General features: G+C 40.0%; 3 protein-coding genes across 7 annotated transcripts; 2 read left to right on the forward strand and 1 right to left on the reverse strand.

Annotated features, from left to right (window-relative positions):
• The first annotated feature begins 2,220 nt into the window (after window positions 1-2,220).
• On the forward strand, window positions 2,221-16,671 carry ttc21b (tetratricopeptide repeat domain 21B). 3 transcript variants are annotated; one of them, XM_040148981.1, is made up of 29 exons: window positions 2,221-2,629; window positions 3,034-3,163; window positions 3,271-3,381; window positions 3,496-3,662; window positions 3,782-3,904; window positions 5,892-6,049; window positions 6,634-6,718; window positions 6,873-6,971; window positions 7,100-7,292; window positions 7,394-7,491; window positions 7,852-8,052; window positions 8,282-8,411; window positions 8,503-8,660; window positions 9,237-9,461; window positions 9,584-9,822; window positions 10,281-10,353; window positions 12,882-12,992; window positions 13,074-13,212; window positions 13,547-13,653; window positions 13,893-14,081; window positions 14,288-14,398; window positions 14,493-14,574; window positions 14,712-14,862; window positions 14,953-15,114; window positions 15,223-15,418; window positions 15,753-15,977; window positions 16,164-16,284; window positions 16,379-16,446; window positions 16,528-16,671. In XM_040148981.1, exons 1-29 carry the CDS (start codon window positions 2,606-2,608, stop codon window positions 16,603-16,605), a joined length of 3,954 nt encoding a protein of 1,317 aa, XP_040004915.1. In that variant the 5' UTR covers window positions 2,221-2,605; the 3' UTR covers window positions 16,606-16,671. The 3 variants fall into 3 exon arrangements, with proteins under 3 accessions (XP_040004915.1, XP_040004917.1, XP_040004916.1); XM_040148982.1 differs by lacking the exon at window positions 2,221-2,629 and adding an exon at window positions 2,672-2,769; XM_040148983.1 differs by lacking the exons at window positions 5,892-6,049; window positions 6,634-6,718.
• Window positions 16,672-17,185: 514 nt separating this feature from the next.
• galnt3 (UDP-N-acetyl-alpha-D-galactosamine:polypeptide N-acetylgalactosaminyltransferase 3 (GalNAc-T3)) lies at window positions 17,186-28,652 on the forward strand. 3 transcript variants are annotated; one of them, XR_005709151.1, is made up of 13 exons: window positions 17,186-17,512; window positions 18,070-18,339; window positions 18,684-19,212; window positions 19,988-20,160; window positions 20,766-20,915; window positions 21,144-21,378; window positions 21,478-21,595; window positions 21,759-21,959; window positions 23,668-23,799; window positions 24,024-24,125; window positions 24,231-24,383; window positions 24,497-24,859; window positions 28,592-28,652. XR_005709151.1 is itself a non-coding variant. In XM_040149234.1 (13 exons), exons 3-12 carry the CDS (start codon window positions 18,716-18,718, stop codon window positions 24,608-24,610), a joined length of 1,875 nt encoding a protein of 624 aa, XP_040005168.1. In that variant the 5' UTR covers window positions 17,186-17,512; window positions 18,070-18,339; window positions 18,684-18,715; the 3' UTR covers window positions 24,753-25,993. The 3 variants fall into 3 exon arrangements, 2 of the variants coding, with proteins under 2 accessions (XP_040005168.1, XP_040005167.1); XM_040149234.1 differs by lacking the exon at window positions 28,592-28,652 and having other exon boundaries at window positions 24,497-24,610; window positions 24,753-25,993; XM_040149233.1 differs by lacking the exons at window positions 17,186-17,512; window positions 28,592-28,652 and adding an exon at window positions 17,672-17,946 and having other exon boundaries at window positions 24,497-25,993.
• Window positions 27,968-36,482, reverse strand: csrnp3 (cysteine-serine-rich nuclear protein 3). The gene is made up of 5 exons (XM_040149235.1): window positions 36,418-36,482; window positions 33,357-33,525; window positions 30,295-30,554; window positions 29,769-30,065; window positions 27,968-29,543 (listed from the first exon to the last, which is right to left on the reverse strand). Exons 2-5 carry the CDS (start codon window positions 33,517-33,519, stop codon window positions 28,389-28,391), a joined length of 1,875 nt encoding a protein of 624 aa, XP_040005169.1. The 5' UTR covers window positions 33,520-33,525; window positions 36,418-36,482; the 3' UTR covers window positions 27,968-28,388.
• Between the last annotated feature and the right edge of the window lie 24,346 nt (window positions 36,483-60,828).

The following is a 60,828-nucleotide window of genomic DNA, read 5'->3' on the forward strand; positions in this document are numbered from 1 at the left end:
CTGAATAAATTTTGGCCAGCCTGCTCTCAATTTGTAGGACATGTATAATAGATACAAAGTGGCAATTGTTTATTTGAAAATGTCAAAAGATTCTTGTTCTGTAAAAAAAAATCTTTGCTTTTAATTTCATCCATCAACTGATGTAAGAGAGCCAATATAGTATGAAATATAGCCTATGACTGAAACCAGCTCACAGCCCCACTCATGGCAACAGGTGGGGTTACAGACTGCTTATTTTAATGACCAGTAAATCAAGAGTGATTCTGCAGATTCTCCTCACCAGTTGCTCAGCAACAGGACATCAAGCTCCTTTGTTAGACTGCATTAGGGTGGAAGGTCGGAAGTTAGTCTGCCATCCCCAACCCGGGAGTCTCGCAAGCTGGGCAATAATATGTGGACATGTTCTATGTGAAAGGATGTCTACTTGACTTGGGATTTAGCCACTGGCATGCATGGAGGAGCATGATGAAAAACAATTCAGAAAGAAATCTGAGAATGCTACCCATAACAGCTCTGTAATTTTATTTTCTGTAGATAGATGGGAAGAAAATCGTATTAGATAAGGTAGTGGTGAGTTCCCCCATACCTCTCCAATGTGCTGATAGACAAACACACAAACTGGCAGACAGACACACACGCACACTCAATTTTTATCTCAACCACTAAAGTGTACACACTCACACACACATACAGTGTTTCAAATGAACCACTCCCTCGGTATCTCACAGCAATACACAGAAACAAAAATACCCCAGTTTACAGACAACACCTTCTCAATTCAAAGATATTACAACAATATAATTACTGCAAATATGTAACAAAGTAGATATCCCCGACCATTTTTATAGTACATTTTAAATTCAAATTAGAACAAGCAACTTTTTTTTATTGCAACACATATGGAAAAAGAAATAAAAGAGTTCATTTGCAAGTGAGCTGCTCGTATTATTGGGCATGGCTTTTTGATCAATAATGGTCTGTACAAACCACAATGGATATAGCCATTAGAATGCTATAGCAGTGTATCCCAGGGGGTACATATTCCACAGTATTTCCTCTAATAGGTTTTCAGCATTCTTTGTAAGAGCAACAACACATGCAGTATTTATTGCTCTTTGCTAAGTACAACACGTCGAATATCTTCCATGTAACTACTATGTATAAGTATTATTGAAAATGTCATTATTTAATTTGGTTTAATAAATTGATAAAGACAAAATACTTAATATCATTCATCATGTTTATTTCTTTGGTAAAATAAACTGTTAGCTAAATTGTGTGGTATGGCACACAGACATTTCCCATTGCTGCACATGCTCAGAGCTCGATACCAATCTGATTTACTCCATTGATGTGTGCCTCAGAGAGTAATGATTATGTGCCAGAGTTAGTGCTAAATAGTATCTGACAAGGCATGGAAAGGTCTCTCCTGGAACAATTGCACTCATGCTGGACACTGGCTGCTCCTGACACGGACTCAACACTGTAGACATCAGGAGTTCATACTTCACAGTCAGCGCATGGTGTTGCATGACATTGGGCCAACAATTACCACTGGCTGGATGGAAATATGTTTCCACTGCACATGATAAACTATGCAAAGCTGTGTTAAGAGGTGAGAATTTGCACAACCTTTCTTTTTTTCTTCTTTGCTTGAGACGAACAAAAATATAGTTGATATTACACTTACAAAAAATTAGATAAGGTGTTGACACTATCTTTAAATGTCTTGCCTAAGCTGAGGATGCTAAATTATGTAGGTCTGGCAAACACAAGGCAAGCCCAATACCAAGCCTACTAACCACATTAATCCAACCTCTGTGAGTGTAATCTAAGCCATTGAGCTCCTTTAATTTATTTCCATATATTCAAAGTAGGTTAAACTTACTTTGAAATGCAGTATTTTTTTCTGCATGTTGCTTCAAATGCCCTAGAATTTAAAACATGCTATCTTATAAAATCCTGGGGTGTGGTTAAATTCACCAATTTATTCATATTTATGAAATTGGAATTGATTTATTTTTTCCATATTTTCCCACATAGATGTTTCAGATAAATTATTATTACTTATTATTATTATTACTTATTATTATTGCAGCAGCAGTATCACATTTAATAAAAGAGCGTCTGCGCCATCTAGAGATACAAATCGAAACTAGCTCGATTTAAACCTAAAGATGGCGTCTAGTATTTGAAAACTTTGTTCCCTGAGTATGGTCTGCCGGGCTTCCTAACAGGCTGACAAACTTAAAACACAGTACCAGTCATCGCCTAACAAACTTTACGTATAAAATATTCAGATATTCAGAAACAGTATTAACTATGGTTAGGGTTTAGCTCTGCCAATAATCCTGAAGGAGACGAGATATACAAGCAGCCGGCGTGCAGGCGGTGCCTGAAAGGAAAACTCAGTGGAAAATACCCCTTCTATATGTAATCGTAACTAAGTTACCAGGCAACGCTAAAGGAGTTGATGCAAGATGGCGAAAAACCACAACGAAAACTGCAATTATGTAGTTGTTTAGTTAACGTACAATGCAAACGAAGTAAATCGGTAGTTATTTTCTAGTTGGTTACTGTTTAAGCACAAAGCGTCTCAGACAAGATGGAGGATGAAGAGACAACGCTTGTAAGGGCACGTTTTAGTGATACAGCACCTTGTTCAAGTCAGCGGAAACCTAATATTACAATAATGCTACAGTTTAGCCTGTTGGGAGTGTGGCGAAATTTACAGAGAAGTGGTTAGCGATACACGAGAGAGGACTGTCCGTAAGACCTCAATAAACGTTCAACAGCAACAATAGCTGTGCGCGAGGAATGATATCGGCTAACGTTAATGATGTACTAGCTAAAATATACTAAAGCTAAACGCAGCAGGGTTCCTCTTTTAACTTTGGTTTGCATGTTACTTTTTTCTGTTATGAAAATAATGATTGCAGCATGTGACTGAGAGCGTATTTCACAAACCGTATTTTGCTATCATCATATCCTTTAAATATATACAAACGCAGTACCTTTTATATTTTTACACAGGCTTTGATCAGGTACTACTGCTATGAAAAGTATTTCAATCACGCTGTAAACGCTGCAACAGCTGCTCAGAGGAAATTCAGCAATGATCCTGTCTACAGTTTTTTCCATGCATATGGTATCTTAATGCAAGGTAAGTTTGAAAGAATCAAATAAAATAATAGCATTACCCTTCTCTGGTCAGACTAGTGTCTCTTTGCCATCTGCCACAAATGCACTTATGTCGCTATTTTACTACAGATCAAATTCAAGAAGCTTCAGTAGAGTTGGACAGAATAAGAGATAGTCGAGATGTATCTCTCTGCACATTGATGGCTCTTGTCTATGCTGAGAAAAAAAAGACAAACCCAGGTAATCCAGCATACAGTAGTCCTTTCATTCATGTCACAGCTGTTTGATCAGACTGTTTTAAAGGACTGGACACACTTGTTGAAAATATTCTAGTAAGTTTCATTGTATTCACAGACAGAGAAGTAATTCAAGAACTTGATGCAAAGGTCAAAGAGGATCGTAAAAGTGCATCTCCCAAGAGTCTTTACTATGCTGGGATGTTTCTATGGCTGTTGGGGCGAAATGACAAGGCAAGGGAGTACACAGAGAGAATGATCAAACTCTCCAGTGGCTCTAGAGAGGTAAGATACTTAGGTCATATGTTTGAGAAATGCATGAGTATTATTTTTCCATTTTTATGCAAAGCATTTAAGTGAATGAACTGACTTTTGGAAAATTTACGTTGATATTTGTCGTTCAGGGAACAATCCTGAAAGCCTGGATAGATGTGACATCTGGTAAAGATGCCTACGCCAGGAAGGCTGGAAAATACTTTGATGAGGGACTGAAAGAGAGAGCAGATGTTTTTGCTCTGATGGGAAAGGTGAGATGGGCAATACAAATTACAATTGAATCGTCTTCTTCGACCACAGCTGAAAATATTATGATGCTATTAGTTCTCCTATTTCCTATGCCTCATACAATATTTATTGTGTCTGTAACTGACTTAGTGCTTGACTTAATGTGTCACTTGCCAAAACTGTGATTGGTGTATTTTTACTATTTACTTCAGCTGTTCCATTCACCACAGGAAATATCTTTCAGTTCACTTTGACTGTATTATTTGGATTATTCTAATATAACTTTGGAGATATTACTTCCTTGGTTTCTCCTGATAGGGTTATTTCCTTAAAGCATTTAGGTGTTTCATTCATATTGAATAGTAACAGACTTACAGTCCTGTTTGAAATTATTGGCACCCCTGAATTTTAAGTACAGAATTTAGAATAACTTCAGAAAATAAATGCAAATTGACCAATTTTGTATAGTCAAAAGATTTAATAAAATGGCCAAGGTTACAAAAGAAATGGCCAAGGTACAAAAGAAAATTAAAAAACAAAAGTTGCATAATTATGAAATAATACAAACACAAAATGTACCCCAGACACAATTACTGGCACCCTTCATTAATATTTGGTTGCAGGACCTTTGGCAACAATGAAAGCCTCTAATCCCTTCTTGTAGCCACCTAGAAGATTCTGGTACCTGTCTGCTGGTAGTTTCTACAACTCTTCCTCTGCTATGCGTTCAAGCTCTTTTAAGTTTGCAGGAGTCCTTTTTGCAATGGCAGATTTCAGGTTTTCATTGTTGATCTAGGTCAGGACTCATTGCTGGCCAGTTTAAAACAGTCCATCTTTTCCTTTTCAACCATTCTTTTGTCCTGCTGAATGACCCAAGACCTTCACCTCAAACCTAGTTTTTCTGACAGTGGATAGCACATTTCGCCCTAAAATTCCTCGGTAACCCTCCGATTTCATCATTCCTTTGATACGTTCAATGCCTCCAGTACCAGAGGCAGCAAAGCAGTCCTACGGCAGTTTCCACAAGCTCCAGCAGGTTTTACTGTAGGTAGGGTGTTCTTTTCCTGAGGGGCTTCACTTCGTCACCTATAAACAAACTGGTTCACTGCATTCCCAAAGAACTCTACTTTGGATTCATCTGTCCATAGACCATTATCCCAGAAAGACTGTGGCTTATCAATGAAAGTTTTTGCAAACATTAGTCTTACGTTTCTTTCAATAATGGTGTCATCCTTGGCCTTCGTCCATGGAGCCCTACTTGGTTTAGTGTGGGCGGCGTATAGTACAGGATGAAACCACCGCTCCAGATTGCTCCAGGTCAGCCTGAAACTCTTTAGATTACTTACGTGGTGTTTTTTCCACAATCTGCGTCAATCTCAACAGACTTCTCTCATTGAGTTTCTTCGTAGCGCCACGTCCGAGAAGCGTCTTAACAGTTTTATGCTTGTGAAACTTCTTGATAACACTACAACCTGTTGAAACAGGGATTTCAAGATCTTTGGCGATTGCCTTGTAGTCTTTGGAATTGTTATGTTTTTTAATAATAGCATTTCTGATGTTCTCAGACAGCTCTCTTGTCTTCGCCACTGTGAAGAAGAAACTGTAACCCCACAGCCCCTTTTTATGCAGCAAAACTATCATTCATAGGTTATTTCAGGTCATGTGAACACTGAAAATTAAGCACAGGTGAGTCTTATTTGTTTTTTATTTTGTTTGAGGAACTAATTTAAATTCATCAAGAGGGCAACAATAGTTGTGACAGGCATAAATTTTATGTCTGTATTTTTGTATTTCAGTATCTGAAAGCTTTTTTTTTGTTCATTAACTTTGGGCATTTTATTAAATATTCTGATTAAACAAAATTGGTTACTTTTCATTTATTTCTGAAGATATTCTTAATTCTGCACTTAAAATTCAGGGGTGCCAATAATTTCAACCAGGACTGTATATTCCTGTTTTTTACCTGCCTGTGCATATGATAGACCCAGAGTGATGTTTGGTTTGTCCTAGGCACAATACTATGAATATCGTCAGAACTACTCCGGAGCATTGGAGATGGTTAACCAGGTCATTGTTAGTTTCCCTGGGTTCTTGCCTGCTCTTATCAAGAAGATGAAACTGTTGCTCAGCCTTCAAGACTGGGAGCAAACCATAGACGCAGCCCACAGGTAATTGCTCAAGTGGTTAGGAGGTTTCTCCCAAATCAAACACAGAGGTAACTTCTCTTTTAGTGCAGGCTTATCTGAGCTCTCTTTCTTAGACTCAAAGAATCTTAAGAAGGGGTTATGTCTCCGGTGAGATCAGAAAGTGCAAAAAACATTTGAAATCAGCACCAGGCATATAAGAAAAAGCACAGTCTGCCTTTACAAATGGTTCAGCATTCAAGTGCAAATGAAACACTAGCATGATGCCTCAAACCAGTGCATACTGACTAAGCCATTGTTTGTGCTCGCCCCTCTGGACCTTAGCCAGTTTCAGACAGCATAAAAAGGCCTTTGAGCCAAAGTGTAGAAGTCTAACATAATTTCAAGGAGTTGTAGCTTCAGGTTTGCTGAGAGGTCCAAGTAGCATACAGTATACTTTACATTCCTTGGCAGCCCACACAATTCCTTTTAGTTTTAATTTTATTTGGCTGGAAGCTCAATACAGTACTGCAGCATATCAGATGTTCTATTACTATCAATCAAAGAAATCCAAGCTTATTAAGTGTAAGAGATAGACTGCATTCACAGCACCTTGTGTCATGTTTCAGACTTTTACAGAAGGATAAAAATAACTTGGAGTCACTACGGATCTTAGCTCTACATTCTTTATGTAGAGATGGAGATATTACAGAGGTAAAGTTGACCTATTTTCACATGTTCATACTTTGAACTCATAGGGATGCAATTCAGCAGGAACCAAAATAAAATGGTAAATACTGGCATTTATGATTGAGCGTGGCAAAGTGGTGGTCAATTAACAGAAATTGTTTTATATGTCTGTTGGCAGTCAGTAAAGCAGCTTTCAAACCTCATCAGCAACTTGGATATTCTGGAACCACACAACCCTGAGCTCTTCTATAGAATGTCTCTAGCCTTCACTCGTGTTGTAAGAGGATTTTTCAATATTCTCTCTAAATTCTTAATGGTACAATTTAGGCCTCTCTTAAAGATGTTCTTGTCTTGCGTGGAATTTTGGAGTTCAGCACTGTTCTTGTCATTTTTGTTTCCTTAAAGTGTGGACGAAATGAGAAAGTGATTGAGCAGACGTTCAGGATGGTGGAAAGAGCCTTCTCTGTGGCATCAGGGGACTCAGATTTAGCCACAGAGTTGGGCTACCAGATGATTCTTCAGGGCAGAATCAAGGAGGCTATGAAGTGGTACAAGACTGCCATGACTTTAGATGAGACCAGTGTTTCTGCTTTGACTGGTAACATGTTACAATGATTGATCACTTATCAGTACAACACTCAGGGTCCATACATACATTTTATTCCGAAGATGTTACATGTTTTACTTTTTGTTACCTAGGAATAATTCGTTGCCAGCTGATAGAGGGCCACCTTGAGGATGCAGAACAACAGTTGGAATTTCTTACAGAGATTCAACAATCTATTGGAAAATCGGGGGTAAGGTCTGTTATAAATGCTCACAGACAACAACATGAAATGTCTTTTTACTCTATTAAGAGGATCCTAGAGAAAGTGGTTTAACTTGGTTTAGAATAATTTATTTTACTTTAAAAAAAAACAACTATATGTTAAGCTCTAAATGAGCATCTGACAGGAGAAGAAACAGCTGTTCCAGTGGTTTTTCAGTATTTACTCCTCAGTTATTCTTCCTCTGAGACTTTGTTTTTAAGCATGTGTCTTTGATCCATCTTGTACCCCTTGTCAAATTTTCTTCTCCACTGTCTTCCTCAACCTCTTATCCAAAAATGTTTGCTTTTCTCTCTTTTAGTTCATTTCTTTTTTTCCCCACCCTATTAGGAGCTACTGTACCTGCGTGCTGTTCTGGCGGGGAAAAAGCGCCGTCCTCAGGAAGAGGTGACCAACCTGCTGAACGATGCAGTGGACACACACTTCTCCACACTGCAGGGTCTGCCGCTGGGAGTGGAGTACTTTGAGAAGCTCAACCCTGACTTCCTTTTGGAGATTGTCAAAGAGTATCTTGCACTTTGTCCTGCTAAGGTACGACCGGGAGACCTATCAATGAAAGGGTGTCCGTTGGTCCTTCAATTTCGGCAGTGCAAGAGAGCCTCAGTCAGTTATGCATTTTTTCGCCCACTGATGATTGTGTTTCACACATTTCAGGATAGTGTGGTGGGCGTATTCAGGCTTAATCTCTTCTAATGAGAATCATCATTAAAAAGTTTGAGAATCTTTGCAGTAAATAACACTTTTACTCTTCATGCTTTAGCCTCCAGCTCAGGGCCAGCCTCCTGCTCCTCGGCTCCAGCACTGTGCCACATTGTTGGATACTGTCGTCAGGATTGTGCCAGGTCTCCTCCAAGGGATCTTCCTGTTAGCCAAAGTCAGATATCAGTCTGGTGAGCAATGCATTTCAAGTATTTAATTGTGTTTTTGAATTTTTGTTTTCCAGTTGCTAATTTAAACTGCACCGCTTCTGTGTTCATTCAGGCGACACTGATGCTGCTCAGAGCAGTCTACATCATTGCTTGGAACAGTGTCCTTCTCATGCAGATGCTCATCTGCTAATGGCACAGATCCATCTGCTGCAGGGTAACTTCTCTTTGTGTTCCCAGTCTCTTGAACTCTGCCTCAGCCATAACTTTGAGGTAAGATCACCAACAAGATGACAGTATTATTGGCTGCTGAATCTTTATCAGACAGCGTGCATTCAGGCTCTTATTAGACCCACAGCAAAATGTACAAATACAGTGCAGCTCTACCACCTTTATCTGTAACAATTATTGGCACATCAGCTTGTCCTCAGCTAGGCATATTAATACAGCAAAGAATGTAGATGAAAGGAAGAATAACGCCACATCCAGTAAATATGCTTTGTGTCCACAGAGGGGAACTTTGATGATATTGTCAGCAGAGACAAGACATCAGTGTGTATTATTAAATGCCAACAGTTCAGAAATGTTGGGATTACATTGCCAGGTTTGGGTTCATTAAAAGCTACAGTGGTTACAGCAGAAGTCAGGTTAATACAGAATAAATGTCAGTGTCATTAGTTACAGTTCAGCTGAGTCAGGCTGATCAAAATTATTTCTATGGTGAATGTTATTTCTTGCTTGAATCAATAATTTCACAACAGTGTTATGTACAATGTCTTGAAAATATTGATATTGTTTAACTTAGGGGATTGCATGTCCAAATAGATCATGACTTCTTTCCCGTTCCAGATTCAAGAACATCCTTTATACCACCTGATCAAGGCTCAGACTAAGAAGAAAATGGGTGAACTGACAGAGGCTATTCAGACACTGCAAATGGCCATGAGTCTTCCAGGTGTCCGAAGAGCTGGATCCTCATCCAAGTCAAAGAGTAAGAAGATTGAGCTGAGTCCTGCTGACTGTGTCTCTGTCTTCTTGGAATTAGCTGAGACCCTGTGGCTCAATGGCGAACAGGTAAAGTAAAGAGTTTTGATTTCAGAAGGTTAGTACATGATGCTTCCTTTTGGGTTTCCACCTATACATGCCCTTGAAGAAAAAAGTACAGTATTAGCTTATGAATTGATTTAAAATTTCAGCATGAAGCAGCAAAGGTGATGCAAGATGCCATCAATGAGTTCTCGGGCACCCCTGAGGAGTTACGTGTCACTATTGCCAATGCGGACCTGGCCCTGCTGCGCGGTGACACCGAGCTGGCACTGAGTATGCTCAGAAACATTACCCCTGAGCAGCCCTACTACATCCAAGCCAAGGAAAAAATGGCAGACATTTATCTGAACCACAGAAAAGAGAAACGTCTGTATGCAAGCTGTTACAGGTGAGCAGCAAATTTGGATCCAAATGAACAAAAAAAAGGACACTGGAATATAAAAGTGAACTTGATGTAAGATAGTAGCTGAACATATGAAGGCATACACTCCATTTGAAACCTAATGCATTGTAAATGTTTGTCTTAAACATGATGGCTGAAACTTAATTAAATACGTGACTCTAGGATATCCAGTCATCATGCAAATGTCATCCAGCTGAGCCTGTAGTAGGATTTAGAAGACCACAAACTTAAAGCAATTTTAATCGAAGCCATTCATGCAGTAAAGAAGAATTGTGCACCGTGTCTTCTAGTTCCCTCCAATCTTCTCTTGGTTTCTGATGCTACTTGTATTGACAGCTGAGACACAGTAAAGCGTGACTGAACCTCAGACCAGCAGAGACATACAGTATGTTTACATAATGAAGTACACCATATGTGATGTGGTATCTCTGTCTTTTCTCCAGAGAAATGGTGGAGAAGCTGCCCAGCCCTCACACATATCTCTTACTAGGTGATGCCTATATGAACATTCAAGAAGTAAGTGGGAAATGTGATTCAACTGAGTCTTATGAGATGTTTTCTGTATTCCATGACAACCTAGAATGGCCTTAAAGGTGCTGCATGCTTCAAATAACTAAATTCTTATTATTGTTTGTGTAATCACAGTTTTATTTTGAGCAAGTCATTTATACCTTTTTCCAAAAAAGCAAAACTCAAAGTTGTACTGAAAAGCTGGATTATAAGTAGAGGAGTTATGCAAATGTTTAGCCAATGCGTAATGCCATCACTGCTTTTCTGAGTTTCATTATACTTCAACATTTCTGTTCTTGCTATTCATGTAGTGGAGCATTGTAGTGTTCAGATTTTTTCCGTTTTGATGTGCAGTGATGGAACTGTATTGAAGTCCTTCACCAAGGAATTATCTTGGGCGATTAGCATCTGAAAGGAACACAGGACATCGTTCTTCCAATCCCCACTCTGCAGTTGAGAGCAGTATAATAAAACAGAGTTTGGGAATGCTTCTTTGTAAAATTTAGAAAACATATCAGAAATGCTCCAAAATTTCTGTAAGAGGAGTCAATTTTAAGGTGGATCAGGAAAAGGCCAAATTTCTGGTGAAGTAAACTACCAAACTAAAAGGTTATGCCTTGAATGATTACCTACAACTCACATTACATTGTTAAGATACAGGGTGCCCCAAACTTTTATAATCAGATAGTGTGAGCATCTCAACTCGCAGAGCTAAGATGCATGTATCTTGTTCATAACCTTGGAAAACCTACAAAAACTATACACTAGTTTTGAAGATGATATTTCAAATAAGAAAGAAAAAGTTGAATATTCTGGAAAATGTGTTGAGAATGAAAAGGGAGAGCAAACTGTTAAAATCCTGAAACAGCAACAGACTTAAAAAAGCTATGTTTAGGACTAGATTAATCTAAAAAAAAAATCACCCAGTGCATGGTAGCTCAGAGAACAGATGCTCAGCAAAATTAAAATACTACTTATCACTAGGTCAGTGGGAACTACAGCTGAAGATTGTGACACAGTATTTTATGTAGGCTGTATAAAGGATGAAACAGGGTTAATAGTTTCCACACAATGTTTCACCTATAAAGAGTGAGCAGGTATCAATATACAAGTACTTAGGTATTCACTTTGATTCTCAGTTGCAAAGGGCCCCATCATGTATAGTTTGTTTGTTTACGAATCAGTCAGCCTCTTCATTTTTTGCAAAGACCCAGGGTCCATGGAGTGGATAGAGGCATTATGTTATTATTCTAGAGGGCAGCCATTGAATCTTTTATTCATTATGGAATCACCACATGGTTTGGTAACCTGTCTGTTAAGCTCAAATCACAACTCCAAAACCTAATCAAAAGTCTCAAAAAATAATTGGTATGCTTACCAAACTGTAAGTAGAACTGGTAGACGTTTTCCTTAGTTCCACTATCAATCAAAATACTGAACACTAAAAGAGTGTGTGTGTGTGTGTGTGTGTGTGTGTAAAAGTTATCGCTTTTAATTACGAGGAATGTGCGCTACTTTGGCATAGGGCATTTGTGCAATATCTACCATTATGGCTTTTATTCGGGGGAATGTGCAATATCTGTGTGTGATAAATGTTGAATGTTGAATCTTAACTAGTAAACTGTACATGTATAGGTGGAGAGGCTGTGTGCTGCTGCAACACCCGTGCTTCTCTCGAATGCCCAAAACAAATTTCTCCTAAACCTGACAATGGAGGCTAATCCTAATCCTAATATGAAAAGGCAAATAAATATATTCATCAACTAGGCGATATGGGTTAAATAATTGAAGAAAACTATTCTTACATTCATGCAGGACACACAATGTTAATTAATAGGTAAGATAATTTGAGCTGAACATTTAAAATGAATATAGTAAGTGGTTATTTAGTCCTCTCATCCCTATACTTGCAAGGGGAATAACTGCTAGACCACAATATGAGACAAACTGAAATAACCTGAAGCTACTGGGTATTGTAATTTCTTAACACTGCAAAAGCTTAAAAAATAGGCTAACTAAAACAGGATTAATGCAAAAAATATACAGTAACCCTCGCTGATAAATTCAGGTAAAAACCCCAAAAGTCACATCAGAAAGATAAAATTATGGTAAATAAATAATGGTTGAAAATGGAAAGGGTCACAACAAGCCTGCATGTAAGTGACATACTGTTGAATGTAGAGTTGGTTTCAGTTGAGTCATTAAGTCAAAGACAAGGAGGTATGATCACCTTTTTATGGGTCAACCCAAGCCTCCCCCTAAGGTCCGTCATGTTGACTAATTCACTGGTTGTGGGTAAGATGGTGTCATTCAAAGCCAAATCAGATCTCCCCAAGTCAACAATCAGATATGGTATCTTTGTCCAACTTTCCCATCAGCTCTTAAATAGAAGCATGTGGCAGCCTATGGGGTGTTTACCAAATATTCACATTTTGTAAATAATACAATGTATTAGACTGCCATAACAATAATTCCAAAAACCTAAAACTATCAACAAATGTTGACACCACTTATTATCATGTCTTTATCCTCAGCCAGAGAAAGCCATTGAGGTTTATGAGCATGCTCTGAAGAAAAACCCCAAAGATGGTGCTTTAGCCAGTAAGATTGGAAAAGCCCTGGTCAAGACACATAACTACATCAAGGTTTGTTTGTACATTCATTGAAAGATAAACAAAATTCACTCGCATATAAACCAGTGTTGACACAAAGCTGCTGTTACGTAGGCAATAAATTACTATGAAGCAGCCTTGAAAACTGAGCAGCAAAACTTCCTACGCTATGACCTGGCTGAGCTGCTGATGAAGATGAAGCAGTATGAGCGCTGTGAGAGAGTCCTGCATGAAGCTCTAGCCCATGAGCCAGGTACTTTAGGTGTCACAGTACTTTCACATACACAGTGAACTCCTGAATTCAAACACCACATTAAAAAAGAACAAGAGAATCCAGTCATGAGGATAGTTTGTACACAGAAGTGATGATGCAAATAATGCTTCAGTATAACAACTTTGATGCCAAGATGTAAAGAACATATTAGCAAATATTGTTTATGGCAATGCCAAACTGTTTTGGATTTGTAAAACAAATCAAAACATCTCTCTGCTATGTTTTAGTAAGTAAAAGTATTTACTGATTGTTTTTGATCATTTTTTGTTCCGTTGTTTTTCTAACTTGACTTTTTTTCTTTGGACCTACCCAGTGAATGAACTACCGGTGCTCTCAGATGATTGCCGTTACCTGGTCCTGTTGGCAAAGATCCAAAATAAGGTTGACAAAAATGAGGAAGCTTTACTTTCCCTACAAAAAGTAAGGGGTTCCAGTTATCTGACTCATCTTTTCACATTTTGTGTAAAATAAATGTTTTTCATGATTATTTTCAAGCATTACTTACTGGTGTGCCTGAAAGGATAGACACAGAGTAACATGAAATAATGCAACATTTTTTGAATTGCAGTAATCTTTTACTTGTTTCTACAGATATGACAATGATGATGATTATTACTGCTGTTATTTCCATAATAAGATTGTGGATTTGCTGTTTGAAGGCCCGTGATGTGCAGGCCAAGGTCCTGAAGCGGGTGCAGTTGGAGCAGCCTGACGCCGTCCCCATGCAGAAGCAGCTCGCTGCAGAGATCTGTGCTGAGATCGCTAAACACTACACAAGTCAGAGGGGCTATGAGAGAGCAGTCAAATTCTACAAAGAAGCTCTTGTGTATTGTGAGACTGATCGCAAGGTCAGTGCAGCTGAATCAAAAACATTCTGTGTACTCACTGCAGCTGCGGTTGACAAGCTCTGGCCTCTTTTAGTGTCGCATCCTCGTGTTTTTAAAATTTTGTGATCTTAATTGTTGATACTTTGATTTAAGCAGAGAGCCTTATTATTCCACAAAAAATCCTGTCACATGACCTTAATTTCAATGAATTCACTCCGTGTTGTTAGGTGATGCTGGAGCTGGCTCGGTTGTACCTCACTCTGGATGAGGTTGATGCGTGCCAGGAGCAGTGCAGCGTCATTCTGAAGAATGACCAGTTTAACGAAGACGCAACTCTGGTTCGTTCTGTCTATCTGCCACCACAATTGTGACCATTACCTCTTCTTTGGAAGTGACAAATAGAATTAATTTCTTACATATGTTTGTCCTCAGATGATGGCTGACATTATGTTTAGGAAGCAAGACTATGAACAGGCAGTTTTCCACTTTCAACAACTCCTGGAGCGCAAACCAGGTGCAACAAAGCCACGTTTTTTATTGTGGTTGTTGTTGTTTTGTTTTGAAACACAAATTTCTGCTGAATGTAAATTTTAATTGATGATTTAACCTTCTCTAAATGGAAAGCATAAGAACTTAGACTTTTTGTTTCAGACAACTACCCAACTCTTTCACGTCTTATTGACTTGCTGAGGAGGGCTGGGAAGTTGGAAGAAGTCCCCAGATTTCTTGATATGGCAGAAAAACATTCTTCCAGGACTAAGTTTGACCCTGGGTTCAACTACTGCAGAGGACTTTATCTTTGGTAAGTTTGGAAGAGGGTTTCCTCGACTTTATGGCGACATCTGTTTCAAGTTTAGTGCATTATGTGATTAAACTTGTGCTTGCTGCTCAGGTATACAGGAGCTCCTAATGATGCTCTGCGACACTTCAACAAAGCACGGAAAGACAATGATTGGGGTCAAAACGCTGTGTATAACATGATTGAAATCTACCTAAACCCTGACAATGACACCATGGGAGGAGAAGTATTCGAAAATTTAGACGGTGAAATTGGGTGAGCAGCAGTAGGAGCTTACAAGTGAAAGAATAGACTCTATAAGGCACATTCACTCGTGTGTTTTAAACCCACAGACTTCTAGTGTTCACTTTTGTTTCTCATCAGGAACTCCACAGAGAAGCAGGAGTCAGAGCAGCTTGCTGTGAGAACAGCCGAGAAGCTGCTGAAGGAGTTAAAGCCTCAGACATCGGGCGGACACATCCAGCTCCACATCCTGGAGAACTACTGCTTTCTGGCAACTAAACAGAAGGTCAATGTTGAGAAAGCCCTCAGTGTTTTTACAGAGATCGCAAACAATGAGGTAAGTAAACTCCAGATGGTGCATATGATTTACATCACTATCTCTTGTGTAAATAAACCCACACCAGGAGCTTTGCATTATTTCAGGCTCCATATTACTGTCAATCATTCCGTTTGGTAATAAACTGCACATTACACTGTGTCAGGCTGAATTTAATGGATTTTGTAGTTCAGTATTGTGAATTTTATTTTTAAAAGAACATTATATTTTATTATTTAACTTTATGTACTGAAGTTACATTAGCATGGTGTTGGTGTAAACAAATGGCAGTAGGACAGTTGCGAGGTGTTTTCATATTAACCTCGTCTGACCAGAATTCTATGGTCGAATTCAGAAAGACCACGTCCCAGCACTTTTGGCCATGGCGACAGCTTATATGATGCTAAAACAAACTCCCCGAGCCAGGAACCAGCTCAAACGCATAGCTAAAATGAACTGGAGCATTGTTGACGCCGATGAGTTTGAGAAGAGCTGGCTGCTCTTGGCAGACATCTACATCCATTCGGGGAAGTATGACATGGCCGGGGACCTCTTGAAGCGATGCCTCAATCATAACAAGGTCAGTACTGCAAATATTGTGACTGCTTAGATATGATGTGGTTTACAGCAATTTAAGGGAATTTATTTCACAAAAACCTTTTTTTCCCCTTATTTAGATTTGTGAGGGTTTTTTTTTTTAATACAATGCAGAGGCCATCTTTTATTTTAAGTACTTTATGATAATAATTGCACTTTTTTTCCACAGTCATGCTGTAAAGCTTATGAATATCTGGGCTACATAATGGAAAAAGAGCAGGCATTCCGTGATGCAGCACTCAACTATGAACTGGCTTGGAAATATGGAAATCGGACTAACCCAACTATTGGTAAGTCCACCGAAATCACATGTCAAGTTCTGTTTATAAGAACAAAAGGGATTAAGGAAATATTTCTTACATGTAATGTCTGTTTTTATTTCAGGGTACAAGCTTGCTTTCAACTACTTAAAGGCTAAGAGGCATGTTGATGCCATAGATGTGTGTCATAAGGTGAGACACCAGTGGATGTTTATAGTTTTAAGAGCTTCAGACTGTTTTTATCCCATTAATCATGTTTGCTTTCATCCACAGGTTCTGGCTGCTCATCCAAATTATCCAAGAATGAGAAAGGACATCCTGGACAAAGCCCGGGCTGCCCTTAGATCTTAGTATTGGACCTGTGTGTGTGCGAGAGATGGAATCAATGTTTCTCTAATAAAAATGAGTTAACTTTGATTGAATCCGCTTTTATTGTTTGGATTTTCCTGTTGAGTGTAAAGAATGTGCAATTATTAGTATTATTTCTTTGGCAAAGCTTCTTAGACACTATGTCATGTTTTTTGAGTGTATGTGTTTTGGGTGCTGACAATGCTGAGAGAAAACAGTGCAGGGGGGGTTCAGGCACATGCTGTTTTTACGTTCATCACAAAGACACCAAACTCAAAATTTCAACTGATTTTGGAGCTTAAAACAAGGGGCTCTTGCAGAAGGGCACTGTCTAAATTAAAGAACATTTAAGCTTTATTTGTCAGAATTGAAATGTCCTGCTCTATCTGTTAGAGAACCTATTTTTAATCTTATACATGACATTAATTTTGAACATTGTAACGTACATTGATATATATACTTTTCAGCTTATGTTTAAAATGAAGTTATTTAGAAATATGGTGGCTCTTTGGCCTGATTTTTTTTTTTTTTTTCCTCTTGATTTAATTGATGCCATTAAGACACGATCTGAACAAACAAATAGACATCCCTAGTATCCACACAGACAACTGCCACATATACAAACATTTCGAAGCGCGGCTGGAAAACATGCAGGACTCACAGTGAAGATTTTAATGGACACAATAAACTGGATGCCTGCCGTGGATAGGAAGTGCCGGGGAACACAGTGACTACAGATGGACTCACTGTGCCAGTCAAAGGCAGAAAGACTTCAAACTGAGCACCAGAGCAGGCTCCCCGCGGCTGGAATCCGCCTTGTTACTCCGTCAGGCATCCAGCTCTCCGTGAAGACCATCCGCCGTGAGAGACCCGGGAAATTAAAGGATTAGACAAACTACCGAGTCCGCTGGTGAGCGTCAGTTTTTACGACTTTTGTCCCTAACGAAGGCTCTGATGTGGTCAATAATGTAGGCAGATCCGCCTCCATGCGGAAAGACTCTTTAACTTTTCCTAACCCACGCTGGGCCATGTGCGTTTTCAGTTTCTGCAAGTGCTCGCGTTCATAAATGGAAGCTCTGCGTGTAAGATGTGGTGTTTTCTCAGAGAGCCCGATTGGATGCGGTGGGCTGTGTGTGGGGTATAGTGCGTTCCTCCTTTATTTGTAGCCCAGCAACTGTCCCAGTGAATGACCAGCTGAACAAATCCTATTAATGACACCACCATTGAATCTGAGGAGCTCCGTGGAGAACAGTCTGCAATATTGCTCCAGACAAAGTGGCTGCAGCCCACCTTGGCCCATTTGTCAAGGTGTTTGTCAGGATAAATCTTGGATTCGGTCGAGATGTAGGCAAATTATATTTTTTTAAAAAGCTTATCACAGGACATAGCTAAAGCTACAGTTAAGGCAAACCGTGCCATCGTCAAAACTCGTCTCTTGAAATACTTGCTGTCTGATTTGTACTCCAGGTATGGATTTTGACACGCAGGAGTCGTCTCTGCGCAAGCGCGCCGGCACGTCTCCTCCTTCTACCTGAGGGGAGCGCACCTTGATCCACCGAGACGGAAGTTTTGTTAGGGAAGAAAATCGAGCAAATCTTTTTGTTTCCACGGAGAGTTCGTTTGGAGTCCGGGGGACAAGTAGAGGATCTCCGGCCAAAGCAGGATGCCATGCGTTGGATTTTATAAGAAGAATTTAAAGGGCTTTTCCAACCTTAATTTGTAGTTCAGCGACTGATGGTACGTGGTCTTTTTCTCTGGGGGAATCCGGAGCAGGGGCTGTTTGTTGATTTCATGAGCCGATTCAAAATATGTGATTTGTAGATAAAAGCCGACTGCTTTAAGCTTCGACAGGAACTGCTCCACACAAATTTTTTTTATTTTTTTATTTCAAAGATCAGAAGTTTTACAGTTGTTTTGAGTATAAGTTGTTAATGTAGTGATATGGAAAGTAATGTAGCACTACTTGCCTGTTTGTTTGTTTTTTTCCTGAAAGCCAAATATCTTACATTTGGTAATTACATTAATGCTGACTGCTCATCCTCATTAATCCTCTGAATATATTTATTTATACATAATCTCAGTCCAAAGTCAGCCTACTCTCCATTCAAGAAGAATGACAGCTCTCCGCAGAGTGCTCCGAAGGCGACTGCACCCAGTTAAACTGGCGATAGTGGCCCTTCTCTTTGTCACATTTGTGTTCCTCATACAATGGGAAGTGGGGAGCCAAAGCCAACAGGAGGACCCCTGGCTGAAGGAGATGGCAGTGAAGCGGGACGCCATGCTGGGCATGGTGATGGGAGCTGTCAATAACTTCAGGGATGTGATGCCAAAGATGCAGATCAGAGCCCCCGTACGTCAGCAGGACAAAGCAGACAGCGTGTCCTGTCTGCCAGGTCACTACACTGCCACTGAGCTCAGGCCAGCTTTGGAGCGGCCACCTCAGAACCCTCTTGCTCCGGGAGCTGCTGGGAGACCTTTCCATACAGACTCACTGAGCCCCGAAGAGCAGAAGGAGAAGGAGAGGGGTGAAGAGAAACACTGCTTTAACCTGTATGCCAGTGACCACATCTCCTTGAGCAGAGACCTGGGCGCAGACACAAGACCTCCAGAGTATGTCAACCTTTATAATCTGTATGCTTTTGATAAACCCATACAAAATAATTCATATCTACCAAAAGTGTCACAGAAATGTGCAAGAAAGAAGAAGATCATGGTGTAAGTGAACATAGTTCACCAATTAATGCTCAGTTCATTTTCCAAATAATTTTGATTTAAAAAACATCATGTAATTGCACCACCTAGTGGGTGTAAATGTAGGTTTCTTGCTGTACAAGAAGTACTCCACAATCCCTATTACTGCTCCATGGATTCATGTATCGGCCCGGGATATAAAAAACGAAAAACACCTACACAGATTACTGTAATATAGATGGGGTAATGTAAAACTGCCTGTCTGATCCAAACAAATTCATCACATTTGCTTTTCACAACTGGGGAAAATCTTAGGCAGAAACCACAGAGATGATTGTTCTGACTGGGACTTTCTTTCAGCATGCCTGCCCAGTTACTGTGGCCAGTTCAGGAAGAAGCACAGTTATGTTTGGCTAATTACATTACATCCAAGCACATGTAAGTCCAAGTAAATGCCAGTACATAGTCAGTACATGACACAGACAAAAAGCCTACCTGGCTATCTTGGGTGAGTTACAAAGTCTCTCTTACTCTGATATGGCAGGTATTTCAAAGGCTGCCACACATGCGGTGTCACATTTGAAACGGACACCCCACAGGGGAGAGTCTTTAGATGTAATAACTAGACTGTTGTGCCACTCAGGAACTATAATGGACAGTCAGATCTTTGTGCTCTTTTTCCTTCTTGCTGCAGATGTATTGAGCAAACCTTCAAGCGATGCCCCCCCTTGCCGACCACCAGTGTGATAATTGTGTTTCACAATGAGGCTTGGAGCACTCTGCTAAGGACAGTATACAGTGTCCTCCACACCTCCCCAGCCATTCTCCTCAAGGAGATCATCCTGGTGGACGACGCCAGCGTGGATGGTAAAACTCAATAGGGCCTTTCAGGACCGCTCTGCTCTCTTTTGGGTTTGATTTCATGCTGCACGTTGGGTGGGCAGCTCTTTGGTGTGCCACGAAACGAGCAGAGAGGAGCTCCATGCTCCCCTGCTCCTTCTGTGGCCGATGGAGTGGGTTACAACAGGAAGTGAGAGGCTGCTAGTGAATACTTTCCTAAGAGAAATTAGCAGTGGTTGTGCTTACAGATGACTCAGAGTTAACTCTTGTAAACAGGTCTGAATGAAGGTAGGAAACAAAATGCTGGAGAGGGGAGAAGTTTTAGGGAATGCCGTCCATCTGACACTCTAAACTCAGTTATTTGTTGAGAGCAGGCCATAGATGGAGTGCTGCTGTACAACAGTTCTCCTGACAGCCAGCACTATTAAAGATGTTAGGAAGACCGCTTTGTTCTTTTTTATCTGTTTTGAGTCTTATCTTTCAGGCTGAGCACTATGATATTATATATTTATCACATCAGCAATCGCTTAATCTTTATGAGACTGTTTATATTAGCGTGTCTAACATTCACTCATTAATTCTTTCTACAAAATGTTCACCCTCCAAGTCTAATGGATATCGCATTCTTTCAGATGTGTTGAAGGACGAGCTGGATGAGTATTTGAAGCAGCTGAGCATTGTGCGAGTTGTCCGACAGCGAGAGAGGAAAGGACTCATCACCGCACGGCTGCTTGGTGCCTCTGTGGCCACCGGTGACACGCTCACCTTTCTGGACGCCCACTGTTAGTTGGCACCGCTGACGTTGCTCACACATTAAAACCAGTTGCATGTTAGCCTCACCCTTACTTACACACCCACAGGCCAACAGCTCAGTGCTAGATCCTCTTGAAAGCCTAGGCATAGGTGCCATGGATTGACATTGTATAATTAGCCATATGCTAGTTATTGTTAAGAAAGATGTGATGCAGTGTCCTACTTGTGTGTGTGTGTGTGTGTGCGTGTGTTAACAGGTGAGTGCTTTAATGGATGGCTGGAGCCTCTGCTGGCAAGGATAGCAGAGAACTACACTGCAGTAGTCAGTCCTGATATAACCACTATTGATCTCAATACCTTTGAGTTTATGAAGCCTTCCCCATATGGCCAGAACCACAACCGGGGCAACTTTGACTGGAGCCTGGCTTTTGGCTGGGAGAGTCTCCCAGATCATGAGAGAAAAAGGAGGAAGGATGAAACATACCCTATCAAGTAAGTAAAAATGGTTCATGAATATATAACATCACCCTTATATAAACTCTTGTTTCATTTTGGAAATAATTAAAAATCTTTAATGAAATCTTTCCACAGGACTCCCACATTTGCTGGTGGGCTCTTCTCCATCTCAAAAGAATATTTCTACCATATTGGAAGCTATGATGAAGAAATGGAAATCTGGGGTGGGGAGAATATTGAAATGTCATTTAGGGTAAGACATTGCTAGGCCGTCATTTTCGATGTGCAGCAATCTTGTTCTTTATCATTGAGCCTTTTTACCCATTGAACCATTCCAGTATCCAGACGGCTACAGAGGCGTGTCTAACTGCATGTCATTATGCATCTGTTCTGTGCTGTCTCCCATTAACTTGCAGGTGTGGCAGTGCGGAGGACAGCTGGAGATCATCCCTTGCTCCATTGTTGGTCATGTTTTCCGCACAAAAAGCCCCCACACCTTCCCCAAGGGTACACAAGTGATTGCTCGCAACCAGGTTCGACTGGCCGAGGTGTGGATGGACGACTACAAGGAGATCTTCTACCGTCGTAACCAGCAAGCTGCGCAGATGGCAAAAGATGTACATACTGATTCTAATGTGCCTCTGAAATCGTGTGTCCATCCTGTGATGCTTTCAAATGTTTTGTCAAAATCACTGACTTTGATGGAGCAGCAAATTGCTCTGCAGCATTATCTTTGACCTCTAGGTCTTGTGGTCATGTATAAGTGGTTGTTAGGACCACTTAGTATCCTCCCCCCTTAAGACAAATTTGAGTAAATCCAGCTTCAGCAATAAGTCTGATCATTACTTACTTAACATACTCTGCAGAGAAAAGCGTAGAATTACGGGAGGACTCAGCGTTTCAACATTGTAATTCTCAATGCATGTATTCTGTAAAATTGAAACAAATTCTTCAAAATGGAGAAAAATTAGCTATTAGGGGCTGAAAGCTGTCACTGTAAAGCGACAGAGGAAAATGGGCTCGAAGGAAGTCAGCACTGGTAAATGACACAGGCTTTCAGCATTTCCCAACATGTGGTCCCATAGGTGCTATAAACTGTTGCCTCAGGGCTATACCTTACAAAGCGGGCCAGCCCTCCTCCGCTGGCTTCAAACAGACATGCCATCATCAACAGCTTCAAGGAATCCACTGTAGTAGCTATCAGTGTGCACTAGTGCGAGCAGCGTCCTCATCATTATAGTAAGTGTTCTGATTACTCAAGAGCATGAGGTGCTAGCAAATCCTTTTAAATGTGCTGTTACGCTTCAGTTTAAAAGGGACAGTCGTTGAATACACTTCTCTATAGTTAATTTGTTTAAGAAAGGAGTCATTAGATCACTGGAGCAGAGGCATATACTTTAGGGAAGTGAAGTAGAATTTTTTTTTTTTTTTTTTAAGGCAGTATCTATTTGTTTTGGCCATGGTTTTATTTCTGTAATTGGAGGAGAGATAAGAGTGTGGCTCTGTGGATGGCAAGGTCAGTCAGTCAGTCCACCACTTTGTACCAGAGTAGGATATCTCAGGAACTGTTGGCTGGATTGTCATGAAATATGGTACAAATTTGATTTGCAGAGGATGAAGCCTAGTAACTTTGGTCATCCCCTGAGTTTTCCTTGTGTGGCGCAATGAAGTTGAGATTTTTTTTCTTTAGTGAAATATCTCAACAACTATTGGATGGATTGCCTGTGCAGAAATTCATGGTCCCCAGAGGATGAATTGTAATAACTTTTGTGATCCCTTTTCCTCTAGTGCTGTTATCTGGTCAAAATTTTTACTTTGTGCAATACTTCACTTTATGATCAAATACCGGGAAAACTATTTCCCACCTTCCTCGGCTGTACTTTGTACTTAGTGCTACTTAGCAAATGTTATCATGGTAACATGCTAAACTAAGACGGCAAACATAGTAAACGTTATAGTGTACCTGCGAAACATCAGCATTGTGAGCATGTTAGCATGCCGATGTTAGCATTTAGATCAAGGCACCACTGTGCCTAACATGGCTGTAAACTCTTAGTATTGATTTTATTCGCTTTTGTTTTCCTACATATAGTAAGTTCTCATTAATTCTTGCATTTTAGTGTGGATGGCATAGAAAGAAAGATACGAAGAAAAATTGTGTGGACCTTTTCAACACATAAACAGTGGTTGTCTTATTCAGAAATATACCTGGCAGTGTGTTTTAGTCACACATCTCACAATAGTAATAGAGTGTATGCCTGCAGTATGAGTTGACGACAATATAAAGGTACTGCTTTGCTCTTCCGTCCATTATTGTTTTAACAGGGCGCATTTGGAGATATCTCCAAACGCATGGAACTCCGTACGCGGCTGCAGTGCAACAACTTCTCCTGGTATTTGAAGAACGTTTATCCAGAAGTCTTCATGCCTGATCTCAACCCACTTCGTTTTGGCTCTGTAAGATCACACACCCCACCACCAGCTATCCTCTTTCCAAACCTCAGAGCTGTCTAGCCACTGTGGGTTTCCACTTAGGATCTCCAGAGGGTACTGAGCAGTTCCAATTTGACACCACTGAAAGCACTCCAGAGACTAAAGTTGTTTGAACAGCTTGCACTGGATGTTAGTTTTTCATTTTGTTTCCTTTCACTGCTTTCCCCTTTCCTTCTCTTTCTTGGTAGGTGAAAAATGTGGGCAAAGACTCATGTCTGGATGCTGGAGAGAACAATGAGGGTGGGAAACAGCTGATCATGTACCCATGTCATGGACTCGGAGGAAATCAGGTCAGTTAGAAAATGTACCTTCTGTGACTCATTGACAAAACATAAGAGTGGCTTTTAATCACAGTGATTGATTGCATTTTTTTTTTTCTGTTTTCTGTGCTGTAGTATTTTGAGTTCTCCACACATCAGGAGATTAGACACAACATTCAGAAGGAGCTGTGTTTGCACGGGGCAGAGGGGGCTGTGAAGCTAGAGGACTGCCAGTATAAAGGCAGGAATACATTTGTAGGAGCAGAGCAAAAATGGGAACTTAAGGATGTGAGTTTGGTTTTTTGCATTTTTTTGCATCTCTGCACTGTTTTTTTGGTTTCCGATGCCTAGGTTATCATTTCTGTTTAGGAAAGTAAAGGCTTTGTCTTCTCTTCATATAGAACCAGTTATTCTACGTCCCAGGACTGAACATGTGTCTGAGTGCCCGTCTTGAGCATCCCTCTCTTGCCGTCTGCAACCCCTCTGACAGATACCAGCTCTGGTCCTTTGTCTGAGTGTGCAATCTCACTTTAAAAAATAGCTACTCTGCATAGGCATACTAGGATCATGAGTATACTATACTGTATGCAGTTAATATGCAATTTTTTTTTTTTTTTAGATCAATGACATTGAGCTATAATTTATTTTTATACATAGAAGAACTGAACTGCTGCTGCTGGAATGTTTGGATTTTGGGAGAAATACAACAGGCCACTGCTGGAAGGAAGCATTGAATCAATGCCCCAATCAGACTGTGAACTGAGGTTCGTAGATCAATGAATATGCACTGTGTTGACAAGTGCCTCTTTTGTGTTTGAGATGTTTTCAGTACTCCAAGTGTTCACAACCAACACCTGAAGTATTAGGTATGTATAGCCAACACTAAATATTTTCCACAGAGACTGGTACATGAATCTAAAACAAATTCATACAAAAAGAACAGTAGATTTTGTACCTTTTATAAACAAGAGGTTCAAGTTGGACTCAGATAAAAAATCCCAAATGTTATGCACCAAAGAGACTGATTGTGAAAATCTGAAACACACAAGTATGGTGTGCGTTGTCCCTTTTTAAAATTTTTTTTTTTTTTTTTTTTTTAGAAAGCCAACCTTTATTCGGTACCATCCAGTGCCTTGGATGCAATTTTATTCTGGGTGGGGAAAAGTGGTTGGGGGATGGTGGTGGAATGGGTGGTGGTGTGGTAGAGTGTTCTGTTTATACATAATATTGGCTTCTACAGTGTTGTGACCAAAAGGGTCTTCTGATCAGGGTTGAAGTAGATATATTTAAATTTAATTATTTCCTGAGGTCATGCCCAGAAAACTTTTGCTATACAAAGAATCATGAAGACAGAAGAATGATCAACTGAATGCCTATTTGGATCTGTATGTGAAGTCGAGAGACAGTGACTTGACCCTTAAACACGAATTATATACAGTTAGTCCACACACCAGACTTTGGTGTTCATTTCAAGCTCTTTTTATTAACAGCATGCGTGCAGTCAAGCATCATGAGTGAGTGAAGAAAGATGCATCATTCTTCAGATCTCTTTATTGTGGCAGTTTTTACCTGTTTTATTTAAAAATTTTATGCCTTGGTGTTTTTAAAAGGGAAGTTTCAGTGTAAAATTAATGCACTCAAGGAACTCTAGTTGCTGATCAAATGCCTGAAACTCTCCCTCCACATCTAAGTAGGAGTCCACTAATGAATTTCTGGTGCAGGCACTAGTATTTAGATGGCTGTGGAATATTGTAAATTACTTTACGTTTTTGACTGGGTGGGGAACAGATTCAATTTGAATGTTTTCCTAAAATGGAAACTGTTCGGTTCTGTCAGAGTGTTTTGGTATTAAGATGTGTAATTTTGAGCTCAATAAATGCAGTTGGGTAGTACTGAGAGCCACTTTGTCTCATTTCTCCCTGTGGGCTGCAGAGGGCGCTTTGCACTAAGAAATCCCTACATCGTGCTGTTTTGGGCATATCAATAACAACCTCAATGCTGTGGCATGATGTGTGCACAAAAACAAAAATATTACATCAGGAGCGATTAAGATCAAAAGAGCAATTTTAATTAAACGTATTTCAAAATCATGTTAAAAATGAAACAACTGAAAATGAAGTTGGCTCTATCTACACTTGGAAAACCAAACACATTGAAAAAATTTGTACCATTTGTGCAAAACATATGCATTTCACAGAATATGAAATAGAGTTAAATAAATCAGGCACATGAAGCTTTACAACTCACAACCAGCATGAAACAAAAGACAATTTTAAGATAGTGAAGCAATTTACTCAATACAGACTTTTAATAAACCACAATAAATACACATTTCCATATATCATTCATAATAAATACGGGAAAATAAAATCAAACACAGGATTCTTAACTGGATGCTGTGTCATTGTATCTAGCCTTCACACACTGTATGCTTTGGCACAATTAATCTGCACTAATAGGCCATGTTGATGCCACTGATTGCCTGAAAGCAGTCTGTACACTTCATTTGTACCACTGAGGTGGCATGAGAGGTCCCATCTACTCAACAGTCACACGGGAACACCAAAACGTCAGGACTAACCCTCGAGATTATGAAGAATGGGCAGATACTCGGGAGCTCGGAAGAGGGATAAATACCAGTATTCATGCAGAAGCAAAGAGCTCAAGGTAGAGAACTTCAGCAACATATTCCAGTAGTACTACCCACTAAATTATTGCAGTCCCCAAATTGTTGAGCAGTCGCTTCAATTTCCTGTTTGTCAGTGAATTTATAAAGGTGTGGTAAAAGATTATTTACAGATTTTTGGTAAACACATTTTTGATATCTGGCTGTCATTTTCGATGGCTCATTGGACTCAGGAGTCATATAATGTAGCTGTTAATTACTGATATAAATCATGTTTGATGATAAGCTTTGATTGTCAACCTCGAACATTTGTTTCCCCCATATACAGTTATGAAAACTGTGGCAATTTTTTTTTGATGTAACCAATGGTGGTCTAAGTCTGTCAAAAAGACAGTCAATTAAAAGCAATCTCAGTCCACTTTACTAACGATTTTCTCCAGAAGAGAAAGCCTGTTTAAAAACCCTCAAACTATTGCACTTAACATTTCAATAGAACAAATCAACATCATTATTGGATCCACATAAATAAACATCTTTGTTATTAGACCTCGGAATGTAGCTTATACAGCGTTCAAAAGCAGAAATCTCATAACCAGTTAATTTATGAAACACTGGCACATTATTTTGGGTCAATATTTTGTCTACAGGACTGGTTACTGTTGCTTTCCAAATGAAGCCTTTTATGCTAATTTAATGATAAAGATAGTGCTCTGTTGTCTATGATGAATCATAGAGCCTCTCATACTTTTGGAGATATGTAAAAGTGCTACTTTATTTATATCCCTGCATCAATGAAATGCTTCAAGAATAAATCTTCATTTGTAGTGACACTTGCTAATCATGTTATTCTAAGAGTGAACAGTGGGGGGAAAAAAAACATGCAAGGTTCCATAGTTTTCCACCGTTCAAGTATTTATCAGTTAAAACCAACTGCATTCCACTGGACCCCCACGCATAAGTGCTAAAGGCTGGGAATTGATTTTGACATGTCTGACATTTTATGCTATTGATATTGTACTCCAAACATACAAACAAGATTTCAGGCTTTTTCATGCTTTTCAAAACCATAGAAAAGCATATAATAGTGAAAAAAAGAAGAAGAGAAATGTACATTATGTATACAACACATTTTTTTATATAAAACAATGTCATTTATTTTTTTTTCCTAAATGTCACTGAGATTCCCAAAACAGCATGCGCTTTGTTATCAAAACATTTACAATATATAAGTATACACATAATTCAGAAACAATAAATAAACTGACAATAAACCTTTTTGCACATTTGACACATACAGTAGACATAGAAAAGTTCAATCTACAGTACAATATCTGCTTAAAACTAGAACTTTACATCTGAAATTACAAGATACATTGCACAGCATGACATAACTGATGTTTTGATGTGTTTCTGATCTTCCCATATTGCAGTTAAGCACACACTGTAGCGGAGAAACCTTCAGGAGCGAACAGTTCCTCAAAACCATTTCCATCATGAACCTGTGGCTTTATAATTACAGATGAAAATGTACTATGGGGCTGTAAATTGCTTTGAAATTTAAGGTCAGATCATTCAAAAAGGTGACGATAATGTTCCCTTAAAATACCACTTGGTCAGGCTCAAGAAAAGACGCAATAATGAAAGAACACTTCAGAACGTTTGGCCCACTAAATGGCTGTGACCTCCGGGCAATGGTCTGGTAAAGGGAGGTTCTTAGTAGTGTTTGCTAGTAAGGTCAGGTCAGAATGTCTATTAACACTGGTCTCTTGCTGTGGCTGTTCAGCTGACATACATGAGCTGCGACTGCTGTAGGAACTCTGGGTATTATTGTTCAGGTAGTTTTGAAACTGTGTCTGGTTCTGGCTTTCAGGCTGCTCCACAAATGCTGCTTTGGACAACACCTTCTTCTCCTGATCGGGTGTGTAGCAGGTCAAAGGGGCAGCTGGAGCACCATTGGTAAGAGTGAAATGGTGATTAGCTGTGTATTGTTCTTCAGCCTGATTGGAGTAGTCTGAGTACCGCTCAGCCGTCATGTTGAATGGTCCTTGGGCCATGCTGCCATTGGCCATGCTGCCATTGGCCGTGCTGCCTGGATCTTGGAATGCTAAGGCTTCCCCATAGGGTTCACTGGGTTGGCTGGTTTGGCCATTTGAGATGGCACTGGAGCTCCCCAGCTGATAATACTCGGCTGAAGAAGAGTTCATTAAATACGTATTTCCATTCATGTGGGCATCATGTGCCACAGAGCCATCACTGTAACACAGCACAGAGGACAAAGGGACCACCTCAGAATGAGACACTGACTGGGTCGTCACGTCGTCCTCAAAGTTCTCAGACTTCTCTTCATCCTCATCGTCCTCCTCCTCATCCTCCGAGTCGCTGTTAGCTAAGCTCTGTGTGCTGGAGTCAGACAGTCCGCTGCAAACACTGCTACTATCTTCCTCATCTTCCTCATCTTCTTCATTTTCCTCTTCCTCTTCCTCCTCGTCTTCTTCATCCTCTTCCTCGTCATCTAGCGGCTCCTCCATCTCGTCTGCATTCTGCAGGTGCATGCCGGCCGTCTGTGGAACAGCGTCCGACAGAGAGTATTCCAACCTGTGCTGGGATTGAACCAGGGGGTTTCCGCTTCCCAGGTCGTTAGTTTCACTACGGTAACCGTTAGTGGGGGACGCCTGCTGCTGCTCACGACTCTTCTCCAGTTCAAGCTTCATTATGGTGTGCAAGAAATGGGTCCGAACTCGGATGGGATTAAACTCCACTCTCCCAGCTGAGTTGCTGCAGCCCTCTTTTGTGCAACCACATGGAAATGACATACGGTCCACCTAAACAACACAAAAAACATTAAAAAAACACAACATTTACAGTGCCATTCATTTTATTTTGAGCAGATGACCTATGAAGTGTGATGAGGAGATGGTTTAAGTACGAAAACAACAAAAGAAAGTCATTGGTCCCTGCACCTTCTCTTTAAATGTACGGCATGTTTTGCTGTTCACAGGAAAGAAAAATAGAACACTGACTGAAAATATGCGTGTCGTGGGATTTACCTGGCACTTGATCCCGGCAATGCTGCAGGCACAAGTCTCTGGGTCACAGAAGACTCTGCAATCACAGCCACAGTCCTCTCTGGACATCCGGATGGCCCGCAGTTCATGTTTCTCTTCCACGTCAATCTTCTTTACCCCAGAGGAGCGCAGCAGTGCCCGGCGCTTCTTAGTGGTAAGCGGCTGCAGGAAGAAGTACTCGTCTACCTCTGTGTTGTCCAGATCGATGTCATCGTCAGAAATGTCCTCTGCCGTGAGCGTGTTGGCCTCTTCAGACTCCACTGTGCCATTCTTAGTCAGCTGAAAACAAGAGGGAATCAAATCCAAGTCATTTTATAAAAGTAAGGGAACAAAGAGCTGAGCCCGAAGACAAAGGGTTCTGTTTTTTTTTTTTTTTAAAAAGACCAAAGTTATTTCTGATTCCTTACATATTTGATACTAATATCTGTTGAATAATGCTCATAAAATCCTCTGTACAGAAAGATTTTCGAGGATGATTTTATTCAGATACAGATCGCTTCTCCTTTACCTTGAGTTTGATTGAGTTGAGTTTCTCCTCCTTCAGGTGGTCTCTGAGCATGTCTCTGTGGATCCTTTCCTGCTCCAGTGCGAATTCACCCAGGGAGTACTGCCTGACCCAGCTGTGCCTGTTGGACATGCCCAGCGTGCTGCCTCCCTGGCTGGGCACACTGGTGAAGCCCTGCCGTCGGCTGAAGTAGTACACTGTCACATTCTCAAAATGCACCCTCCTCGTCCGCAGGCGCTTCTCCCTCTTCAATATTGATTCAGCTGTAACGGAAAATGGCAAAAAAAAAGCAGTGTCAAACGCAGTGATGTTGAAGTGGTACATTGTGTGTGCTTGTCATCTTGGTTGTAAACTGCTTAGGACAATTGATTAATCCCATATGGAAAGAATTACAGCTCCACACTGCAGATCACTGCGTCAAGAACAATTTCAGCCAATTATTTTTTTATCATTTACACATTGTTTCATATCGGAGTAGAAATGTTTTATAGCCATGTAAAGTCTGTTACGATGAGTGACATTTTTATGGCAAAATGTGGGATACAGATTGCTGCTAGTCCTTGTTTTTAAATGCCTGAAATATGGAATTCCTTCTTGCCATCTTTACAATGCGCTTCTCCGTATCTTGAACTTAACACAGCTTTGTGCGGAGGGTTTTCATCACATCTCTATGCTCCCGCTTGGCATGCGAGTCCTCGGTGTGCCTTTTTAAGGAGAGCTCTACGAGAGGGAGGGGCAGAGAGGAGGGCAACGGTGAAGCATAAATAATCCCCTGCCTGGCCCAGCGATGAAGAGTGCGGGTTCGTAGAAGCAGTGTTCCCAGCATTCACCCCATATCAGACAGACAGGACAAATAGAAACCATCTGGTTCCAACAGCTCTCCACCCCATGCGAGAGGAACAATGAATTTCAGTACAGCTGTAGAGCTGTCAGACTGAGGGGTACAGAGCAGAGCTGCAATTATCTACAATAAGAAATGCAAAACAGGTATCAGTTTGTTTTAGGTGTCAGAAAAGTTAAGAGGTGTTAAGGTCTATGTAATCAGCTTTTTTTAGGATGCCTATATTAAAGCTAATAAGAAAAAGCTTTGAGAGTCTTATGCCCTTTAAACTTAGACTCCAACCTGATTATTTCTGAAATGCTCTAAAAAAACAAACACATTACAGGTTTTTTTCCTCTTCTCCCTAAACACCACAGAATGGGATGTATACTAAAACCACTCAGGACTTAATTGTTTTCATCTTGCTGCCAAGTCAGTCAGTCACTGTACATGCACATGTCACTTCACAGACGCGCAGTCTCCATAGTCCACAGCTCCCTTGTTGCTGTGAACTGACCTTCTCAAGCCCCCAGCTACCAGCAGCTGCAGCTGACACAGAGGCCAGGCCCGGCCTCTAGGGACGCAGCACCCTACTTATGTCTGTGCCCCCCCACAGGAAGGAGGCTTACAGACACCCATCTGCATGTCATTCACACGGACAGTTTTGACATTGTCCTTTTAATTAAAACTAAAATATAAAAACTAGTTTTTGCTTACTTGGCTAAAATAGTTTAATTTAATCAAATAAGAATTGTGCCCCCACACACACACACACACGACTCATTTCTTTTGTCCTTTAAGAATTCCATCATTGAGATTTTTGGCCAGCAAGCATCTAAATGCTTTCACAATTCTCCAAAGGATTAATAAACTACAACTGTATAATCTAGTTCACTCGCATTTTGTCTCATTTCTTAGACAGTAAAATTCACATGAGCACACTGTTACTTATTAGAGATGACTTCAGTGTCCTTTTGAACCTGCAGAGGAGACATGTCTTTTGTGGCTGGTTTATCTTTGATTAAAAGCGCATTCTTTAATACAAAGTCAGTTCAAGGCAGGAATAACTGGAATTTCTCAAAAGACTTCTTTTAAAGCATTTGTATATTTAAAAGCAAAACTGGTAAGCTTCACGGAATCTTTGCTGTGACCTTATCTCAGGAAACCAAAACTGTTCTTTCAAAACAGCCTTTTTTGCAGATCTACAGCTCCATTTTAGTTGTTAATATTTTTTAATGTTAACTAGAGCTGAAACAGCTTCTCAATTAGTCAATCTACAGAAAATTAATCTGCCACTATTTTGATAATTGTCCAAGTCACTTTCAAGCAAAGTGTATTTTATGGTTTCAACTTCCTTAATATGATGGTTTATTGCTCATCTTTGTTTTAAATAATTGTAAACTTAATATTTTTTGGTTTTGGACTATTGGTCGGATGTAACAAGATATGTGAAGATGTCACTTTAGGGTTGAGGAAACTGTGACAGGCATTTTTTTTGTACCACAACAGATGTTCTAATTGACTAGTCGACTGATTGATCGAGAAAATAATCATCAGATTTATCAATAATGATAATAATTGTTGCTTGCAGCCCTATCTTACCCACCGTGCATTACCCCTAATTTTGAGTGTGCATGTGGTGGGCTTTTTATGTTTATGCAAAAACAAAAACATGGCACCAACCCCCACTCCCTCCTCCTTCGAAAAGGGCTAATTCATCAAAAATATGATTCATATGGGCAGATAATTAATTACGAAGATAATTTTGTGTTTAGATGCTACGCTGCTCTTAGAGAGTGGTTCATTTACATGTTCAGTACTGCCAGTGTTGCACACACACACAGTTTGAGACTGCATCAGCTCATTCATCTGGCTGGGTCTGTAGATTGATGCTGTTCCTAATGAGGGAAGCTGCCTGCATAGCCTTCCCCTTTAGTACAGCACTGGACTCTTAGCAATACTCAGCCTCCACTCCTCTCCTCTCCAATGCACAGCCACAACTGTAAATTCATATTACACTCCCTTATCAACAGACATGCAGATTTGTTTTCCCTGACCTGCACCCGGCATTGATTGTGAGCTACAGAATCAGGTTATCTCTGAGTGTCATTCCCATCTTGATTAAAAATCCCTTGTGCTTGAGCTTTGTTTTCCTCGAGATAAAATGAGGACCTTAATCTTACCATCAATAGCACACGTTAGCCACACTGAGCACAAAGCATGAATTTAAAAGACAGGCACTCACGGGTGAAAGGGCCCGAGGCAGAGGGGTTGACACTGTCGCTGCTATCCCCACTTTCACTGCAGGAGACCTCATCATCAGACTCCCGCAAGGAAGAGCATGGGGAGGAGGTGGCTTCCACCTCCTCAAATTTCCTCTTCAGTATTCCGCTCATGGCCCGCCGCATCTGCACCTGAAACCGAAAGACAGCAGAGGGGCCACACATTATTTAATATCCAGTTTAGGGCCTTCATAATCCTCAGCACACTCAATTAGCAGTGAGACACCCCCCCCCCACACACACACACACACAGGCAATCTCTCCTGCTGCTATCCCAGCTCCCAGGCGTATCCTGGGCGATTGATCACCTTGGCACAAAGGAGCTGAGATGGAAGGAGAAAGCTGCTAATTACATACTACGTCTGCAATACAGGAAGATCATTCCAGTGTCTTTGATTGAGAGGCTGGAGAAAAAAGGAGACTTGACCAACTTGTCTTGTACTGCTACTGGTCAGTTTGAAATTATGTACACTATATATGCATTATGTACAATGTTATGTGATTGCTACACCTAGAAAGTATAAAAAATGATCAAACATTCCACTGCCTTCAAATGTATTACATCTTACGGCACGAAGTGATTTGTAGGTATACCACACATCACGCAGCACTAGAGGAGGAATAGGTGAAGCTGCTGTTGATAGCATAATGACACCCCGTTCGTCTGTAACAAGCTTCTGTTAGGTCAGATACTGGCTACAAAAAAAGGAAAATGCAGCTACTGTCACCACAGAGCAGGGTAAAAAAATCTATACCATGATAGGCTATAATTTAACTTGTAATATGCTACAAATGCAGTCAATAATCATGTATCATAAAGCACGGTAAAAGTAATAGATAAAATGGACCAGAAAATATTACCCTGCTGCAGACCTTTTATTATTAAAAATTGCTATAATAGTATAATTTATAGAAGTAGTTCTACAGTTAATTCGGGTACAGCTGTATTATGCACAGTTCTTGAGGAAGAAGCTATCTTTGTATCTCTGTGTTGTTGCAGCTAAATAGTTGGGCTTATAGCACTTCATCCAGAGGCTGCAACAGAAGTGTTAGACCACTTCAGTGTCAGCTGAGAGGGGCCTTTAACTCTCTCTGACTGATGATGCAATTAGATGAGTAAACAAGAGCAAGCTCATCAGTCAAATACACTAAAATTAATCACCACTACACTGGAACTGGCTCTAATAATTTCTGCATTGTAACTGTCATATTATTTTGATCACTGCCTTTTCCTTTTTAATAGTATTCTGCCCTCATTCTGAAGTGTGTAATGGGTTTTACTGTTGCAGGACTCTTAATCACTTGTCATAATATCAGACATTGTTGAAAATGCAGTCCTTTAATGTATTTAATTGCAGAGCCTTGTGTTCCCTGTTGTAACAGCAGCAGCTGGAGCATCATGTCACATTTTAAAATAAACCCAGTAAAAACACTGCTGCTGTAGCACAGCAAGGATTGCTATGACTGGCAGCTTTTCCCTCACTGCCTTCTCTCTTGGAAACTGGAATCGGTAAAGACAGCATGCATCCTCACCCAGTTTCACTATGTCTATCTGCCAGAGCAGCTTGTGGGGGAGTTCCATTCACAGACAGCCTCAGTGTTTCATCTGGGCTCTGCCATTGAGTCATTACAGATGCAAATGCTGCCTGAGAGAAAGATGTGCAACCCAGAGAGGACTAGCGCTGGCAGCAAGAGGGTCATTGTTCCCAGGAGGCTGTGCTTCCTCAGCGCGGTGACATGGCACCACCAGCATTTGGACAACCTCCAGAGTCAACAACACTACCTACAACTAAGGAATGTGAGGCATCCTCCATCTGGGAGAAAGTGGAGGAGAGAGGAGCCAGTCAGGGTAACCTCATTAAGAAAAGATTTCTCTTCAAAAAGAACTGATATTAATGTGGAAGCAAAATCTGTCTGAAATCATCTTTTAGATTCTGTACAACCCATAACTGAGCTGGCTGACAAGAAACCATCGGTCTACTTTCTCTGCTGAGTGATTATGACAAGACATAATGAAATTAAGAAATGAACTAGTCCTGGAATATATTAAATTAGTCTTGTGAGATGTACAATGTTCATCAACATAAAATGCTAATCTAACATCAAAACAGTCAAGAAACCGATTTAATTCACAATTCACTTCATTTGCTGCCAAGCATTGGAGTGGAAATTTCCAGTAGAAATGGCCTGTGCAATTTTAGTCCATTTCCTAGCAAGGGTCCTAATTAGGTACCATTGTTGGAAACCTATTCGTATGCTTAGCCCTCAGCTGATGCTGCACTGGGCTTTGATAAAAAAGTGGTTTCCATGGAGATTCAAATGTACTCTCACAACTAGTGCTTTACCATATGACAGTGTGTCCAGTGTTACATACTGTGTATGACGGTTCTTCATAGAAAATCACTGATCTAAGCAAATGATGTTTATACATTTACAACAGTTCCTTTCTTTTAATGCATTTTTTGTGAGAGCAAGAGTTAAAAGTTAAAATCTAGAAACTGGACTTGCATGACAGCATGAGCCACAGTGCTGAGGGTATTCTAGGGTGAACCTCATCATGGCTAAATAAAAAACAGAGATTGTTGCTCCTCTCCAACAGCTCTTTCTTTGTCTTCCCTGCCTTACCACTAATCATGGCTGGGCAGCATACACTATGGTACAAGGGAGAATATCCCAGAGAAAATAATGCAGCAAAAGCCAGCTTGGAAAGCCCCTCCCTGTGTTTGCCTCTGTGCACACACATCAACTCTGGAAACCAACTCTTCTCCTTAATCAACCGCGCACAGCACACTAGCACACTTGCATTCTGGATACAATATTTTTTTCCCCCTTGTCATTCACAATGTTCCCGTTATCACAATAAAACGATGTGATAACCCAAGGCTCAAAACACTCATCCCAAGTGATGACAACAAGCCTATGGCATCTGGAGCAAGTCATGACACATCAGTCCTACAAATGACCACATTAGACTTCTGTGTGTGAGTGTGTGTGTGTGTGCTGGCCTTCACCGGAACAACTGACCTGAATCCACTGGCAGACTGTCCCTCCTTTCACTTTTTCTCACAGTAGCAAAGCCACACAATCACATATGTGGCAATTCAAAAAAGGTGAAACATGATGAATGAAGAGGTTCCCATTTTGTTTCAGTCCACTGACTTGCAGCGACCCCTGAGCTCCACGGGCATGAGAAAAAAGGGTGCAGGAGTGTGAAGAGAGACTTGCAATTTTCCAGCTCTGACTGCACTGTCGATACCATATGCTTTATTGTTGCAAGATGACAGTCTTTCTCGCTTTAACTCCCTCTCTGTCACTGTGTTCCTCTCTTTCTTTCTCTTTCTCTCTCTCTCTCTCTCTATGGCCACACAAAGGCTCATTAGCTGCAGTCGGCTGAAAGGCAGGAGCCTAACTGGAGTAGAGTGGAGCCGAGCAGAGGCAGCCTGTGAGATCACATGGGTGAGATGTCTAAGAGAGAGAGAGAGAGAGAGAGAGAGAGAGAGAGAGAGAGAGAGAGAGTCAGGCGTGCCTCTGCTCCTGCTGTCTGCAGATATTTTTACCAACATGAGCTGGGGAGTGGAGGGGGACAGGAAGGGGGAGGAGGGGGCAGAGGTATAGGGGGATCGGAAAGAGGGAGAAAGACAGAATGTTGGAGAAATGGATAAGGGGGGTATGGGAGATGCAGGGCAGTGGGAAAAGAGGCGGAGGGGGGCATAAAAGAGATGCAGAGAGGAGGGGATTCAGAGGGGAATAGTAAAGGGGAGGGGGAGAATGAGGAAGGGGTGGAGTGAGAGCAAGTAGGGAGGTAGAAATTGAGAGAATGGGGCAAAGAAAGGGAAAAGGGGAAACATGTGATGCCAAGAAAAACACAATAGAACCATCAAGAGAGCATACAACTACAAAATAAAAGCCTAAATGACTTGAACATACAAAATAATCCAGGGTAAATCAAATTTAACATAAGAACATTACACATTGTTTATTTAAAAGTGTTAGCAAATGTGGCAATTATACAGCTGCAAAGTAGCTTTGTGCAGAAAAGTTGCACAGAGAATTTGAACATATACCTGGAAGAGGTTGACAAGTAAATACCAATATTTAATACCTCATCCACAGGAAATAAGATTTGTCAGGACTGTAGTACACAAACTCCCCACACTTCCTATGCCAGGAAGTTCTGCAGAAGAGTTAGTGGGGCCTCAGCTTGTGCAGTTAAAGAGCCATGATATCATTCTTGCACTCAATTGGACCGTATGTCAACATAAAAGGCACTGCACTTCCTCCAACAGGACAGCTTTAAGCCTAGAGGCTTTTTTTTACAGCCAGCACAGTATTACAGTCATTACAAACAAATGGCAATTTCTAAGAGCAAGCATAAAATGTAGTAGGAAAGAACAGTATTTTATATCCTGGAAAAATGCTGCAAAATCTGGGACAGATGTAGGATGGAAAATGGTCAATTAGCGACGCTGCTACAAAATATTCGCTCAAATCTCATATTTGCATTTTTTAATGGCTCCTAAAGTGGGTATAATTTAATACCATTGTGCGTTAGCTGGGCAGTTTACACAATGCCTTTTAAAGCCAACTTTTATTGACAGTTTCATGTGAAAGGATTTGTGTTGTTTCTTCAGTGCAACTTTGAGAAAACAAATGTCATCCAACCCTGCAATGTTCTGCATCCTCACCAGTGTCCTCACTGAACCTCCTCTTGCACTCCTCCTCCATCCCTGTCATCTCTTCCTAACACTGCTCACACCGCCTCTCTCTTGTGTACCATATGACATCATCGAGCCACAGTAAGACACTTTCGAATGCAGCAATAAGTTCAGCTGGTCATGTACCTTCAAAAGATCTTCGTAGAGCCTAACAACAGCTCTTTTATAGCAAACATCACTATAGTATGAAGTCTCTCTGTATAGTATTTAATAAGGAAAACGTGTCTCTCTTGTTCTTCATGTCATTATTTCAAGATGTTAATGATGTTACCCTACTGTCAGGCAATGTGAGCCTCTGAAACATGCTACATTGATAAATTTAGAAGTAGTAATAGTAGTGTAGTATACTATACAAGGGTTTATATTCCTTTTTGGTGGTGACTTTTGGCCATTGCAATGGCTCCTCGCAAATATGCAGTTTGCACACAGGATGCCAGTGGAAGTACACTGACTGTGCTCTGACAGACTCTGCTGAGCACTCAAAGATTACAGTTAGCTATTATGGCTGAATCAGAAGGAACAAAGAACAAGCAAGCATAATAATACAACCGCAGCAGCAACAAGATACACGTACTACACCCACAGGGACTACACAATAACAGGAACACCTGTTCAGTCTAATACAATCTGATAGGTTAGCGTTAAATGAAAAATGCAATACCTGTCATTTATTTTGTCCACCTCCATGTCTTTGATACAGTCTCAACTAAGTTGAACAGTACAAATTGACAAACGCAGTAGTGCAAGGCTACTGCTATTAATGTAATCTAAAGGCTATTAATGTAATCTACTGATCTACAGTAGATTACATTAAACTGTGCTGTTGTCCTTGTGACTGTGACTAAAATCTAAAAAGGATAGATCTGTGTGTCTCTATCTCTACCTCAGCTTAAGTAACATCTGTATTTTGATACGTGATGGAAGTGGGTGGGCATAAACAGATGCCTGGTTTTCTGTCTTTTGTACTGTTTACTATTGCCATTTTCATTCTTAATGTGAATTTAAATAAATGCCATCTACAACTTTTATATTTTTGAAACATCTATTTTAATACATCCTGATTTTCTTTCAGCTTTTAGCTTCAAAATCAAGTGTCTAGGCTAAACTCTGGCTGCCATTCTAAACAAAGTGTAACATTTCAAACCCAGCAGGTTTAATGATAATTGTGACAAACCAATATTAACCCATGAATTGGCTGTTAAATGTACAATTATCTGACAACAGTGTCAGAAACAGTAAATAAACAAATAAGCAATCAAGAAGGGCTGTAATCAGAATGGATTAAAATGCATTTCATATCTTGATACTGTGGCTGTATGTTCCACTACATTCTCTACTTGGTTAGATGAACCGTTAAGATAAAACAGGAGAAAAAACAACCCGATCTGAATTCTGCCATCTGCTTTTGATAACAATAAAAATGAATTTGATTGTTACAGTAAAGGTTACAATTTCACTGTGAAAATAGTAAGAGCAAGGAGAGTGTGCTACAATAATACATTTCATACAATATATTATATTTTCAACTATGTTGTTCTTCTGATCACTTCTCCCAGTACCTTTGATGAAATGTGTTATTAGACAGTGTCATTTGCATTCCTTTAATGATCCATCAATGAGCATCACACGTATATGCTGCCCTATTACATAAAAATGCAAAACGTAAGCTTGAGAGACAGCATTTGTTATACCATGGCACCAGTCATGGTTATCTATATTTGCTCTACTTTCAAGAGGCTTTCTTATTTCAATGAAGGAAATTGACAAATAGCAGGAAAAAAATTTTAGAACATTATTTGTGTAGCCATATTGTGATCGAGGTCATGTGCAAAAGACCTGTACAATTCCCACTGTAACAGATGAAAGGTACATTTTGAATATGTTTCCAATAACATAACACAGTTCTATTGTTTAAGACAAATAAGAAAACAGAAGAGTGCTTGCATTAACCTTATCCTCAGAGCAGACTGTAAACATTTTTTGAAAAATGTGGCAAAGAATACAAATTATAGTTTGTTTTTTTAGAGCAGGAATAATTTGGAAATGAGATTAAAATCGTTTAAGAGCTCTTTCCTTTAGTCTAGAAGCTAACACGTGGACTGGCTTATCGAAAACCTTTCCTGCAATAGCTATTTCCAGGGTCCTTATACATGACATGGGACCCTCGGAGAGTGTGCATGTGCTGAGTGAAAATGTAAAGTGTTAAAAACATGTTTACATAAAGCCTTCAGTGATCTCACTAGAAATCTGACTCTGAACCATCTGGCTTCGTGACAGCATATCAGCAACTGTTTAGCAGCAGTGGCCATGAATCACAACCTTTAATGGTTGAGACTGGATGAATCATAGCACCCACCCTGTTTAGCATCACAGCCATTATCCATCTCAAAACCCAACACAGCCATCTCACAGTATGTTCATATAACATGAAAAACACATGGCAGGTTCTTCAACCTTTCAAAGGTTCAAGACCAAGACTAAGGGTCTCCATCATTTCTCCATTAGCTATACCTTAGAGCTGCAGTATACAGATCAGAATGCCACCTCCTATTATTCAAAGCAAGTTTTGCAGTGCACCCATTGGGCATTTCCAAAAGGCATAAAAGATACATCGACAGGTCATAGACAGTGATTAGACAGACGTTTGCCCGGGCAGGCAGTTTGTCTTTCCTTTAAAGATGATATTGACACAGAAATACAAAATTACATCAGCTATGCAAGCAGGCCTTTGCCAAACTAAGTTGCCTCCTCTCCTCTGTGGTGCAGCCCACTTGCCTTATCAACATCTTAGAGCCTTGCTAACCTAATACCAGATTTTCTGAAAATCATGGACAACAAATGGGACAGACATCCACAAATGTTAGTTTACAAGCGAGAACAAATATTGACTGGATTTCTACCAACATCATCAAGCACCAACTCAGGCAGACCGGCTATGTTGTTAGAATGTCTTTACTCACGTTAAAGCAAATACGGCACTCTCGTCTACATATTGGCTAGCAGGCTGCTAGATATTAGAGAAAGTCGTACAAGAACAATTTCAGGATCAACCACAAGTTCCACATTCACACCAATATATGGAAGGACAGTGTTGAGGCTTAGTTGTGAGGAGGAGTTAATTGAGGAGCCACACTCGATTATAAATATTTCCAACAGGTTGCACAGGGGAGAAAAGAAAGCAGATCCATGTCTGAATACCTTCACTTTACCCTCATTGCAGTAAAACTGCAATGAGGTGGCATCAACACTGTGGTTCCAGAAATAAAAAGAACCATTGTGGTAAGGTCATGTGCAACTGTTTTGTATAAGCAAGGTATATTTTGGAATTTGTTTCTACTAAAACTGCGACAAATGCTGGATTAAGGTTAGGAAATGATCATGACCATCGTTAGACCTGCATTAACTGATATTTTGAACACTGTATTGACATCCGGCTCGGCAGTTTTAAGCCTCTTTTAGTTCAATATCTTGGTTTTCCTACACACTGCCCAACTCATTCCTATGAAAGTTGCCCACTGTTCATATAAGCTGAAACGCTTTTCAGGCTTCGTTGGGCTTCCATGTTTCGGGGACCACAAAGCTTATATGTTAGAAATTTCCTTTGGATGAGCAGCTCCTCTAGAGTTTCCAAATTTTGTTGGATCAAATTCTAGTCATACAAAGAGTCATTCTGGTGGGGCTGTGACACTCTGAAAAATTTGTGTCATAGCCCTACGCTGTTCAAGGGTCAGTCAAGTGCATGCTAGCAGAAGGAGACCAAAAGGCGGTGAACATAGGAATTATTAATCAGGCAACCAGAAACATTACTTTAGTGGGGTGCCACATTAACCATAATTACTCGATTAGCCGATGGTATGTAACAGCTGTGCCTCTGAGTTTGCTTTGGAGTATTTCTACCCCCTGGTGGTCAAAAAATGCTTACTGTAGAATAGTAACACTGACATCCAGTATGGTCAAAGTCAGTGTCAAACGCCTTCCACATGCTTACCTTCCCTGAGCTACATAAACATTCCATCTGCTTTGGTATGAAATGTTGCTGGTGAATATAAATCAGTTGCTTAAATACGTACAAACTAATTGTTTGCATATAAATATCATTTTTAGGTGACACAGTTCTTCCAGGAGGACCATCAGACACATCTTCAAACAACTGCCAAATGTCTATGTGTAGGGGGACAGGGGTTTGATATAGATTGTAGGTAAATTTGCTTCCCTGTTCAGTATATATGCCTGCCAAATGCCTATGCTACTCAATATGGCTGGTCAAATCAGAGACTACAATTATTTCCACAGAGACGAAGAACACATTAATACATCCCAGATGGCTTGGCAGATCTTTTTATTAATTCTTTCTTTTTATTTCTTTTTCTTTTTATATGAGAAACATTTTTTCACAACAGTAGACTTTGTTTGAGTGACTGAGGGTGCATTCCAGTGGAACCAACTGATGGGATCACAGAGCAATGAGAAACCCTGAAACCACAAAAGATCCCGGGCCATGCAGCCAGTCTGACGTTGCGTTCGAGCTCATCCATCACTGGTGTCACACTCAGCCATAAACGGCAACCTTGAAAGAGTGAGAGAAAGCTAGGCAGAGAGAAAGAGAGAGAAAGAGAGAGAGAGAGATAAATAGATAGATAGAGGGAGGGAGAGAGAGGCTAGGTCTCAGCTGGACTCCCCTGAGGAAAGACTGCGGCCTGGATGATTATACAGCTACAGATGATGTCAGTGTAGGATTCCTGCCACCGAGAGAACTCAAACACACTGCTCACATATTCATTGACAATGGTTTGTAGAAGGGGTGAGACACATTCCTAAATTATACATGAAAAGGCCACAGGACAACGTGTTTTGCGAGAGGTCAAGGGGCATCTGCCTTAATCTGTATGTGCTGCCGTCATGTGCAGTAAACACAGTCATTTACATCCTGTCCTTGGAGAACACGAAGGGGCTACACACGGATAATCAAAACCAAAGGTAACAGCCTGTGCATAAAAACCTAACAGAGAAAAAACAGTGGAATACAAAAAAGGGGCAGCAGAAAACTTTCTTAGATCATCATTTAAAAAAAAATCTATATGGAATTGCTGCAAATTAGCTGCGGTACATTGTACCTAAAGCTCATTTACCTATGCATAGTTTGCAACTGGCCTGTCATGACTGATACGAGGTACATAGCAGTGAGAAAAACACCTGGTGTGCTCAGTGACAGTGACAATAAACATTAGCTCCGGCTGTTTTTCCATTGTGCTGCAATAAAGGTCAGATGGACAAATTATGCAAATAACTAATATTAATTGTCAAATACGGTCATCTTCATTCTCCGTCAGCTTTTTGCACAGGAAAAAAAAAAACATTCCCCAATTAAACACAAAGGAATCCATTTAAGGAAATGTAGCGACATCTACAGATTTATGCAAATGAGACTTCACATGCTCTCTGTACATTTGTTAACTTGCACTTGCCTGAGGCTGCAGACAGATCTGCTCCACACACATGAAAGAGGGGGAGTAGAAGAGAGAGAGAGAGAGGCGAAGGGGGGAGGGAGAGTAACCCACTGCTCAGCACTCAGCACACGGAGGAGCCGCAGCCTGGTGATGCCTGCTGCAGCCTCCATACTGCAGCTACAGTACAGCCGAGTGCTGGGAATCATTGATCTGTTCTTCCTCCTCACAGAACAATAGAGGAAGCACGGCTCTTTATTAACCACATGGGTCCAGAGCAAAGGGTGACCACTACTCCAATACTACATATCTAGCTGCAACCATTTCATTGTAACATCTTGTGAAATCAGAAAGAGTTGGAGATAACTGCCAGTAATATTGGTGACCAGTGCACTATTCTATTGTGCTAAAAGACTTGAATGAGAATATTCTGGCAAGAACTTGTTGAGAGCTTGTGAAACTCATTTGACTCCTGACATGATTCTGTGTGGGGGGGGGGTTTAAATCTTTCACAACAAACGGCATTAGCAGTGTTTTAATGAAACAGACCTACATCCTTAAATGGAAGTGCAATCTTTCAGAAGACATTTCATCCTGCATCTCTGCTGTCTTTGTTGTTACAAGCAGTGATCAAAATACAGCGTGGCAGACAAACATGAACGAACAAGCTCCACATCCAGACTAATGTTTTGATTTGCTGTAATTCAAGTCACACAGTGCAGAGGCATAATCAGGTACTCTCACCCTCTTGTCAATCACAATGCTCAACTAAATTATTCATGGATCTATATTTTATTTATGACTATATTTTCCCATGCCACCTGAAAGCAAAAGCCAGTTTGCTGGCAGAAACAGAGCTGCCAAAACATTTCATAGAGACAGGGCTGCTTTCATCTCTCACACAGGCTGGGAAAGCTGTGGGATGTGGGGTTCATATTCTGCAGACAAGCGTTATCATTTATATATAGCCAGTATCATGTTGAGATCTTGAATCATTTTTTATATGCAAAACATTCGCACTGTTATCTGAGAAAATTCGTAAAGTAGGCCAGCTCTGCGAGTGATTGCAGCATACGGTGAATTAGAGTGATAGAAAAACCAAAGAGACACAAAATACTTTCTGTGAAAAATCAACGTGAATGTTATCAAGGATACACATCTAATGTAAGTGGAACTATTCAAGGTGTTATGCTGGTTAGGATTCCATTAAAATGTTTTGATGTTTACATGATTCTGATGAAAGCCCTTTTAAAGTCTGAATGTGAGAAATGTAATCAAAATTGAACATTTGTGATACACATGATAATCTGTGAGATGATTAACTAAGATTGTAAATGCAGAATGTGAAATAATTGATATTATATGCATTGTAATTACATTTTTGATGGGCAGGTATGTTTCTACCTTACCCTGCGCCTTTTTTATTTTACCGTTTGCAACAGCAATACCAATATACACTAGAAAACATTAAGAGTAAAATTAAAAACTGGTATTTATTTTTGAGTTTTGACTTATGATTTAGAATGCTGTTGAGATTTTGCAAAATTATGTTGGGCAAGTGAGCAATGGTGTTTAATTTAAGAGGCAGATTTTAATGACTTTTTGAGGAACTATCATTCCCCTTTTTTTTTTTTATTAAATAGCTTTTTGTTGATTAGATAGCCTATGAGAGATTTTTAAAAGAAATCAGACATTTGGTTAAACTCTACTGAAATGAAAAAAGATCAAAACGTCTGTATACTTATCCCCACTAAACAACATTTATTATCCAAGCTTTTGGTCACAAAGACCTTCATCAGAGTATGACACATGCTAAACTCTGCTCTAACATTCAAAACAGTTTGCCTAACTTTTTTGTCACTGAACACACACTATCTGGCGGTAAAAGACTAGAAAAATGAACTTTAGAGCCCCTCCATAGCGTTAAATTTTCATGACGAAATAAGCAACGATCAAATTTAAAATTTGAAAGAAAAGATTCTTAGGTGTTATTTAACAAGAGTTTAACCAAACAAAAATTATTAGGTTTACTTATCAAGAGCTTTCCGTAGTTTAAACCAGTAGCTATTTGTGTATCAGTGCAATGGCATCAAAAATAATTGAAATTTATAGTCTGTACTGATTGTACAATGTTTGCAAATAAAACAAATAATTACAGAATTTCTTAATTTTGATGCCTGTATAAAGTAATTATGTAGTGGCTTACCTTGCCCTGACAAATAAAAGTCATTAAGAAAGAAGAATATGTTGGGTTTTTTTTTTTGACACTTAATTAGCTGGCAACAGACAAAAGATTCCAAATAGGTGTCATGGCAACATCTCAAGAGAGCACAATACTGAACCGTGAAAGCCCAGAGCTCAGCCAGGAAGGAGCCAAAGACACAAAAAGAGTCACATCAAAAGCTTCTAAATTGGAACCATGAACCCTGCTGAAACCCACAAAGCTGCTCTGTAATATAAAAGGTTGATATTAGTAAGACTGTAGTGTGATTCACTGATGCTGCGATTTTAATTCTCCGGTGTTTGGGGAGAGACACGTCAATGAAAACACGTACAGTGGCAATTCACGAAAAAACACGTGATATTTGGAACGTGTAAAATTACTGTGTGCGCCAATTGCTGTTTTCAGAGAGGGTGAGTTGTGTGTAACTGATAGAGAGGACAGTCCATGTAAAACCAGAGAATACTGCCTGGTCTACAGAAATATACAATGCCGTTGCCTTTACTTGCTGGGTAGCCTGTTGCTTTATCCTAATTAATTAGAAAAATTAAAAAAACCCTCTTGAAAGATGTTGTGTTTCATATAAAAATGAAGAAAATAAAATGTACCATTACAGGAAAATCTGCTAATTTCAGGAAAATATGGACAACTTTTATATTGTATTTCTCCATGTAACTGGGATAAAAAAGAGTGTCTAGCAGTGCGCTTAAATGAGCTGCATCAACATTGTTCTATGTGTATGAGTAGCTCCTTTCTGTAATTCCCTGAGGTTTATTATCTTACATGGATTGTTGTTGCCTGTTGAGGAGGGAAGGAGCAATGGTTTTATCTAAGGGCAGAAATATTCAGTGCAATATACTGACATTATAGGATGCCTCTTAGTATATAACTTCGAAAATACAAATGATATATATAGTTTTAAAAGACAGTCGCTAATGTGTTTTAGAATCATCTCATCCTATCCAGGTAGTAAGACATGAAGTAAGTTGTAAAACCCACTGGACATATTAACAGCACAATAACAATTATCACTCCTTCAGATTATTTTATGCCTTGCTTAAAAAACCCATAATGTAAAACGCAAACCAGTAGCGGTGTGAACCTTTGCATCCAGACAGTTGACCGATACCAGCGTCCTGCAGAGAATCTTCTTAGGTCTGTTAACACCTTTCCTGTGAATCTTTAATGGACTACATCTACTTTAGCCATCTGTGCTACGGTATGTAATAGCAGCACGGCTGAATCACTTATTCAAATAAGCCGTCTTAATGATGCAGCTTTTCACAAGTAAATACATCTACTTAATGTTTCAGTGTCCTTTAACTCAGTGCCACATGTACTAATTAAATTCTGCTCCTCTGAGGACTGGGTGCTGATAGATTCAGGAAGCAGATGGATTGAGGAGGAAAAATACACAGTCACAAGAAGAGCCCAACTCCCCAAACACACACACACACACACACACACATCACCCCCCCTCACCTTTCAGATCTCAATCACAAAGATGGAAATGGTTGTGTGATTGCGCGCGCATGGTCGCGTGTTTGAGTCCATGCTGGTGCACAGCATTGGTTGCCTTTTTTTTTCTGACAAAAGAGGCTGGAGGAGGAACAATGAAGAAGGCAGAGAAGGATAATGATGTTGCCATATGCAAACGTAACATGTAAAAAAAAAAAAAAACAGTTCACATGAGAATATTGTTGTATCTTTAGACTACATTAATGTACATGAATGAGATTTACATGCCCTCATACAGAATATTAAAAAGACAGACTCATCCCTCTGTCTTCATTGCCTTAAAAATAGGTTGAGTCCTGTGATTTTCCCATTGTTGTAGCACTGGTGGTTGATTTACAGACAAAACAATAAATATCAAGCATATAATACAACATACTCTAGAACGAATATGTCCTCTTTTCATCATTGTGATATCAGAGGCATCTCTCAAGTATAATCCAGTGAGAATAGCGCAGCTGTCGGTATTGACTAAACACTGTTGTCTGCATGAACATCACATCATATCTTGTTATCAGAGGGTCTTTTGTGGCAGTGTAGCAACAGTTGTGTGAGGTTTGTGAACGCCATCTATCTCGCAGGCATGAATTCAATATGTTAATGTGCTGTGAAGACTGTTAGTATTATGCTTCAGACAGCGAGTAGAAGATGTGGTCTTACCTTCAGCTAAATATATCACACTGCAGCGACCCGCTTCTGTTCTGTGAGGGATAAAGAGAAACATGAAGGATATTTATTTATGCAGCAAAGGTTATCGTAGCTGGGATGAGGCAACCGTATAATTCCTGGATCACAAGAGATCATGCAAAAGGTGGCTTGAAGAAATGCTGTTTTAATGCTGTGCTGGTTGTACCAGCTGATACAAGGAGCCCTAACATGATGCACTCATTTTGTGATGCATGGTGTCGTCGCAACGGCAGTACACAGGTTGTGTCAAGGAAACTTCAGGAAATTTCAGCACTGACATGTGGATGATTGACAGAGCTTTATCTCAGTCTCTTTGTGAGCCACTCTTTCCTCGTTCCCAGGCTCTCTTCTCCCCGTTATCTGCATGAGAGGCTCTCAGCCAGTTGGCCACAGACCAGTCAACTGGCTTCTAGTACAGCAGCCTGTATGACAAACGTGTGTGTGTGTGTGTGTGTGTGTGTGTGTGTGTGTGTGTGCATGTTTCCTCGAAAACAACACACAAAGGCAGAGGAGCTCGAGCATGTACGTCCCCCCCTTTCGGCTCTGTGTCTATTTCATACATACGCGCAGTGTAGCGAACCTCTTGTGCACAAAGTGTTCGGGCAATCGAACGGTCAGTGGCTTAGGTGGAACAAAGAAAACTTGGTCTTGAGCTGTCAGTGCGGTTCTCGAATTGTAACGAGCGCACAGCTGTAGCAGATGCGGTGTGACTACTGAGGTGTGATGCCCAGAAGAGTTGGACCAGTGGCCCATTCAGGGTTGTGGCCCCGCATATTGAGATAAAAAAAAAACCAGCAGGCTGACGTATAAAATGTCCAAGTACTGTACGCAACACGGGAAGGACGCGAGAAACAAAGATAAACCGGCCTATATTTCTCCATCTGACCAATGCGCATGTGTTAAAATACAGGTCTGTCACCTCAGACTGGTGGTACTCACCCTTCATTTCGTCCCTGTCATCAGTCTCCAGCAAAGTCAACGACGCCCCTCTCTCAGTGGTGCCTCGCGATTCTCCCCCACCATGTCACGGTTTTCCATCCGCGGGAATCCTCCGCTGGAAACGGCACCGGATTCCCTGAGAGCGCTGGGCAGTGACCGGCACAATTGTCTCACATAACAGCGCTTTAAACAGGCACCCCTTCCGGCCGCCCCGAGGAACAATGGTGCGGCATCAGACCGACGGCTCCACGGGCAACGTGACTCGCTCTGTCCAATCGCGCTTGTCCAAACCAGGAATCAGCCGCAGAGCGCTGCCGCCGGCCCACTCTGGCTTCAGCGCAAGTCCCTCCGTATCATCATGTGCGATGGCTCCGGCCAGAGAAGGGGGCTCTAAAATATCCCAGCAGGGATTTATAGAGCTTAATGGTCGACAGTTCATTTACAAAAACGTAATTATATGTTTCTCTATGAAGATTCTGAGTCATTCGGGTGAGAGAGTATCTGAAGTAAGTCCCAGACCGGATTTGCTGTTTTTATTCTGGACTGGAACCACATTTAAACAGAAGATCTATTGCCTTAGACTTCCACACAGGCCTATTTCTTTTCATATGCTGCAATAGTTTGTCTCCAATAGGCTGTAAATTAGATTAGAGGCTGTTCTTTGTACCACTGCTGCAACGTGTGCATAACACCCCTCTTAAATGCACTGTATTGCTTTAGTCTGGAATAATTACGGTTCTCAAACATGTCACAAATTGTAATGAAACAGATGAAGTTAAGAGGCTTATAAAAAAAAGAAACAGCTGCCTTGGCAAACACCCATAGCCTTACTATAGCCTTTATATCATATTTAATTAGTCCCTGCTGTTTTATGTAAATTAAATTAGCCGAATGTAAAAAGATCTTTGATAGGTCAGAAGAGGAGCAACAGGAGAGCTTCGCTTGCTTTTATGTCCGTTTAGTGGAAATAAATTCAACATAGAGTCCTCCACATACAGTACGACTTGTCAGGTCCGAGGGTAAAAAAAAACAATAATAATTGAAGCACACTGCCATCTTGTGTCCATAGTGTCAAACTGTAGACGTCCTGTGGGCCCGGACCAGTCCAAAAATCTCTAGTCATGCTAGTTTCCAAACAGAGCCAAAAGTCTGGGCGGGTATGGCTGGTTCTGAGTCTGCTGAGGGAGAGGGAGCTGTGCCCTTGCCCGATGTCCAATAGGATTTATTTTTTTGTGAGCTTATTAGTTACTGGGCATGAAGGGGAAGGTGAAGGTTACACGTGGAAAATGTCAAAGTTAGAGTTCCGGTTTGGTTTTCCAAACCTTTATAACCTTTTTCAAAGAAAGTGTAGCAACGCACACATTCTTTTTCAGTAACGCTGAATTCTTCATAGGCTCGTTTCACAGCAGAAACTCCATCTTTCATGTGTCCCACTAAGCCATGACGGTATGCCAGTGACCCAGCATGCACAATACCAAGACTCTGAAACTGACGCAGCCACATGGAATTCCGCCATTGTCAACTTTATTCAATTTTATTATTTATACCTATGATTTTCCTACTGTGGCATATCAAAATCTCCTCAGTGAAAAGGCTTTACTGTCACCATTCATACTTGGAGTTGGTTCTCTTTAAACCTTACCACCAAGTAACTTCTCTGAGCTTACACTGTCACCCTGATAGCCCATTTACTTATTTATGTCTCAGTAACTTTATTGAACACTGATGTGATTAACCAGGATTGGGCAGAGTGCCTGTGCATCTCACACAAAAAAAAAAAAAACTGTACAGGATGCTAAAAAAAACTCATTCTGAGAAACATTTATTCAGTCCTACAACAGTTCTTTAAGTTAGACCCCACAAAGACAAGGTACACAGAGACAGTGCACTGTGTCAGCTTTGTACAGAGGCAGCTAAGCTCTGAAAGCCTCTGTTTAAACAGAAGCATGGCTGTTTACATTACTAATTTCAAGGAGTACATTAAGTGTTTACACAGATGTCACTGTTAACAGGGTGGGGTTCAAGCACAACCTCACTTCCATGTAAAAAGCATGAAAAACAGAAACATTCTTAAAGGGAAAAAGGTAGCAAACTATTGTGTATATATATATATATATTATTATTATTATTTTTTATGGCAGGAAACATGTTTCGGCATGTGGCCCTCATTGGGATTATTTAAAAAAATGTTTTACACAAAGCATACAGTATTTAAATACATGTAGAAGATGTATTTACACATAAATCCTGCTTCTGGATCAATCAAATATTTAGTAATGACTTGAACCACAAGTGTAGTTAATATAAACACTGTTCAACTAGTTTGTATGAGTGCATGGGATTACCTTTCTTTCTTTCCTTTCCTTTCTTTCTTTTCTACATTTTCTTGTGTCTTGTGATAACTTCTCTTGTCAAATGAAAGAACTGTTGTTATTATGAGAAATAATTTAAGAGGGCCTAGAAAATAAACTGAGCGCAGAGGGACGGCATACTTAAAAAGCTATTATGGAGCTACACCAAAACTGCACAATTATTTCTGACCTATAATCCATAATTGCATTACAGGACAAAAATGAGTAAACACTGTCAGTAAATTGGATTGGGAGATTTTAGAGTGCAACAAGTGTTCTGACATTAAGTTACATTATTTCAGGATCCAAATGTTTTTTAAAGGTTTTTATGCTCCCAAATGCTGTATAATTTCCGCATGACTCCGTCTTGGCATCCTCATTAGCACTAATGAGTATTTTGTGTTACCATGCAGGCTGTTACATTAGCATCTAGCACATGAGAAATGGAAATAAAATAAAAAAAAAGAAAAGAAAAATCTGTTAACACATTTCACATCAATTTCAGACAAAATGTGTCATTCACCTGTTTCCTTCTCTAATTGGGAAATTAAAAGTGGTCTTTGTGTTTTTTTAGTCCAGGTTTACAATGAAGGAAAGGGGTCTCCTGTCAGTTGAAAGCACCAGTGTAACCTGATGGCTGTGAATGGCTAAAGGACCAAGCTTCTTCCTGAATTATGCATTCCTCTCAGGTTAACTGTGGATATCCGGTGTCCTTCATTCAACACACCACAGTGGACAGATCTATCATAATTCTCTTATATTTTTTTCCTTCCCCCAGCAGCTACAAGAAGCTTTTGGACCCATTCTGAGAAAAAGGTGAGCTTTAATGTGTCAGCTCAGGGAAATGATTTCCAAATTGTCTTCCTTATATATTGTGTACGTTACTGGGAAATGGTTACACGTGTAATTGTGTGTAAATGTGTGTGCTTTTTTGACTGTTTGTGTGTGAACGGCCTCTGCCTCTACCTCTGGTAGAGGTAATTCTGCCTTTACCCGAATTACTGCATGTCTCTCTTTAGGGAGCTCTTGAGAGCTTTTGTGCACAGCCTGTTGATTCTGTGCCTTCATAAAGCCACTGATGGAGGCCCCTCAGGCTGCAAAGAAAGTGGAACCCTGTCGAGTGTGGTGACCCATATCCTCTCCCACCTGTAGTCAGAGTACCTGGTGATACAATTGCACCGCAATGGAAATTCAATCAAGAGATGGACCAGAGTGAGAGGCAACTGCTCTCGTGTCCCTCTCCCGCTCACCTGCTAATCGATCAGTTCATCTAAAGAGGAGCTTTAAATACATCTGGATTAAAGATACTTCACTATTGGAAAGTGGATTTGAGAGAGAATCGTCAGCTTCACTTTCACCAGCTGTGAGTACATTTATTGTTCTGTTTATGTCTCTGTATGTGTGTGTGTGTGTGTGTGTGACTATGTGAAGCTGATACTGGTGTCAGGTAATTTTATGGGAGGTGTATGGTAATCATCACCAGCAGTCAAAGCTTTAAACAGTAAAACATAGCAAATGCCATGCACCGATTCAGTGCTGCTTGTGTCAAGTGAAAGTGATAGTGATAAATGTTTTCAATTGGTGGGTTTGTTGCTAAGGCATTACTAACACGATCGATTAGAAGTAATTGAAGTAATTTTGACCACGCTTTGTTATAGTATGTTAACCTGTCAGAGAAAGCTGCCTGTGGATTTCTTCATTTTAAAAAATACGCTCTCCAAATGTAATTTTAGTGGCAGATGGTTAGATGTGTGAATCAAAAAGGCAACAATATGTCTATTCAGCTGAAAGGAATCAGCTAAAAGGCAACCCATGTAACATGTTAGCTTTTCAAATGTTTGGTTTGTTACTCAAAGTAACAACATAGTTTCCTCATGAAAAATTACCTCCCACATTTTTGCTCTTTTCCAAACTGATCCTTCCGTACTGGCACTTTACTGCAGAGAGTCACTGCATGAATTCACATTCACAGCTGTGGAGGCCAATCCACATTCATGGGAGAGAATAAATAAACAGGTAAACTGTGGGACACACTCACAGAGACTTATCAACCAAAAAAGCAGCCCCCTCAGCTCCTTGCTTTGATGTTAAGACCCACAATTTTACTGTTTTGGTTCACTCTAACCATTTTCATCAATTCCAGCTGTTGCTGCCAGCAGTTTTTATCAAAAGCTCTGATAAACCCTCTGGATGCTACCTGCCAAGCATCAAACTACAGAGAGGGAGAGTTGTGGGCTAACTGGTGAACATAGTGGAGCATTAAGCAGCTAAAAAAACAGATATTCCCCTCAAGAGTTAATGGAAACCAAAACAGAGCTAAAAGAAGAGTGAATATTTGACTTACATCCATCAGGTGGCCACAATACGATACCAAATGAACAGCTATTGGTCCATGTCGCTTGAATGTGTAAACAGGAAACTGTTTGCTAAAACATTAGTGATATCAAATTCATAGGGTGACTATATGTCAGTGTTGTGTTTACAGCTTTTTCCACTCCAAAAAAACAATTAATGCTGCTTCAGCTGTCCTGATTTTGTCAAATCCACCATGAAAAAAATCATTGTAAGAAAAATGTAGCACAACAAAACATATATTTTTATGATTTGTCATTTATTCACCAGGATCTGATGATTACTGTACAGGTGATTTGAGTATGATAAGTCGGAACTGATGCAGAATACACTCCCTACTGATTGGTATGGCACAGCCCTTATCGTGATGAACTCCCTGTGCAAACATGCAAGCTGAGATGGAGTGGATAGGGCATGGTTATAGAAGCCAGAAAGAAATTGAGCTTCAGAATCTGAAGAGGGCCCCCATGGCCTCCTGCGGACCCAGCCTAGGATTTTGCATACAGTATATAAGAACCATATCCACACAGTGAGCACAAATGTAAAGTAGCTCACTTTTTTTAATCTCTTTTTTTTATTATTATTGGCAAGGCCAAAGCTGTGAGTCTGATGAATGTCTTTCTGCTAGCATGATTTTGTAAAGTATAAGAAGCAGTAACTTCTCATTGTATGCTACAGTTCCCAGTAATTTTACACTGTGAGAACAACAATGAGTATAATCAGTTCAACATGAATGATTTTAATAGAGAAAGACAATCTGGCAGGGAACGCAGAAATGCATGATTCGCAGTGTGTGGGAGCGAATCATGTCGTAATCTAACACTGTGAACTGCTGATGAATTTGAATGACAGAGTATCCATAACAACTACAATAAATGAGTATGTTCACAATAGTAAATCCTCGTTTAGTTTGAAATAACCAGTGTGTACTGTATGTCAAATGGAGCATGAAGCATATTAGCTTCCTGGATTGACATTTTTCAAATCTCTCAGCCCATCTGACAGTGCGCAGCCAGTATTCCTTTTACATAAATAATGAGACCCTAAGTATGGGATGAACATTACACTGAGTGGGGCTTAGCAACAGTAAATTACTGTAGCAGGTTGGCTGGCTTTATGCATTTGGCTCATTTGCATTCAGAATCTGTTGTTGAAGCAACAGGCATGAGATATTACAGTTGATATATGTTCAGACTTCCAAGCCCTGGAATAGAAAACATTTTTACTGTTAGCCTGAAACCTGCTACTTGATGTGTGGTCGATGTTGTGTTGTGTGATGAACATTAACCAAAGGGTGTTTATGTTTAGTGCAATAGGATAACTGGCTCAGTCATTAGCACTTCCTGTCTCTATGTTATTCTTGTTATACACTTGCAGTACAGTTGTTTCTTTTTCCGACCTCGCATGACCATGAAATGCATTGAGCTGGCAGAGGAAATTCATGAATTCCCGGCCTTCATGTAACCCAAACTAATGTTTTAGTAACTGCACTTCACCACTAGATGGCTGGTAGGTACACAGAAAAATCATGAGAAGATTTTGCCTTTGCTTGACAAGAGTATTTTCTTGACTGTCTTCTTGAAGTTCCTCCTGTGAGGCTGGACTGTTTCTCCAGGCAAAACAGAATATATTATACTTTAATTACTGACATGGAAGTCACTGCTGGCAACAACAACAGTTTATACTCGAAAATTAACCCCCCAAATTACTCAGTTAATGCATGTAAATTACTAAAATTATACCTTTGGTCCTCCTCCACTGGCTGACGCTGTTTGACCCCCTTTTTGCCCATAACTTTTCAATAATTTTTATGCAATTGCATACCTGCTGCAGGGGCTCTGCTCTAACTGGGTGGCCCTGCTGTATACCACAACTAGATGCATGAAAAAAATGAATGATAGAAATAAATATGTTGTGCTTCCAAAACAGCATTAATAAAACATTAATTATGACTCCATTGCAAATCTGACTCTACTGTTAATCCCTCACGAGCCAAAACCAATGCAATGGTGATATGTTCCTACTTTACTTCAAGATGATGTGACTTATGAATTAATATGCTTACACCGGAATACACCCTCGCTGCAGCAAAGATTAATTAAGCATGATGCATTTTGCATAATGGGCACTTGTGTTTAGTAAACAATTTCAGTTAACATAAATCACTATGAGCAGTTTGGTAATTGATGCAGGGAGCAAAATCTGTCATGTGGGTATCTTTGCATTTGTCCCAACCACTGCAGAGCAGAAACAAAGCTTTTCAAAAGTCTACTGGGTACAAATACTCTACCTTTATACCATTATGTCTCTGTTGCTCACTTGTATAATACGGTTTAATGCTACATTAAATGAGAGTGTCTAATGACTGCCTTATTAATTAATGTGAGCCCAAGTGTTGTGTATTGGCTGTAAGACATTTATGAAGTTTAACTTTATACAGTACCTGTGTGCAGTTCCTGACGATGGCCTAATTAATGTAATACTTTGCTGCTCATTTTAGTTTAGGTTCAGTGCTTATAGCTGGTTGGAGCTTGAATTTTTATTATTTGGCGAATGCTTTGTTTTTATCTTGTGCGTTTCACATGTGAAGTGAGAAGGTTTTTCATAGCAGCACTTTTCTAGCATGACCATAGGCAAATGTCTACCTCAAAGCAAATGGCTACTATAGTACTTGTATGGATGTAACAATAACCTACATTGTTTTTTTCAATCATACTGTATCGTATTGTATCATATCATCCAACTGATGTTGACTTGTTGTCCTCTGACTAATACGAATTACAGGTATATTCCATTTAACTGAATCATAGACGGTGCCTTTAGATAACATGATTCTATAATCTTTAATGTTATGTTAAAACTAAAGCAAATGGAAATGTGAAACACATACTTAGGCAAGTTTTTACTCAGCTCAAAATGCATTCAATTGTGAGTGGAAAGGAATCATTATCAAATCAAGTCATTAATTTTTGTGAGTCATCACAGCCATTTAATAACCCATAAAAATGATTTTTAATTTTTGCTAATTTTCAGTATTTTCCACATGGGAATTCTATTTTATTTATCAGCATCAACCCAATTATATTATTTAATGATCAAACATTGGCTAGGCATATTGATTTAGAAGGGAAAAATTGTAACTTAAAGATCAGATTTTGCTAAACTCAACCAGCTCATGCAGCTTCATGTATATAATGGGTAATTGCTCTGTAGCACATTTGTAGTCACTGAATGGAAGAGAAGAGACACATTCCTCTTTTTGAGTAAAACATTATTCATTTCAAGGTAGAACATTGGTCTTTTGATGGAACCTAATGGTATGGCTAACACATTTTAATCACCCCAACACGGTTAACAGGCATCAGAGAGCCTTTGGGAGTACTTTTGTAAATGTCATTACAAACATAGATATTCAGAAAACAGTATTACTGGCCAACATTGGTTCCATTTCTAGGGTTAGCCAACAACTTTTGGAAACATGTCAATGAGAAAATCCGGACCCTGCTCAAATCTAAGTCTAAGATTGTTGGTTCTTTAATATAAGTAATACAAGTATGGATCAGCATACTAAGTCATAGCATGACTAACAAAGAAAACTTCACCCTGATGCTGGAGTGCAGCTGAATACATACACTGAACCAAACAAAGGATCGAGCTACTTGGTCTTGCTACAGCTTGTAGCAGAAAAACAACCAGAGTGAAACAGAAGAATGTTTGACTGATGAGTCTGAAAGAGTTGACAAGTGTAAAAAGAGCAGGACTCAGGGAAGATGAATAGACATGGGCACAGACAAAGAAAGCCAATTTTGTCATGTCTGATCTAGATGACATGAGGAGACAATACATTATTTTAAGTTTTGTAGACTTATGTCATTGGATAAATAATTTCCGGAAAAAAACATGGCTTTGATTTTGAAATTATGGGGCAAAAGTCACTCTTCTCCAATGCCTTTCAGCTTACTCAACGTTTACATTAATTAGCTATAGAGCTACTGTATACTTATTCAGACTCATATAGATATGGACTAGTTTGTCATGAGGATGTATTTGAGTATATTGAACATTGTATTGATAGTAATGTAGGTCACCCTTCTTTGAGTCATGGTGCTTAGTCTTTTGTCACTTGAGACAGTTATTTTGAGGTTATTTTTGAGTTTCCATCGTGGCTTTTGGTGCCAGGATTGGGTGTCAGGCACGACTATGTCATAGGACAAGCAGGGGCTAAATATACGCCCTGTTGCTATGAATGTTGATGGTGATCTGTGTTTTTTCGCAAATTTATTGTGTCATTGTCTCAGTAGCTCAATCCACACATATTGCTCATGAGAGGCATCAGAATGATAACAGGTTAATTGACTGGAATGGGATATTTGGGTTATTCTTGACCACTTTTCAGCTCTGTTTCTACTCTGTGTCAACATTTATATGTCTTGATTGTTGTTTCCCTCAGGCAAGATGTGTCAGAGCTGCATGTGAAGATTGTTTGGCTGCCATTATCTTTTCCTTCCTTTTTTCAGCTTGTTGGTGACACAGAGCCTCACGGGTTGAGAAACAAAGTCTTGTAAGATCAGGGTAAAAGTGTCGGCTGATTATTTTACAGAAACCTGACACCCTAATTGACGGACAGCAGTGGGTGAATGCAGTTGGGGGCCATGTACAGTATCTGCCACAGTCCCTCATGATGATCATAGGAAAGACATACTTGCCATTTCATTATAATGACGTTCCTCCTCGGCAAGAATGACCCAGATTCAAGGAAGATGTAACATTTCTTACTGCAGATAGAAGTTAAGTTGATCAAATTTTGGTGGGGTGTGTGGAGCAGAACAACACATAATAAAAATCCCGAGTTAGAGTCACTGTAGTGCCATGTAGTGTCATTTTAACCATTTTAAAGGGCAGTTTTCCAAAGAAATCAGGTCACTTCGTTGTTCATACTTTATAATCCTCCTCTGGATACCACATATCTAATTAAGGTGAAAAGTTTGTACTTCACTTAGCTCTCCTTTTCACCTTTTGTTTGCTGGTGTCAATCATGACCCGAGAGACAGGGCTAAGGTTGTTACATTTTTTGTGAAAGGTTGAGATTTGTCTGTAAAGTCCTTTACTTTGTTACTTTATATAACTGATTTTTTAAACAAAATTTTTGCTGTGTGAGTTCTGCAAGGCTGATGCATTGTGTGTGTGTATTTTTTTGTTTTTTTTACATCTTACATGTGTTAATTGAAAGTTGACATATGATCAACGTTTTATAAACTTCAAAGAATGTCCTATTCATTAATATTTGGGTATCATGGTAAAGCACTAGTATTCAGAGCTGGTCTGTGAGAAATTAATAAATGTGGAGGAACTTGACACCAAAACAAGTCTTCAGCAAAGTAAAATATCCTGACTGCATTTATAATCTTCATAATATTGGTTATTTATTCATTTAAATGTAAAATCAATGGCTGTCTAACTGACTCAAAATTTTCTTAATCCGGCACTTTTGCTTTCATCTGGGCAGTGAATTCAACCCATGCTCTTTGGCATAACATGAATGTGAGATAATCAGAGCAGTTCTCTGAGAATTAATAAGTTAAGAATTGAGTGTAATGTGAGGTCAGAACATGGTGTATCATTAATTTCATGCTGACTGCTCATGGGTGGAAATGGCTTTTTCATCTTTTAGCCAAATCTCAGAAAAGAGTACAAACTTGAAAAAAATATTTTTCTAGCACTGAAGACCTTTGGATGTTATTGTAGGATTCTGACCTTGTCAAGCACCTCAGCGATTGTTTTTAACTGAAGTCAGTGGTGCGCTACTCAGCTGATGTTGGATATTCCTTTTCCACAGTTAGTGTCATATTGACTGGTAGTCACACAAAAGGCCCAGTACAGAACTGGGTGTCCCCAAAGTAAATCTTGAACAGATGCTAAAACCACAACGAATGCATTTTGCAGTTGTGTGTGTGCATGTGTGCATGTGTGCATGTCTGCATGTCTGCGTGTGTGCGTCTGCGCGTGTGCGTCTGCGCGTGTGTGTGTGTGTTTCTTGCAGTGTAGTGAATCACTCCAGACAGGAGGAAGGAAAGATCAGCCACCCAGCTTTATTAGCATACATCCAATTACCATCAAACACAAACACCTATGGATGCAAAAACACAAGGACACACACACACCCACACACACCCACACACACACACACACACACACACACACACACACACACACACACACACACACACAGACAGTTTGTAGTGAGCAGAAGTATGCCCCACCCCACTGAGTGTCTGATACAAATTGCCGCCTGCTTTTTTGTTATCAGCGGTAGGAGCTTTGAAGGCTGGCTAGAGGCTTGAAAGCACAAACTACCTGCATACAGTATGTGGATAGACACTCCTGGGAAGAATTTATTATTTGTTCCAGAAGACACTTGCCTCTGTGCATGAAAGACCTCCGTCTAATACTAAGTATCTGTTTATTTTACAGATATTCTGGGATTTTCAGTGTTTTTTAATTCATAAATTCCTCTGGTGTCATCATGTAAGGAACTGAGAACATTTGAGCAGACTGAGCAACACACCAGCATTTGGAGAGCATGAAAGCTGAATTATGTTATTTGATGTGTGAGTTTGAAAGTAAATTATCTGATGTGTTTGAACATTGTTATAAAACTAATCATTAGCCAGACCGATATTTGATTTTTGAAAGAAATGTCATTTATATTTGGGCAATGATATAGACATCCAAAGTGGGGAAAAAAATCTGAATGAACACAAATAACACATAAAAAGCTAATTACACATGAAACAATGAGTACATAAACAAGCAGAGGGAGCTGTATTATAAATCAGACACCCCTCTCCAACAGAGTCACTCATGAGCTGCTTCCATTCTGTCCATCAGCATTCTCCAACGGGGTTTTTTCTTAAAGGCCAGCTTTGGACAGCTGGGAGTGAAAGATTAGAGCTTTCACAGAAATCCTTCTGTCTTCAGTGTCTTATGAGGCGCAAACACTCAGAGTTCAGTTATTGTTTACTGCGGTGTAAGCAATAACAACAGGAAGCCTGCAGGGACAAATCTGTGAAATCTTTGTGGATTATGTTCTTTTTGATAATACAGTGTGCGAGAGTCTATGTTTGAAATGTTTGTTTGTTATGTAAATGTCAATTTGAATGTTTAAATGAATAGTTCAATATTTTGGGAAACATAATTATCTGATTTCTGAA

The sequence above is a fragment of the Xiphias gladius genome, chromosome 16 (genome assembly GCF_016859285.1).
Source record: "Xiphias gladius isolate SHS-SW01 ecotype Sanya breed wild chromosome 16, ASM1685928v1, whole genome shotgun sequence".
Taxonomy (NCBI): Eukaryota; Metazoa; Chordata; class Actinopteri; order Istiophoriformes; family Xiphiidae; genus Xiphias; species Xiphias gladius.

Excerpts from the sequence above, each read along its gene's own strand:
- ttc21b (XM_040148981.1), top strand. The coding sequence starts at position 2,606 with ATGGAGGATGAAGAGACAACGCTT. Across the intron at positions 8,412-8,502 it reads CAAAGTCAGATATCAGTCTG|GCGACACTGATGCTGCTCAG; the intron begins GTGAGCAATGCA and ends GTGTTCATTCAG. Across the intron at positions 10,354-12,881 it reads CCTATATGAACATTCAAGAA|CCAGAGAAAGCCATTGAGGT; the intron begins GTAAGTGGGAAA and ends CTTTATCCTCAG.
- galnt3 (XM_040149234.1), top strand. The coding sequence starts at position 18,716 with ATGACAGCTCTCCGCAGAGTGCTCCGAAGGCGACTGCACCCAGTTAAA. Across the intron at positions 20,916-21,143 it reads CACCTTTCTGGACGCCCACT|GTGAGTGCTTTAATGGATGG; the intron begins GTTAGTTGGCAC and ends GTGTGTTAACAG. Across the intron at positions 21,596-21,758 it reads ATATTGAAATGTCATTTAGG|GTGTGGCAGTGCGGAGGACA; the intron begins GTAAGACATTGC and ends ATTAACTTGCAG.
- csrnp3 (XM_040149235.1), bottom strand. The coding sequence starts at position 33,519 with ATGCGGCGGGCCATGAGCGGAATACTGAAGAGGAAATTTGAGGAGGTG. Across the intron at positions 30,555-33,356 it reads TGCCTCGGGCCCTTTCACCC|CTGAATCAATATTGAAGAGG; the intron begins GTGAGTGCCTGT and ends TTTCCGTTACAG. Across the intron at positions 30,066-30,294 it reads TCAACTCAATCAAACTCAAG|CTGACTAAGAATGGCACAGT; the intron begins GTAAAGGAGAAG and ends TCTTGTTTTCAG.